General features: G+C 39.8%; 2 protein-coding genes across 4 annotated transcripts; both read left to right on the top strand.

The window, feature by feature from the left end:
• The first annotated feature begins 26,854 nt into the window (after nt 1–26,854).
• Nucleotides 26,855–48,624, top strand: LOC134164283 (alpha-1-antitrypsin-like). Of its 3 annotated transcripts, XM_062619864.1 has the most exons (7): nt 26,855–27,799; nt 28,062–28,228; nt 36,619–36,685; nt 38,717–39,362; nt 42,768–43,038; nt 45,720–45,867; nt 47,026–48,624. In XM_062619864.1, exons 4-7 carry the CDS (start codon nt 38,729–38,731, stop codon nt 47,212–47,214), a joined length of 1,242 nt encoding a protein of 413 aa, XP_062475848.1. In that variant the 5' UTR covers nt 26,855–27,799; nt 28,062–28,228; nt 36,619–36,685; nt 38,717–38,728; the 3' UTR covers nt 47,215–48,624. The 3 variants fall into 3 exon arrangements, with proteins under 3 accessions (XP_062475848.1, XP_062475847.1, XP_062475846.1); XM_062619863.1 differs by lacking the exon at nt 26,855–27,799 and having other exon boundaries at nt 27,847–28,228; nt 36,622–36,685; XM_062619862.1 differs by lacking the exon at nt 26,855–27,799 and having other exon boundaries at nt 27,847–28,228.
• Nucleotides 48,625–61,979: 13,355 nt separating this feature from the next.
• LOC134164281 (serine protease inhibitor 2.1-like) lies at nt 61,980–69,162 on the top strand. The gene is given in 8 exon segments (XM_062619861.1): nt 61,980–62,454; nt 62,457–62,486; nt 65,164–65,497; nt 65,499–65,545; nt 66,432–66,655; nt 66,657–66,703; nt 67,336–67,483; nt 68,266–69,162. Coding segments are annotated over 8 exon segments (1,260 nt in total). The 5' UTR covers nt 61,980–62,219; the 3' UTR covers nt 68,461–69,162.
• The last annotated feature ends 2,927 nt before the right edge of the window (nt 69,163–72,089 follow it).

Here is a 72,089-nt window from a genome sequence, read left to right as displayed (position 1 = left end):
CACCATGTCAGGTGCTTTCTGTGACATTTGTCTAACAACTGTACAATGCAAGTTCTTCCAGAAACCATAAGGAGGTCTTGAATGATGAGGAAAGGACTCCCCTAAATGGAGTCTCACTGCTAACCTGTGGCTGAAGTTTGCTCTGAGTTATACTTCCATAATTTCTCTGAAGGCAAAAGTAGCTTCTTGGGTGAAACTGTGAGACAAATTTTGCCCTAAAGCCCTGTTGTTAGATTTTACATACCTATAGCAATAGATAGAAGTGTTTCTATCTTCTTTCCATTTTGTCCATATGCTGATAAAAGGAACCATTCGTGGTCTCAAAATGCATGTAAGTATGAGAGAAAATGGGAAATAAATAGAAAAAAACACCTTTCTTTAAGATCAGATCTTTGGGTGGACATTAATGCATCTTTCAAACATAGATTTCAAGGTGAGTGAAAGCGAATAATGTCATGCCAGCATTTCATATATTCATATTGTTGACTTTTCATGTGCACTTAGTACAAACAAAGACAGTTCTCCACCGGCTTTTTGTGAGTTTTAGACTTGTTGATAGGCAGAAAGCAGATCTGTCATATTTTCCATCCACCAGTGTATAGATTCAAGAAAGTAATTGTATAATGTGATGTTTAACGTGATGCTGTCAATAAAATTCCTCCATTTAGAGCAATTAGTCTCCCAGGTAAGGTTTGAATTCCCATTCTATTTACATCACCACTGATTTATTTTGCTGGCCTGAATGAAGATACCAGTCTTATCACTGAAGTATTTTTACTCAGGCTATGCTTTTGTGAGGTGCTACGTTTCACTCCTTACCATGCAGCAAAAGTGTGCAGCAGCAAGATTTCTCCAGTGGTGAAACCAGCTGAAGAGAACCCAGTCATCAAGCTCCTAGCTGTATCTGGTTTTGCAGCCTCTCTAGCTGGGAGTGCTGTGTGCCCTATGTGCTTTGAGCCAATGATTGCAAACACTGTGCAGATACTGTGGCTGCAGGGGGAGGTGGCTGCAGCTCAGCACACTGCTTTGAATAGTGCACTACAGTACAGAGGAGTTTCTACTTTAACACTGACTGAACTTTATGTAGATGTAAGATTCTGGCATAAAAGCACTTTCTCTGGCTAATTAGGAATCTAAAGCTCTCCCTCTCAACCCCCAGTGAATTGCTGATGCTTATGTATTTGGCTGGAGATCAGCTGTGTCTGCCAAAACAAATTACTGGAAATTAATTATCTTGAGCCTGATCCGGAAGTTTTGACTCACCTCTTCAGTAGGTCCATTCAAATCAATATGATTATTACAATATGTAATATGGACTTGGAAGTGGGGCCCTTGCTTTGTCAAATTTTGCTGCTCCATGTGGTGAACAGACTCACCACATCTTCACATTCCAGCTGGATTTCTGCCCATTTAAATCATGGCCTCACATGTTCTCACATGTTCTCATGTAAGGCCACATAATTTAGTTAACTTTCAGGTCCATATTAAATGGATGGAAGATGCCACCAAGCAAACCTCTCACTGACAGGAATCCACTCACAGTCACTGTTGCTTCATGTACACATAAACCAGCTGCTTCACGCAGTTACAAGTACAGACTGTCCTTGATAGATATAATTTGTTCAAGGAAATTTTTAACCTGTATCTATGGAGCTGTTATTTAGAGGGTTTTTCCGCTCTGCATGCATACTGTCTAAACTAAGTAAATGCTAAAAGAGGGGTTTACCCGTGAAACTGTCTCCAATATAACCTGCTCCCATCAGAAGACTGACATTATGCAGTCAATACTGCATAATGTTCGTAAGTACCTTAGCACCTTCATTGTGCTCGGTCGCAGAGCACCATCTTTCTGAAACAAGACTGTGGAAACACTCAGCAACTATGATGGCAAAGGGGCAGATAATTTGTCATGTGGAAGGATGCTTCCTTTGTGTTAGGAAGTTAGTGTCTCCTGGAAGAAAGTGGGTACTCTCTGTAGGCATATCCGTTCTATATGCCCTGCTACTGAGCAGTTTGCCTGTTTTATAATTGCAGCATCCTCTTTCTGTTTTCTCCTCTCATTTTGTGATTTCCCAGAATCTGTATTTTGTTTTTAAGATGAAGACCTGCAAAAGCAAGAGTCCAGAAATGCTGTTGATAAGATTTAAGCTACCCTACCATGTTTTTCCTAACATATGCAAAGGGTTAGGAGAACAAGATCAGGTAGCGTAGCTAAGTGGTAAGTTGTCAAACTGGGATAACCCAACTGCTTTTGATCTTTTGTCTGTGCCCCAAAATTACAGGGTCTTAATGTCTGAAGTGCAAAGAAATGTTATTAAATTAGTGGTAAAATCTAATTTAGTAGTGGAATAAAGAAATGCAAAGTTAACATCTGACACATTAGAAAACTATCTATCTATGAAATGCAACTTCTTGAGTTTCACAACCAAAAAGAAAAAAAAGTAGCATGCACTTTGGCCAGTTTTTGCAATTCCAGGGAAGTAAAAAAAGCAAGCAAGCTATAAAATGGGAAGCTGCTGTTACTGTGATCGTAGCATGGGAGTGAGACTATTGGTTTAAATATGTGTTTACTAGCAATTACCCTAGCTTAAGTTAAAATTACTGCATTCAAAATATAGGGAGATCACAGCTGTATATTTCTTCTATTGATTTTGCAAATCATAGGATCTACAGACGTGCAAGCATATCTGGCACAACCCATTTTACAAATGACACAATCAGTCTTCTATGTTACTGTAGCACTAAACACCAAGAAAATCAGCCAGTATCAGCAACATCTAAACTGTGGAATTAAAATCAAATGAAGCTGAGAATGACATCATAAGATGTTTGGATGTTAGTGTCACAAAATCCAGTATGTAAGTCCAAAATGAAATAGGTGAAGTATTTTCCATAATCTCATCACTGAAGGTATTTTCAATTAAAAGAATATGTTACAGAATGTTTAGTCAACAAGGAAACAATTCCTGAAGGAGTTAAAAAGAGGAGAATCAGTGATCCAGCAAAGAAGGAAAGGTGCAGGGTATAGCAATGGGAATAATACATCTTATACTTGAAAGTACAAACCTTTTTTAAGGAAGTGGCATAGTTCCTGCTGCCATTGGAAAGACCAGAATCTTAACCACATGGCTTATTCAGATCAGTCTTGAAACGGTTTCATATGTGTTAGTATTTAAATTTGAGCATGCCGCAATGTGGTCTTGTTTCCCCACTTGGTGGTTGTTTGTTAATTTTTTAAGGTTGAGAAGTAACAAGCAATAGGGAGAGAAGATTTTATTAATTCTTAAGTAACAACTTAAAAAACCCCAAGCAGTAGTTGAGATTGTTACCATCTAAACTATGAGTCAACAATACAAACTAGTAAGATCTGATTTTTCTGTGGAGGCCATCTGAAGAAGCAGTACATCAGTAGAAAATGTTACATGTGACTAAGATAATGATACAGCCCCAAGTGAAAAGTTTAGAGCTTGCTTCAGGACATACTGTATGTAATCAATGGCTGAACAGTAACAGCATACTGTACACCTGCATTGATGGAGGGAAACAGGCAAAGTTACAGAACCTTTTTGGAAACCCATTTGGGAGCACTCTCACAGCCTGGTCATTGCCTACATTATATTTCCCAGCAGCACCTCCTTTGTTGAGTCTGAAGGGCTACAAGTAGAAACCCAGAAGGAAGGAATGCTGAGATTTTGAATATTTTTGCAGTTTGTGTAGAGAAGGGAAGAACTAATTAATCAAAAAAGAGAAAGATTTATCTGTATTGTTTCTCAGGAGTGTTCCCCAGAGGCTAAGACCAGCTTAACATTAATGTGTTCATTCCTGTTATTGCCTGGGGGTGGCTTCACCTTTGGGCAAAGAGGTAATGTTCTGATCCAAATTCTGCTTTCAGTAATTTTTCCACTAAGCTCAGTGGGCCTTTCTTGGCCCCACTAACTTTATTTCAGTAAACAGTAAGTTTGCATACCTATATGATAGAAAGTTACTGGCAGAGGACCTCCTCTAGAGCCAGTTTTCTTCTTTCCCAAATAATTCCACTCTGTATGAAAAGTACAGCTGGACACACCAGAGGAATGTTTTTGTGAGATGTCTGATTGATTGTTCTTTCTATATTTTCTGGCTGTAAATAGAGTCCAGCCAGGCTAAATGTTTCCAAAGAGCAAATCCTTCCAAAAAAGGGAAGATCAGCTAAATATAATTTGAAAGTGTATTAGGCTGGCTTTCTTGTATTTCCACTTCTTCAGATTTAAATATGATTCACTTGGACAATTGAACAAACTAATTCAAGAACTTTGACATATTCCTACTTCAGGAAAACAAAATGAAATGGGTCTCAGAGGATCCTTTTAAAAACCTTTTGCTGTGTGCTTAATCACAGGCAGCAGGAGGTGCAGAATTCCAGCAAGGTGCCTGGGAAGCTGCATGTGTCACGTTTCCTCTGCCCTTTGTACATGGACTCACAGGCATGCACAGTTCCATATCACTTCCTGAACACTGTATTGCTACTTTATTATACTGAAATTGTCTCTGCAGCAGCTGGGGAGGGTGTAATGGTAACCAGAAGAGAAAGGCAGAGGGTTGTTCTTAACGGTATCAGCTGATAGACTTAATTGTATGTTTACTTCAGAAGCGAGTTTTCAAAAAGGATTTACAATTTTGAGTGCTCAGTTTGAGAGACTGTGGGCTTTTTCCTTTTATTCAGGGATCAGCCAGTGACTTCTGTGAATTACAGCTGGAAATTTGGGAGCTCGGAAAAAACCCTCCGCCCCCCCCAACAGCATGTCTTTGGCAGTTAACAGCAACTCTCCAATGTCTGCAGACACTGGGTCATGTCTCTGATCCATTAGCCTTTTTACTTTGTCATTTATACTGAAGCATACCCCAAATTAAAAACTCCATGAGGTCATTTAGAAATAAATCATCTTCTTTTACTAAGTTACTTACATTGCAAATTGTACTTACAGTGCCTTCCCCACTCCCTTTTTTTCTCTTGTGGTGATTTTGTTAAACATGACAGATAATTACATCTTAGTTGATCCCTTGGCTATTGTACTTAAAAATGGCTGGTTTTGCTTAGTCCACTTTTAATTCACCAGTTGCCTGCAGCCTACAATAAAAATGAATGCAAACTATGTTTAAAAGCTTTAGAAGGCAGATCTGACAAATGCAACATAGGATTTAGAGACAAAACGCAATTGGCCACTCCTACCAAATCACATCCCAACTAATGAGAGGGTTTGGGATAGACAGAACTATTTGGCAATTTGGAGCCTCCTGACAGGCAGCTAAATCTACTGCTGTCAGAAGCTGGGCATCATGTTGAAGTCAAAGGAACATTCTGGGAAACACGGGACCAGGAGACTAGAAGGGGTTGCCTGGGTCATCAAGTCCAGTTTTCTAGTGCTGTAGACATCCATGTTTCATAATCCCTTTCATTAAGTTACCCAAATCTATCTTAAAACTAGTTTGATCGTTTGTCCCCACCATTCCCCTTGGCTGGCTGTCACAGAACCTCTTTCTTCTGATGGTTAGAAGCCTTCTAATTTCCAACCTAAATATATTCATGGCCAGCTGACTCCCATTTGTTATTTTGCCAACACTGTCCTGATGCTGAAAAAAAATACGTTCTCTCTCCTTAACTTCAGTCCCTTAACGAAGGACATACGCTGTCCATTTATTCATTCTGCTACACTATTCAAGCTAGATCCTTTGGGGTTTTATCCTATAAGGATGTCTTCATTCTCCAGGGATTCCCTTCTCTGAGCAAGATGGTCACAGTTTGACTTCAGCCTTCTTGACTATATATAGTGAGGTTTGACTACAGTATGCCAGTGGGAGATCATACTAGTGCCTTAACTCTGTTGTGAACACCTTGGTTCAAAATAATGGTTCTGAATTTAAGTGGTAACTCAGATGTGAAAAAGCGTATCTGCACTTGTCACAGTATAAACACTGCAGTTCATAAGCACAAAGATAGCACAAACAAAAAAAAAGGTCTTAACCCACTATCCAAAATTGCTACATGAAAGTTTTAGTTTAAAACTACGCCTTTGAGATTTTTTAATAGAATCATAATAATGTCACTCTAACTAAATCTGCCCAGGATTTAATTTGTCCTATATGGTGCTGTTGGTCATCCTCAGAAAATGTGAACAGTCTTCTCTATCAGACAGGGCATAGATGAGGTTGCTTGCAATGAACTAACACATTTGTGTACTGGGGATAATAAACTGAAACAGATTTCAAATAAACAGAAACAGATTTCAACTAAACTATCTCTAAAGTAGATTTAAAGTACTTAGGATTTGGAAAGACTTGGTTTACCAGTAGATGGCACAAATTAGCTTGATTCGGTTTCAGAACATGTATAAACAATACATTGACTACATAATGAATTGAAGATTTAATGAAGTTCCATTTATGGTAACTAGATGACAGCAGAATTTATAAACAGGAGAGTAACATTCATATTTTTCATTATATTGCCCTGGTGGGCTTTTTGGTTAAAATAATTTGTTTGCCAGTGCACTAAACTCTGTATCTTAAAGGGTTTTGACCTGATTTTGGTCAATTCAGATCTAAGTAGAAATGCCAAGTCAGTCAGTGGGTTTGGATCTGCTGCCTCACAACAGATACAGACATGTTGCCTTGTATAGTGTGCAGATTTGAGTTTGTTTATTTTGTTGGTAGGGTAGTTTGTTTTTTCCTCCAAGAGAGAATACACTCTCTCACTAAATCTTTCATTCCAGGTGTTTAAATACCAATTGGCAAAGAGTTTCATCCATTAAGTTGCCAACTCTTTTTAATTGGGCTGATTTTAGCTCGGGGCATTTGGTACTTTGGAGAAGGGCTCTGTATCTTGGAGGACTTATCCCACACTGAGATGTGGAGGAGTGATTCTGACAAAACTCTTGCCTCATCCTCCACTCCTCCCTTGCCAACCATGTGGCCACGTTTTTCATGGGGAATCCCAGCCCTGGTGACTGTACAGATTGGCTCCTTACTTTACAAAACAGGGCCATATTACAGAGCAACAAGGCAGTCCCAGATCAGCCAGCTACCTTCCTGTCCTCCCAGGTGTTGCCTCCACCCTGCTGGCAACCTGGGAATCATGGCCCATTTTCTCTCCATCTCTCTTTGTCCCCACTTTTTCTCTGTCAGGTTTCTTCCTTTCAGGTATCATCATAGCACGTTTGCTTCAGAGTTTGCAAGGATGGTATATTCTTCCTTACAAGACCACAGCCCTTTTGTGATGTAGTTGAAGACATTTTTTGCAACAGGCAAGAATGCAAGAAAGAAAGAAAAAAAGAAATGTTACCTGGCCTTGTTTGAAAGATGATTTTGCCAGCCTGATAGGATTAATGTGATTCTGCTCTCCAGCACAAAAGGAATTCCAGTTCAGCCTAGATATTCTATAAAAGGTCATCAGTAATTGGATGAAAAAAAGCTGTTTTGGTAGAAGGACCTGGAACAACAGCACAGGATCTTGGAACAATTATGTATTTTATTAACTGAAGGGCTAATCAATAGTTAATTCTTGTTGGGATAAAAAGGACCCCTCTCAGCTACTTTCTTCCCTCATAAATATAATTACAAAAAAACCCTCATTTGTACTGTAGTGAGTCAATATAATGTGGACAGACATTTACTCAGTTATGACTTGTTAAATGAGGTTTCCTTACCTGGGAAAATGGCACATCATGTTGTATATGAAAAAAAACCCTGCAAAATAATTGCCTTTTCCCCATTTCATTTGACTTCTCTATATGTAATGAACATATTAGAACTTGGCCAAGGAAACTGGGGAAAGCAGGATTTAGCCAACGCACATGAAAGTCAGGTTTGAGTTATATGCTAGCCTAAAAGCTCTTTTAAGTACTAGAAGCTGTGTTAGGAACTCTGCCAGTTGTGTGTCACTGCTGACCACTGTCCTGAGGGAGCTTAGATGCCAAAAGAGAGATGCTCAGGAGCTGTGTTTGTCCCTGAGTGACTCAAAAATCCCCAAAAGAGGCAACAGAGAGGTGAGGATGCTACTAATGCCAACACCCTGCAGCTGATGACCTGATACTTCACAGCTTTTGGCAGGTGACTCCTATGTGTCTTAGGTGCAGAGGATTGGACCTTGAATTGAAAAAGAGATTTGAACTAGAAGAGAAAGGAAGGCAGGATGTGTTTAAGGAGCTGCAAAAGCAAGGAGAAAAATAGTTTGTCTTTGGTGCTGTGGGTGTCTTGGGTGGCTGCTAGATGGCACTAGCACGCGTTCATGCTGCAGAGGGGATGTGCATCAGAGAAGGCGGATTTCTTCTGGGACTCCTGCCTGACTTGTTCTGAAAGCACAACGAGAGGTTGATGCGTGTATTCTGAGACAGCTCACCGCTCTCATTGCTGCTTTTGTGTCTGGATTTTAAGGATGGGGTAATGATTTTCCATTCATGTAAACAAGAGCCTGTATTTCAGTTCTTTTAAACTTTAAAAGCACTTTGTGACTTGTGACTCTTTGAGGGTGAATGGTTTTGTGCAAATTTAATAACTGTTGTGACTCTGCATAGAGTCTGTACAGCATAAAATTCTGCATAGGCAAGACTTGGCTTAAACATGAGAGCAGCCCTTCTTTGGATACTTTTATTGATGAGATATTTCAAATGCTTGTAGCAAGCAGAGAAAATTAAATTCAGTCTTATGAGGCTTACTGTGTAAGTGGAGAGAGAAAACACATAAAAACCTTCCTGGATGATCATCAAAGCTTGATAATTATTTTTTACTAGTTGTGTAGCACCATTTCTGATTGCATTGGCAAGCTCAGTAAAAGGCGGTGTGTGTTTTATGAGGGATTAGGATGAAAAGAGGGTGTCTGCCTTTCCCTGTCCATGAGCTAGAAGGAGTTTCATGTACATGGGGCAGGCGGGAAGTGGAGGCACAGGGAGTTACCAGGGAAGCGATGGTGCCAGAGGCACTGACATAATAATGGAAATGAAGAATAAGAGGAATTAAGAGCGGGGGTGTAGGCAGGGATGGACTTGTGCAGGGTCTGGAAGATTCCCTTTTGCCTCTGGTGTTTTCCAGGCAAACGCAAACTCATCTAATCTCTGCTGTGGAGTGTGAATATCCCTTTTAAAGTTTCTGACTCTATCTAAAAGTACTGCCCTCATTCTCCTTCTGCATGACTGAAACCTCAGACTGCGCTATCCAGACTAGATACTAACTTCCTTTTAAACCTACTGCTGAACCCTTACACCATTTTTATACACTACTCGTGTATGCACAACTTACACATGAAAGGGGAGCCCATGATATGCGTGGTACCATTTGCTCTAATGTTATGCTCACAGCACCCTGTTATGCAGAGTTATGTTCGTGTAGTTAATCCAGATATTAGCAGTCATTACAAGGATACATATTTACAAGAAGTGCATGGAGTTACAGTGAGGACAAACTTAACCTTGTCTTTCCCAGATACTGATATGGCAACCATTTTTGGAGGGTGTTATGAGATTGGTACTAAGAAATCCTTTGGGGAGTTTTCACCTTTGACACTTCAGTCAAAAGAAACAATTAAAAATGAAACCTCCTGGGAGTCCAAAATACCATTTAGAAAACTCTTAGGAGTAACCAAAGAGTTTGCCTTTCAAGGTAAAGCTGTCTCAGCTGTACTTTAATGCCACTGAATATTTGCTGTCTAGGCTTCTGCACAGGGCAAATCTGGAGAAGCAGTATCTCTTATAGTACTGCTAGACTTGTACCTCAAGGCTGTCTGCAAGTTTTTGGGTCAGGTTTGTGGTACTCGTAAATAACAACCTTGGTAAAGATACTTTAGGGATCAAGGTAAGGGTTATCTGATCATGATAGGATGGATTTCTACCCTATTACAGAGCAGATGCTTTTAATAGATAACTGGTCTGGCACTTTGCAGTGAGTTTATTTTGTTGCTGTTGTTGTTTGAATATACATCAAAGTGTAAATACCAATTTCTTCAGCCAAGATGAAATAGGTGGTCTGAAATTCCCCACACCTGAGTAGCCAGCCAGCTAATACCAACTCCATCAGAGCCTTTCTTAAGAACAGAGGTAGAGGTACGTAAATTGCTAAATGACATTCTAGGACCTCCTGGTATCATGAATTTGTTTGTTCATGGTCATTTGTTTCAAACCCAGGTTGTACCAGGGCCTGTTACATTCCACTACTGTTTTCTACACATTTTCTGTCTTTCATCTGCCATCAAATTGAGAGTTTTATATGGAACCTGTACTTGTTAAAGAGTTATCTCCATTCATCTAAGACACAGGGAACAAACGAGACAGTTTTGAGACGCTGGCAGGAGGTATTTATTTATAAATGTGATCAAAACATTGGAGGGGAAAACAAATATAAATTTAGAAGTTGTTTCTTTTTTATAATGATAGATAATGGACAGTTTGTAGGTTTGTTTCACAAAATATTTTTCAAATATTTTGAGTTTTCTGCATTTAGATATCTTGTTTCCTTTATATTTTGCTCTGTGTCACTTAGTGTAATAAGGTGAATATTGTCAAAAGTATGTGAGCTTGTTCTCCTTCCTTTCCCTTCATCCCTTCTCCTTTTTTTTTTCCTGTGTTACTCTCTTCACTTTAGTTTTCTTCTCTGGAGCTTTCTAGAATGTTTGAGAATTCTTTAAAAGCTTTTCTGATTTAAGAAAGGCTATAGGGTAGTAAGAAGGTAATGATTTTTTAATGCTTATTCTGCAGCTTCTTGCAGTTCTAAAATTAGTCTCAACTCTCCCTTAGTTTGGTTGTTTTCTTCATAAGGCTTTCAAACTGAAAAAATATTCAAAATCTGTTGGCCTAAAAAGACTAAAAGAAAGGATTAATCCCCAACATTCATTTGTTGCATCAGTGAGCAAAAAAAAAAAACAACCCAAGGGGGATAGATAAAAAGGTAAGTCAACAGCCTTTCTGAAAGAAATCTGAAGACTCTGGTGAAAGTGAATTGGTTTCACTGATGCAGTATGTTTTTGAATTTTTTGTTTTAAACAGTTAGTTTATTTGTATGATCTCTACTTCTCCAATGTTTAATCCATATGGAGTATTTTTAGGGCTATGCTAGTTATGGGTATACTTTAAGATAAATAAGTAATGGTAAAATTTGTAATGGCAGATTCCAAGTCAAAACTTGCTTACAGCAGCACAAAAAATATACTTCATCTGTACAGCCTCTTACACAATTGTGCCTCATGTAAGTGCATTGAAAGGCTCTACTGACATGTTCAAAACTACACAACTTTGTATTGTGAAACAAATCTTGTGTTAGATATGCTCTGAATGTTCCCATGGTGTGAGCTCATGCGTAGCTTAGATATTAGATACATAGTTGGTCTGCTATTGATGTCTAATCTACATAAATAATTTTGCCTAATTATGATCTGATCTTTATCTAATCATAAATGTTATTTTATATTTTTAACCCATTTTTATTTTTATTATATATTTATTATTTTTAAACTCTATTTCTTTTAGCATAGTTTTATTTTTTGGAAGACCTGTGAATTAATTAGAGAACTGCCAGCAGACTGTGGCAGACTGTGGCTTTCAATAATATGGATTTATGCTTAAACATCACTATACTTAACCAATAGAGATTAACAATACAATGCTTCCAATGTTCAACACTTTTTAATGAATGCAGGTACTTTACACATTAATACAACTTTTTATACAAAACAAAATTAGTATGTGATTCTTTTTAAGGCGTCTGCTAGTCCAAAAATATGTGCTAAAACTAAACAATAGATACACTCTGCCTGGTACTTACAACAGCACTGCTGACATGTTGTCTTACTCCTTATTATTTGTCTTCTTCATCTGTCATGTCTCACAGTCTTGTTTCTAAGTATTTTGGTATGGGCTTCTGTTTTTTCATTGCCTGTGTTTGGCATAAAGACCCTTCTGGGTGCTACTGCAGAGATAGTACAATAATAACTAGAGTGTACAATTATTTGAAAATAGTATGCATATTAACTCCCAATATTCATTAGAAATCAGTCAAATGCTTCTAATTTTAGTTAACATCTGTGGAAGTGGACATCTGTAATGCATAACTCAGTGTTCTGGATATACCGGTAAAGACAGCTGTTGTTATATGTATGCATCATTAAGGAAAAAATTGTGTTTGTTAAAGTGGTTGGATTGCATCATCATTGTTACCTATTTGTTTCTTTGGTAAAGCCAATGAAGAAGAGCTTCAAACATAGGAAAAGGAGAAGTTGTTCATGTTAAAATGTCTGTTGGGAGTATGATTTTTTTCCTGGTTGTTTTTACTGACGATTGTGAGGAAGGGTCAGAAAAACCATTGCATATGAAATTCTTGTGTCTGATAGGTAACAACGTTTGTGAAGAAGTTACAAAATTTAAAAAGCATGTCAATTTTTTTCAGCATACTAGTTCTACAAATGTCTTTAAGGATTTAAATAGACACAAAGGCAATGGGAGAAAGATGGATCATAGAGGAGGCACTGTGAGGAACAGGGAAGGAGAGAGAGAAAAAGCAGGTCAAGGAAGGTGATCATTCCCTTCCACTGAGCACTGGTGAGGCCACACCTGAAGAAAAGTGTCCAGTTCTGGGGTCCACAGTACAAGAGAGATGTGGACTTACTGTACAGTGTCCAGTAAAGAGCCACAAAGATGTTTAAGGGACTAGAAAATCTCTCACGTGAGGAAAGGCTGAGAGAGGTGGGACTGTTCAGCCTGGAGAAGAGATGGCTCTGAGGAGAATCTCATCAATGCACATAAATATGTGAAGGGTAGCTGTAAAGAAGATATTCGAGATAATTTGCTGATACTCAAAAGCTACCTGAACATAGTGCTGGGCAACCTGCTGTAGGTGACCATGCTTCAGGAGGGGGGATGGACATGATGATCTCCAGAGGTCCCTTCTAACCTCAGATATTCTGTGATTCAGAGTAGAGGAAAAGTGCATGAGGGTGGGAGGAGGGCTTGCTGAAGAAGTCTGAGATGTGGAGAACATCAGGCACAGAGCAAGCTAACAGGCAGTCCTAAAGAGAAAGAACATTCAAAGTCAGAAGTGCAGAAAGCTTCCTTGGGATTTTTTGATCACCTCAGCCCCTCAGTACCAAGAACAGGCATGCCTGTGGTTATGCCTATCAGATAGTTTCTGTACCTCAGAAGCTGTCCTCTCCCCAGCACTGTCTTTCCTCCACCCTGTATATCCAGAGAGTGGGGAAGCAATATGCTGGTTTCTAGTGATCCTAATGTGGTGAAGTAAGGTCAAACAGTGCTTGACTTTCTGGTTAGAAGGGTTGTGCAGCAGGACACTGAGGAGCCAGCAGTGGCATGTAAGTCATATGCAGATGAACAATGCCAGAGTTCAGGAACAGCAGTGATAAAGACTTGTAGATAATCAGAGGTGGGACTACGCCTAAAGGAGGAGAGAAAAAAGGAGGCACTGTGCCAACAGCATTGCTCCACACAAAGGTTTCAGTTGAACAGGATATCCACAAGTCTTTCTGTGCTGTATGCAACAAAAGGTTTTGCTGAAGGGGCTAAGAGGGGGAATGTCACAGAAATAATCAGCAAAACCAATAGCAAGTTAGTAGGAAGTATGTGTGTATATGTATGTATACAGGTTCATACGCATGCCTACATACTGTATAGCAGATACAAAGAGATCTTAAGCGAAACTGAGCAATATGGGTGTGCCTGTGGACAAGTATTTATTGCAAGATGGAGGAGAGCAGAGCATCCAGAACATAATTTTCACTGTGAGCACCATAAGGCAAGGTATTGTAGTGATAAGAGCTGCATAGATGTTCTACAGTGGCCTGCATATCCCTTCCTTCCTGAACTTCAGAAACAGTAGATGTGCAGCTATCTGAGAGTGATACCACATACTCCTTTCCAGTAGGCTGTTGGGAGACCTGTTGGTGACAAGCAAGATGCCTCATGTACAGCCCAGCTCTGATTAGTTCATTCACACTATGATGGTGTGGTTATCAAAATGGCAATCAAACCACACTTGTGTGATCAGCATCTTCATTATTGTCTCTGTATTTGTGTTGTGGTCTAAACTCTCATGCCAGACCAGACAGAGGTTTCGCAGAAAACTGTGTCTCACACATGGAATGAGTGGTAAGAGGGGAGTTGACCACCAGCATTTCTTTAAAAGTCTACTTTTTGGTGGGATTGTTTGTGGTGCTTCTGTTTGTTAAGGTCAGTTTATTCACCAGAACATTGATGTACTTCTTTATCACCTATAGTTTGATGTTCATGAATCAAATTATTATAGGAAACCTCTTTTAACTAATGAAGACTGATGTAGCTCTGTTCTTTTTATCATAGTAGTCTCTAGCTGACAGTGCTGGAGCGTAGTCTCATCCTTTTACCTGAGACTGGCTGGGTATTAGGTATCAGGTGGCTGAGTTGCATCTCCTTTCATCCTCTAGGAAGCAAAAGGGACCTTCAGAACATGGTAAAATGTTGGCAAGTGGCCTTCTTTCTAGGAAAGTGGCCTTCTAGGAGAAGGTATATTCTCCTACTGAAGGAAAGAACTGAGAGCAAGGAAAAAGGCAAATGTTCCCATTGAAACTGCCATGAAGATCGTATTTTCTCCTGCTGTCTTCCAATACAGCTCTCTCACACAGACTGCCACCACAATATGTTGGATTTCTATTATCTCTACAGCTAAAGTGGTAAAACAGTATGATAAATAGAGTGAACCAGCACAGAAAGAGGAGAATAAATTGCAAACTGCAAATAGGTTAATCTTCAGTTGTTTTAATGCACAAATGAACCACTGCTGAATAGCATTTATATTCAGTCAGTTCATTTTCTTTAGTAGACAAGTGGTATCCAGTATATTTTTATTTTTCTCCAGTAGGTGGGTGCAAAATATGTAAGTTAATTTTGTTCATGGTGGTTAGCTCAGAAGGTCTGGTTGCCTAAGTAGCTTTGGTGTGCCCAGGATAAACATCAGTTGGTGATGGCAGTGATTCGGTGTTTTCATAACTGTGTGATGCTTCACTGGTGACAGACATAGCACTTATCATCAGACTTAAGTTGTTTCATGGCTTTTGATGATAATATCAGCAATGGGGGTGCTGAGAATTGCAAGCTTTTCCAAGTGGTATTGCCTGATGCACTTGACACAAGATTCCAACCTACATAAAAACAGATTCCATTTTTCTAACTGGCTTTTTTTCCCACATCATGTCATTCTGCAGCCAGCAGGTGAAGCACTAAACAAATAGGTTCAATTTTTGGAAGCCAGTGACATCAAGGCTTTGACTCTGAATGTTTTTTCTATTTTAAACACCAGAAAGAAAGATTAAGTTACTGAATAGAGGCCATATGTAAGGAATCTGAAAAATTGCACCCAGGGGGATATTTCTTAATATTAGTAGCAGCTTGGAGAAGGTACATATTGCTTTCTTGCAGCTTCCAACTCACTGTTCTTTGAGAGCGGAGAAAAGCAAATATAAAAAAAAAAAACACACAACCTCCAAACTGAAACCAGAATCAGAGGCAGGTGGACTGTGAGATATTAGGTTGACACCTTATCTGCTGCTGTGATAATTGAGAAAAGCCTCAGGACTCCTAATTATCCTACAAGATCACTACCTGCAAGAGATACTCAGAAGGTGTTATAATGGCTTTAGGTAATTTTTTCCTTAAACTCCAACAGTCTAAGGCATAGCACAGAATTTAGACCTCTGTTCATAGCCATTATATCTCCTGGGATTTAACAGGTTTGCGTCTGTATGCCTGTGATGGATGAGCTAGGTAATAGGGCGTGCCAGCCATTTGTGCACAAAAATACATTAACCAGGCAGACAAACAGCTTCTATGCCCACCAGATCAAAGGTTTTGAGCGAAGTTAGTGTGACTGGGAGGTTTGTGCACAGCTGACAGTGCATGGGCAGTCCTGTGTTAGTTTGCCTGTGACACAGAAAATAAATCTCAGGAGAGGAAACCGTTTTTGCAATAGCATAGTATCATGACCTTCCTTGGCACCTGTGTAGTCATGCATATACTGAACATGAGGATCAGCACTACCAATAGTGTTATTCCATAGTGCAGACTGTATCATTTGTGTTGGTGAGAAATCAAGAACTGAATCACTCTTGCTCTCTCTAAACTTTTGCAGTATTCCTCATTTGCGGTTGTTATGTCCCACATATGACTGGCATAGACTCACTTCAGGAGGTAGCATAGTGTCAGTAGACACACATTCTTAACAGGGAGTATATTCCTTCTAAAGACCATGGTGCTCTAAGTAGCTGGTTAATTTAATTTCTATTTGATACAGCCCAATCAGCTATGTGCAGCTGATTTGATGCAATCAGCTTTGTCACTAAACAGCTTGGTTTCTTAAAAGTTATTAGACGTATCAGCTTGTTGGTTGTTTAGCCTTTAACTGCCTAAGAGAATAGGTACATGGAAAAAGGAAGTACTTCCCTGGAATAGACAGTCATTGGTAGTCTGTGATTAACAACATGGGAAAAACTCATCTGTTTTCTGTAAATTTCCAGGGTTAGTGTATATCCTGAATGATGTACGGTTCCTAAATGGCTGTAATTCTCTATCCCTATGATGTGTGCTACATACAATAGTCAGTCCCTGTGTGCTGTCCTTTATGAAAGTCTAAACCAGCTGAATCTTCCTGTGTTCTTCAGATGCTGTTTCTATAGACCATACGTAGTGATTGCCAGCTGCTGAGTGAAGGTGCAAGCTCTTTCTGTTTATTTCCCATGTTCCTTACAATGTATGGACTTGGTGCCATCATAAGACCAATTGTTCCGTATATAAGCAACCTTCTTCTATCTAGGGAAATGCCAATGGGTGCTTCCTTGGAATCATGAATGCCTTCATTATACAGGTAGCCCCATCACTGTTAAGAGCAGCCTAGGCTTGGCTAATTATGGCATTGTCATTCGGTCTTAATTAATTAACTAATGTATTTACAGCCCGGGGGGGGGGGGGGGGGGTGTGGGGGGGGTGTGGGGAGGGGAATGAGTCCTGCATAGATACTGGCTGGTACTATTCTGAAGGAATAACTCCTGTAGCAGCATTTAATTTGCATTTATTAGTATTATGGTGATGATTGATGTTTACCATTTCCATAGATCTGCACAGAGCACTTGGCAGAAGAGGTAAAAAATACATGTCACAATGACTTGGAAAAACAAGAACTGAAAGGAATACAAAGATGAAGCTCAATGCAATAAGACCATGTATTAAGCAAGATTTGACATGCGTACTTCTTATTCCTTTTCTCAGTTTACTTTCTTTAGTACCATGTAAAATGCGGGTCTGTAGGAAAGATCTAAATGAGCAGATAGTGCTGTGTTGCACAGGGATATGATGACATCTTACATACATGCACAATGTGGAAAACAGTAAAAGTGCAATATAGGAAGCAACAAAGTATGTGGCAAACCACAGGGGAGCAGAAAGTACACTGGCGTCACGGTCCTTTTGGTGGTCCACTGCAGCAGTGTAACAACTTGTTATGTTCATGTTTCCTTTGACTACCCTTCACTTGCTGTCAAGGTGAGGATGGAATTCTTACTGACATTTGGCAGAGAAGGTGATAATCACAATAGCTGTCTGTAATACTCTTTATCAACAGGCATGTACGAATGAATCACAAAGATGCTTGCTCATCTGGATGTTGTTAACTGCTTTCCAGTGTTCAAGGATGCCATCCTGTAATACTGGTAATCAGTAATTTCCCTTTCTATCTTCAATGAAATCAGACACAGTTTTTGTGTCATATGTATGTAACATACTTGCTCAAATTAGTTGTTCTTCAGGCTTTGCCTTTTTCACTCTTTAGTGGTATTTCATCACTACTGTGGTTTTGACTTTGCTAATCACAAATACACACACACAAAAGACCGTGCCTAGGAATTTCCATTTTAATTAGACAAGAGAGGAAACATGAACGTAGGCAGGCCAAAAAGCATCAGTGGCAGCAATGACTACTGGCTAGTGTGATTTACAGTGCTCAAACTAAGTGAACATGACAACTTTAAGAACAGCATAATTGCTCTTCTCTACCATAGAAGCACCATAACAAAGGAAAGTAAGAGGAAGATTTTAAAAAGAGCAACTAAATAATACAATCATCTAGGTTGGAAAAGACCTGTAAGATCATCAAGTCCAACCTTTAACCCAGCACTGACAAGTTCATCACTAGACTATGTCCTTAGGCACCACATCTACACATCTTTTAAATACCTCCAGAATGGCGATTCAACCCCTCCCCTGGCAGCCAGTTCCAACAGGCTAGACAATCCTTTCAGTGAAGAAATTTTTCCTAATATCCAATCTAAGCCTCCCCGGGCGATTCAACCCCTTCCCCTGGCAGCCAGTTCCAACAGGCTAGACAATCCTTCCAGCGAAGAAATTTTTCCTAATATACAATCTAAGCCTCCCCTGGTGCTACTTGAGACTCTTTCCTCTTGTCCTATTGCTTGTTGGAAAAAGGGACCAAAACCCACCCCACTATAACCTCCTTTCAGGTAGTTGTAGACAGTGATAAGGTCCCCCTTCAGCCTCCTTTGCTCCAGGCTAAACAACCAAGTTCCTTCAGCCACTCTTTGTAAGACTTGTACAGGGCGATAGATGATCACTTCCTTACTCCTGCTGGCCACACTGTATCTGATACAGCCAGGATGCTATTGGCTTTCTTGGCCACCTGGGCACACTCCTGGCTCATCTTAATCCAGTTCTTGACCAACAGCCCCAAGTTCTTTTCCCCCAAGCAGCTTTCCAGCCACTCTTCCTGAAGTCTGTAGCATTGCATGGTGTTGTTGTGACCCAGGTGCAGAACATGGCACATTGCCTTGTTAGACCCCATACAGTTGGCCTTGGCCCATCGATCCAGCCTGTCCTGATCCCTCTGCAAAGCCTTCCTACCCTCAAGCAGAACAACATTCCCACCCAGCTTGGTGCTGTCTGCAAACTGACTGAGGGTGCACTCAATCCCCTCGTCCATATCATTGATAAAGATATTAAAGAAAGCTGGCTCCAACACTGAGCACAGGGGAACACCCTTTGTGACCAGCTACCAATTGGATTTAACTCCATTTACCACCATGCTTTGTGCCTGGCCATCCAGCCAGTTGTTTACCCAGTGTTTACCCATGGCTCTCCAAGCCATGAGCAGCCAGTTTCTCCAAGAGAATGCTGTGGGAAATGGTGTCAAAGGCTTTACTGAAGTCCAGGTAGAAAACTTCCACAGCTTTTCCCTCATCCACTAAGCGGGTCACCTTGTCACGGGAGGAGATCAGGTAAGTCAAGCAGGACTTGCCTTTCACAAACCCATGCTGACTGGGCCTGATCACCTTCTTGTCCTGTATGTGATGGATCTGCTCCATAACCTTCTCCAGCACTAAGGTCAGACTGACAGGTCTGTAGCTCCCTGGATCCTTCTTCTGGCCGTTGTTGTAGATGGGCATCACATTTGATAACCTCCAGTCAACTGGTACCTCCTTGGTTAGCCAGGGCTGCTGATAAATGGTAGAAAGCTCCGTCAGACCCTTGGGTGGACCCAATTGGGCCCTACAGGCTTGTGTGTGTCTAAGTGGTGTAGCAGGTCACTGATCATTTCCCATTCCAGCTGCCCAATTTCAATCCCTGTTATCAAGCTTACTGGTTTGGGTACCCTGAGTACCGCTGTTTTTACTGTTAAAGACTGAGACAAAGAAAGCATTAAGTATGTTGTCCTTTTTTTCATTCTTTCTCACTATGTATCTACCTGCATCGAGTAAAAGATGAAGATTCTCCTTAGACATCTTTTTGTTGCTAAGGACTGTATAGAAAACTTTTTTGTTGTCTTTATGGCTAAATGGCTGTACCAGTGATTATAGGCAACTCCCTCAAAATATTAGTGTCAAGATGTGAGAATATATGAAAGTGCTTTTTTTTGAAAATGTAATACAGGAATGATGGGGAGAATCATAAGGTGTAAGAGTTGTCCTTTGACACTCAATGACAGATTTAGGGCATAGAACGACTAGAGAAAGTTCTCTAAAGAAGATAAACAGTTCGTATTTGATATAATTAAAACAGTGAAGAGATGCATGGGGAAGGACAGTGTCACATTTTTTGAAAAATCCTTGCAGAAATAGGAATAGGAAAGGACTTAGTCAGGAATAGGAAAGGACTTAGTACTCGGGTAAAAATTTTGCTGTGCACATGGACAGCAGTGGCAATATATAGACATGCTACATTAGAAAGAAAAAGTGCAGGCCTTAAACTGCTTGTGGAAACCTTAAGGAGATCTGAGAAAAAGATGTGGGTTATGAGTCTTTCGAGCAAACAAGACTGTAATGGTGTTCAGGCACATAACTCCTCAGAGGAAAGACTAGGGCAGTTTTAATCTCTGCGTTAGTGGTGTGTGTGCTCTATTGGTGTGTGTAATTCCATATTTCCCAGTAAATGTCATATCCTTGTGGCTGCGCAGACATTTCAGACTTCAGCTGCCCTTGCTTTACATGCATGGTACTCACTAGTGAATATTCATTTTAAGAAATATAAGAGAGTTTCTGTTTTCCTGAGCTCAATGTGGAGTCTAGGCACTGAAGAGATGACAGACAGGCTAAGATTTCAGATTTGCTAAAAGGGGCGGACCTGAGATTCAGTAGTAGCGTAGCTGCTTTTGTTTGTGAATGACATATCCAACAGAGGCACAGAGGAGAAGGAAAAACAAAGCCAGTATTGTATAGAATCCCCATCAGAACTTGGAATGATGATCATACAAGGTCACAGACAAGCTCTTCAAGATAAAGTCTTTGCATCATGAGCTCTCTGTATTTATATCTGAGATTACAAGCTTTAGTTTTAGTTTAAAGCTGATCATGATCTTCCTGTATTTTCCATAGATTCCTATGAGGCTGAGGTTTTTAAGGGTGGTGGGACAACACAGAGGATGGTTAGGCAGAGTCAATATTGACGTAAGTTCTGTACTGTGAAACAGATCCTCTGAAGGAGAATAGGGAAATTGGTTTCTCAAGAGAGCAATCTTCCTGAAAAGAATTCTACTTAAACATGCTGTAGGAAATTATTTTAGGTGGATGAGTCATCTGGAAGATGTAGAACAAATGGGAAAAATAAAAGGGAACATCACCACACTTTCATTCAAATGTGATCCTAGACTTTTTTAAAGGGTTTTGGGTAGGGGACGATCCAGGGAACTGTGCACCATGAAGTACAAATTTTATACCAAGCAAGTTATTAGGAACTATAATAAAGGATAAAAGTAGTGGGCATAGAAATAATTATGATGTATGGTGGAAGAACCAGCATAGTTTATTTATTAGTGAATCACATTTCCCAGATTAATAGATCTGGTTGACATACTCTGCTTGAATGTCTAAAAATTATAAGACAGAATCTCTCAAGGAAGACATTCAATTTCTTTAATCTGTTGTGAGGCAAGAGGTATGGGCAGTGTCTTCCATGGCTCAGGTCTTTCATGGGGAAGATCTGAGTAGGTCAGAGGGCAGGCAGGTGTGTGAAGACCATCCCAGTCCCTCCACTCAACCCATGTTTCTCAGAATCACTTTCCCTTTGTGTTTTCTCTTCCTAAGGGGAAGGAGCCCAAGTAAATTACTAGGTGCCAGGTTTACAACAAGCAGAAGGAAATAGTTCTGCACGCAACATGGAATTAAGTAGTGAAACATGAATGTGACAGGATGACAGAAGTATACATGGATTCAGAAACAGAAAAAATCTTATGCTTTTCTTCTGTTAACGGCTGGCCAACTCTGGAGGCAACTTCTGGCTCAGGAACCCTCTGAAATATTGATTGCCTCAAGGTGGGAGGGAAGTGTCAGCCTTTAGTTGACTCATTGTTATCCCTAAAGAATCAGTGATAATCATAGTTAGAACATAGTGTGTTGCCTTTGACCTTGCAAACTGTCAGTCACACCTTCTTAAAAGAAAGCAAATTCAAGGTTAATATGAAGAAAAAAGACGCCATTTGCTTTCTTTGCCAGTTTTTTTTTTTCCTTTTCCTCAGCTTTATTTAGCACAGATGGGCTCTCTTGGTTTCCCAAAGAAAGCAAGAATTAGCAGAAGAGGCATCATATTTCTGAAGTTTTTATTAGGATTTGTAATATCTGAGGTTTTCCTATTAAACAAAACATGAGATCAGTAAACCAATTCTGTTTTGTTTATCTTGTGCCTTTGAGTGCTACTAAATGCAAATACATGTACAACCCCTTAGAGTCTGGAAAACAGTATCCTTAAGTCACAGCAGAATTTTAAAGGTATATGCATTTGGGACAGATTGATGAACTGTGGGGATGACCTGCATTGCACAAGTTTGACTGAAGACCCAAAACTGAGTGTGATGCACTGATTATCTAATCGATTCCTCAAAGATTTTTTTAGCCAAAGACCAAGTGTTAGTGACTTGCTATCAGTTCAGCGAGTAGCCCAAAAGTCTATGTTCACCTTGGCTTTTTGCAGGATGTTATCTTTGAGGGACATATTGAAGGAATACTTAAGGAAGTCAGGAGAGAACTAGATGAAATCACAGAAGTCCAAAGAGAACAAGACCGTCTTTTGCCCTCAGGATTTTGGATGCCTTGTCCCTCACATTTTACTTAGTTTGGATTAATTTAGGCCTAAGTTCCTTCAGCTATGCAGAACCCATCACTCCTGTTTGTTACCCAGGTTTCCTGTTTGTTATTAATGTCACTCTATCCAGCCTCCGAATCTGATTTCCTTCCTTGAAGGCCTGGTTTCCTTTGTTCTGCTCCGCGCTTTACACGGAGTAGTTATTCAGCTAATTTCTTTAGACTTCATCCAGCTAATTGTGCCAGAGCTCTCTGAATAGGTTATCATTAAAGTCATACCAACCCATTATTGTGCTTTGTCTGGGAGGAATGTATTGCAGCCTTTGTAAACAAATGGTGGATTCCCAGTGTAATGAGGCCTTCCATGATTGAAGAGTTTTATAACAACTGCATAAAATCAACTAGAATGTATAAATTTTACACAGATTCCCCTTCTCCCTTCTCATAAATCACAGGTTACTGATGTACCTCTTGGCTACAGAAGAATTATTATATATTTTGGTAAAAAAGAGCTTCAGTTGCAAAAGAAAGGAACCACACAAGGAGAGAAGCCCCAGATAGAAATTATAAAGGTTGTGTTCAAAGAGCTTCAGAATGAAAAGAAGATGGACTGATAAATGGAGTGATACTGATGAAACAAGTTGGCTCAGGGTGGGATATTTTTATAATGGGAGTGATCAAAGCAAACTCACATGAGGGAATAATCTCAGGGAGAGTGAGAAGTTGTGTGTGGTAAAAGGGAAGTGATGAGGAAGTATATGATAGAGAACAGGAAAGACCGTGCTATAAAGCAGGTGGAGACTGGAGTGTATGGGAAGAGGGAGTACTGCTTCCTCAGCTGTTTGTTTGTTATGAACTGACCTGATCAGTCTTGCTTTCTGTGCTTTCAGAGTAGCACCCCTGTCTCTCCAACTGTACCTTGGTCTCCACTAGTGTCCTATTGGTCTAGAGTTAATCACTTGTGAGAACCATATAGTCCTGTGTTCCCGTGTTAGGGAGCATGTAGCATGCTTCTGCTGTTACCATTATGGGAATTTGCTGGAACAGATGATGTCTTTGGGCCTGATGTTGTTTGTGCTTTATGTTGCTTTATCTCCTTTGAAGTTGGCATTGGCATGTATTTCTACAGTTTGTTTCTGTTGCTGGTTTTATCTTGTGGTTGACCTCTTTTCGCGTTCCTTGGGCTGTGCCTTCTTCCATGACAAGGGTGTAGGCCGGCCTGTTAACTTGTGCCATAAACACATTCCTTCCTTCAGGGTGGTACTGAGGATGAGGCAAGAGGTTAATAGGAACTTCTTCAAATAGCTATGGAGTATTGTCTGGCAGGATGTATGCTGTGCTGTTGTATCCTATCCTGCTGTACTGGACCCGCATGCCTCACTTAAGTAAATCTCTCTCCAGTCATTGATGTGGGTGTGTCTGCCAGTCCTGTATCAGGAGGGAGTTAGAGCGGAGTCCTTCATCTATGTGTAGGGATTGCCTGTCTAACTGTTAAGCTTGAGCTTGGCTCTGTGCTTGTTGTTTTATGCCCTTATATTGGTACAAAGCAAATGATTGTAGCTTTGTTGAGGTCATGGCAGATTTTGTTCTCCTTGGCCTTCCATACTAGAGATCTCCATGTAGTTCAAAGTGGTTATTGTGTTCAACATTGTTGCATCACGAATTTTCCTGAATAACCAGACATCTGTTTGCTTTTCAAGCCACAAAATTCCATCTAAAAGAGAGTTCTTGGGAACATACAAAACTAATCTGCATGAAAAAAAAGTTAAGTTAGCAAGTGAAGGCAGTGGTGCAGTTAGTCAGCCAGTTTAAGACTCTGTGGGCTGGAAGATTCAGGCATTCAAATAAACAGTCTTTTACTTTTCTGATAATCTCTCTCTGCTCCCCTTGTTTTTGTTTTTTTTTTAAACCCTGGACTTCCTCCTCCTGTTAGCTACTAATTGGTATAACACTGTACAGGGTATGTCTTTAATCTGAGATATATATTGAGTAAGAAGAGTATGTGAAAAATAGTAACACATCATAGAATCATAGAATGATTTGGGTTGGAAGGGACCTTAATTATCATCTAGGTCCACCTCCCTGCCATGGTCAGGGACATATTCCTCTAGACTAGATTGCTCAAAGCCCCATGCACCTGGCCTTGAACACTTCCAGAGATGAGGCAGCCACAACTTTTCTATGCAACCTGTTTCTTCCTGTGTTTCTACTCCCTTTTCTAGCTGAAAATATCCTTTAAAATTTAGGATGACTCCTGCAAGTCTTATTCAGCTAAGGTAGTTTCTCTCTCAAGGGTAAAAAACATCTAAATAGGAACTACACACTGTCAAAGACTCGCCACAGGACTCTTGATCTTTAATTTTGATCTGCTTTTAAAACTAACCATCAACTGAATAAAACTTGAGCTGTGGTTATCAACAAAATATGGCTGCGTATAATTTCGAGTTCGAAGTGAGTGTATTACACAGATAAATAAACATCTCTGCTGACACGCATATTCATTTTGTGCACAACTGTTAATTTTGTAATGCTGCACTTGCAAATACAAATATGCTTGAAAAATAGGGCCTTTTTTACAATCAAGAAGTTTAATGAAAAAACCAAACCCAAAACTCCAAATCCTTAACAAATAAAAATGCCCTCTCCATGTTTTGGTTTTGGCTCATTCATGTGATAAAATATTTATATGAGTCATAAAAAAAATTAAAAATTATTTAGTTTGTCTGGTTAGCAGAGTTCCAGAATTATAAACCGGATTTACTACAGATGGTAGTGCTAGATCATTCAGGGTATAACTGTTTCATTTTTGGAAGGGTCAGCACCATGGACCTTGAACATCTGAGGTCTTTTTCATGCTAGAGACTTCTGAGTTCATAAAGGTTTCAAAATTGAATATTTATTTTTGAAAATCAGAAGATAGATTTCTATTAGAAGAATTTAAAATCAGTTTTTAATTGTAAAAGAATATTACACATTGTTTCAAATAACTCTGCTTAGAGCTAAATTTGCACATATGGCTTGCAGCTTTTCAGATATCTGCAACAGTGAAGTATTTCCTACTTTATATAAACACTTCATTTTGTCTTTCATCAGGTACAGTTTCCTTGTTTTCCTTGAAGAGTGAATGAATATCCATCTCCAGGTAACCCGAGGGATACCTTCTTGGACAAATTACTATGAGGCAAGTTGGGATGTGGATTTACAGTATATTACCTACTCCACCCAATGGCTTCTCTTTATGATACATGTAAGGTCTTTGCCACCCATCCACTGAGGTGCAAACTACAGTAAGATTACATGGGCATCCCAGCAGTTGCTGCTAATGTACTGTAATTTCACAATCTATGTTATATCTTAGCAACTTGTTTGTGTGGTATATACTTACCATAGCAGAAGGCTGTTCACAAACAGGGAGTTTAGAAGAGTATTAATTGCAACCCCAAACTCAGTATCATCTTAATAAGAGGCAAAGTGTATTGTATTTGTGTGTAATATAGTGCATTTGTTATTGTGAAACTAATTTGTGGGCTGAAATGTTCACCAGGATTATTTTTGGAAGATATTTTAGCCAAATAGTATTTTATGTTTACTTTTTACTGAAATGTTTTTCTACACATAAGTTAGAGACATTGATTTATTCAGTTATTGCTAGAAGACAAAGAAAGCATTTACTATTATACTTTATTCACTCGTGAGAGATTTGAAGGGACTTCAGCCTCTAAAACAGAGGGTGATCTTCTATTTTTATCTCCTGTTACAAAGTTCTGCCTTAGAATATTTTAAAGAAAATACAAGGACTAGGAACAGTTCTGTTTTCTTTTGTATAGATATAAAGCTGAATCTATGAAGTGTGGCTAACATATTTAACTTCATTTTCAAAAGTCCCTTATATTCTTTTTTGTCTTCACTCCTTCTAACTTTTTCCTTATCTCTCCGTTATGCACTCTAACTTGCTGTGACTCATGTTTTCAGTGGTTCGATTTAGTTTTCACTTAGAACGTGTTAATATTACTTGCCCCTTGTAGTTTGCTTCATCAAGCAAGGGAGCAGAAACTGTATAACATAGTAAATAAAATCCAACTAAATCCATACTTACTGCTGTTAGCACTGAAATATCTGTATCTATGGCTTAGTTGTTAAACCCTATGAATTGTGAATCTGCAATTACTAGAACTGTGTTTGTAATTGCATATTTCCTTTCCCTTTTTATTTATTTGTTCTCCTTTACTTCTGAAAAATGCAACAAAAGCTAGTAAAATATTCTAATATTTGAGAATCCAATTCTTTAAAGCAGTGGAACTGCAGTTTTCAAGGAATGGATTTTTGAAAATACTTTTGTAGATAAAAATAAGGGATAAAATCATCCCTTTGCTTCTAAAGGGCTCAAGTTGTTTACAAGCCTGTATATAAACTGAGGAAAACTCAGATTTCTTTGTATACTAAACACCTTTGAAAATCTGACTTCTTAGAACTTCATTCACTTTTGAAAATGGGACATAGGCTCTGTAAACGTTATGGCATTTCTGAAAATATTACCTTATGCTTCCTGTCAATGTTTATCATGTTGAGCCAAACTGCAGAGACTGCTGACAGTGGTTGCTCTATTTGGAGAACGTGTACTTTGGCAAGCACAGATTTTCTTTTAGAAAAGTGCAAAATTTGGAATGGTATTTTTAGAAGAGCTATGAAGGGAATCCCATTAAGCTTCCAAACCCATTGGATAAGTACCTTAAAACCGGCAGGACTGAAGAACAAAATGTGTCTTTTAGGTCTTAGAGTTATTTAGTAGTAGAAATCAATCATGACTCGATGAGAAAAAAAATAACACAGCCATACCATTTTATGTGTAATATACAGCCCATTTTCTCAAGGAGTCTGTAAAAACTAAGCCAGTATCCTGGAACTGATCTCACAAAAGCAGGACATGCTGCCTACTTTTTTTCTGTGCTGTATTGTTTGCACTGGAGTACAAGGAGCCGCCTTGTTGGACACTGCCCTATACATATTTGCTTGAGTGACCACTGTTACATTCCAGTAAATGAAAGGTAACCTGATCCTACATGAAAGAAAAGTAAATTAGTGCCCTTTTTACTGCAGGATTTCAGCATACATAGAGGGTCTGCTCAGAGAGTATCTGCCACCTACAAACTCCTACCTTTCTTGTCTTGCAGTAACCTGGTTTAATTCCTATAGGTTTATGAAACTATTGCAGTGGGCAAAATGGTAAGTAAAGCTTGTTATATATATGAATGAAACTCTAAGAGACTGAAAATTGATTCCCTTGAAAAGCCTTGAAGAAACATCAGCAGTTGGCATTTTCTCTGCTGACTTCAGTTGGGTTTGGATTAGGCAAAAGTAGGCTGCTGCAATCTTGCAGGAGTTCAGAGATTATGTTTTGAGATTGCACCAGGCTGTGAACTGCTGAGGCAAAATGTAAAGTCTTGACATCATGTTGCCATCGCATGAGCTGTTTATGAGCCTGCAGATTGCCCTGCAGTCAGTCGGGAAACCTGGTGGAGCACAGCAGGTGCTGCAGCACCGACCTGATCCAGACCCTGCTGAAATCGGGGAGGAGGGCTCCTGCTGTCATTTAGCTTTCTTGAGTGAGGCCCTCCTCAGGAAGCAGTAGCCAACACCAGATGAATCCAAAATGTGAGTTCCTTTATATTTTTTCTGTCCTACAGTTGCTAAAACTCCTCCTGCTTTAGCAACTGTCACCGTGTCTCTTCACTTAACAGCTCGTGAGCACCTGTTGCTTTTTTCTTTCCTTTCATGCCACAGCCCATTATTAAGCAACTTTAAAAATAGATACATACATAGATCTACAATACATACATTCTTGTACATTGATTGAAGAGGCAAAAGGGAAGGTTTGGCCTTGTAATGGCCTGAGGAAAACAAAGTTACTTGATTTTCTTTTTGTTTTTTTTCTCTAGAATATTCCTGTTGTGATACTTTGGAATTTTCCTAACAAATTCACATTACTGGTATCCACATGTGTTTATCTTTTCTGTGAAGAGAGAGAAAGTTTGTCCCACCTGCCACTCCATCAGAGAGATTTCTTGCTGGGCTACCCAGGCACATGCTTGGCAGATAGAGGAGGTGACAGAGAAAGATGTCCAGCATACTGAGGTGGTGCCTATGCATGCAGGATCTAAAAAGGCGCATGCTGTTTGTGGAGCAATGGATATGCCCAGAGTTAAGGATACTGATCTGCCATCATTTGTCTACAGAACATCCCAAGTCAACCAGCTTTCCCATGCCCACTGTCAATGCAGTTATAATCTCTCTGCTTCCAAACAGGTATAAAGGCATATTTAGCTTTTGAAGATTTTCATAGATTGCTGCCAAAAAAAAAGTATCTGTGGAACAACTGAGCTGAATCATTTGGGCCATACTTCATCTGGTGCATGTTACATGGCAATTACAATTCCCTTTTCATTTAGTGCCACAGGTGCAACTCACACTGCTTCTTCAGTGATACATCCCACATTTTCTGTGTCCACTGAATTAAACCATTACAGGTACGATTTTCATCACTAGACCTTTTCTTCCCACCAGACATATTAGCCATACAATGACATTGCAAACAGTTCCAGCCACCCAGAAACAGATTATTGGTTACCTTGACTGACCAAGTTCAGTATATCCCTGAAGTCCTTTGCCTTCTAGACAAGTAGTTCACTCTTCCAGTACCATTCATGTTTGTTCCCATTGCTTATTGTCCTAGAGCTCATTTTCTCTGGGCTATTGTCAGGCTTGCCTAACAGAAGCCTTTTCAGGAAGGACAGCAAATCCTATGTCCTTTGTCTGCCTTTGAGAATTTGGAGGTATTGTTTAATCTTCAGCATATATGTCTGTCCTTGGATGATGACATCCATAGACCACTGAACATGCGCTCATTATGATTATTAATTTCTTTTATAAGTATGATTTTCATCATGATCATGAAGTGATGGCACATCCAGCATCCCACATAAACAATTTAATTCCTTTGGAGTTTTGCAGACCTACAGTTCCCTTGGTTGTAGTTTAAAGACATTATTAAATGCATTCAGAATGTTCATTTTCTGCTAAATTAAGTATCTGCTCTTGACAAATCCCATTTTGCTCATTTGTTTTCTTGTTGCTAAACAGTGCAAAGCTCAGATCAGAATTTAACTTTTCAGCCTGTCGGAGTTGAGATAACGGAGTTTAGCTCCTGAATACAATTGCAAATGATTGTAATAACATAGCTGGAAACAGTGTTATCTCCTGAACAAAGAGTTGGTGCAATGGATTACTAGAACAACCAGATGTGCAGCTGTAATATTTCATCCTAAGGCTATTGCTCAGGAGTGAAAATAATCCTTTGAAAAAAGTACAAATTATTTTTCTAACCAGTGTGAAATAACCAGCTTTACCTGCAGCTTCCCAGAAGGGAAGAAGTTGTTTCTTGCTGAAGTCTGAAGTATGCCCTTTTAAGAAGTATGTTTGTTTAAGTCTGAAATATGTCCCATTGAGAGGTCACCTCTCACATCTTATCTGCATTCCAGGGAGTGCTTTGCTCAAGGACATGTGCTCAAGTTTTTTCTGAGTTTTGTTTCATTTGCCTTTCATTGCCTTGAGACCTGAAAGCAAACATGTAATACACTTTTACAGAGCCTGCTTTCAGGAAGGAGTACACTTTTCCTCCCTCCATTTATCTATACCTGTAATTCACACATTTCCTCAGTGTGCATCAGGTTGATGCTACAAACTTCGAATTTCACTTGTGTGATTTCCGCTACCCTAAGATATTTTTTGTAATTACAGAACTTTAATTATCACATGGGTCTGCATACCAGCGTCCAATTTACTATGAGCAATGACCTCTCTGTTTTCTAATTATCAGTAATTCATCTCCTGGTGTGATGTTTTCTGGTGTTTTTATGAAAAATTCCTTCAGATTGGTAGTCAGAAAGGGCAAGGACTTTATTATGCAATGTTACTGCTGTGGCTTGTAAATTCTCTCAAAGTTGTATGGTCAATTAAACTTTTGTTCCATTTTTTCATATTGTATGATCTGTATTACCTTGGTCTGGTTGTCACAGGAGGCATCATGAGCTAGTCTTGCCAGATTTGCATACTTCCCAGAGTAGGTCTACCCTGTGCAAAGGATCTGCAGAGATATCTAAGGAAGCCCTAAATGACATAGGTCAGGTGTCAGAAGCAGTGAAGACATGGAGTCATCAGTGTGGCACTCCAATACAAGGTGTGTCTTTCTGACTGGAATTCCCATTCTGTTAGTACTCTGGGTTCTCATGTGTATCTGAGAGCATGCAAGATACTGTCTACGAGATTAATTCTGGACCGCACAACTTCCCTTAGAAAAATGTTGGAACTGCTACCTAGGGCTAATTCTTAGTTCATTCAGCAGTCTGTCTCTGAGCTTTTATGTGTTGAACGCCATTCAGAAGTATTTTTTGGATAAGAGAGTTGTCATTTGTGTTCAATTTGTGCAGTATGATGTCATGCTTGACATCTAGGTTTGTTCTAAATTAGCTGGTGTGAATATATGGCAAGCAACATGCTGTGCAGAATTCAATTTTCACATTTAAATATTAACACAGCCATATCAGCATAACCATCATGACGTCTAGAGGCATGCATAGTTTCAGCATTATGTCACTGCCTCAGTTCTCTTGCTTTCAGTTCTGGGACCACCAAGTAACTTGCAGAGTATAGCAATCTCTAGGGCTGGCTCCAAAAATGGAAAAGTTTGCTTTTCAGCCATACTTTATCACAGCTCTTTTCTTAGTTTTATTTCTCCTCTAATCCCACAGTGAAAAGTCTCCTCTCCATGTTTCAGTTCTACATGGAGAACAGTGCTTCCTCCTTTCTGAGACACAGCTTCTTACTTGCCCTTCTCTGGTCATAATCTCTGCTGTCTCACTACACATCTAACAGAAGTAGTTTGAGGAAGTATTATGCTGAAGGTTAGTTTAGACTGTCTTGTTTCTCCCCGTACCCATGAGAAGTTATCATGAATCAAACAACTTCAAATACACTGAATGAGCCATAGTTGTTACCTAAATTCTTTCATCTGTTTCCAGAGTATTTAGATAATTGGTACTCTACTGTATTCAGATAAGTCAGCATTTAACCAAATGCATAAGAACTTGATCTTGTCCAAAACCAAAAAAAAGATCTCATGATGACTGTCATCCTTTTGCCTAGTTTCTGTTGTTTGTGCTGACAGAGTAAGCTGTTGTCTGCATGTTTTCAACAAAATGGCTGTTAATATTTCTTTCATGATATGAAGCACCTTGGGATTTATTGATGAAAAATGTGCTAGTGTCTGGCATGTTTTTACTGTGATGGAAGGGTACTCTAGTTCAGGATTGCTGCTAGTCTGGCTATCTGTGCAGGACACGAAATTCTTCAGTTTTGCTTATTTTGAGAAAGCCATTGAGAAGGGAAGTCAAACCTTGAGAAAGAAAGGAAGAAAAAGAAATCAAGATATTCTTGGGATGGTTGTCCCTGTGTGGTTTATTAATTTAATATTGAGAATTTTCTTTTGTGCTCAGCTGTGAATCTCAATTTGAATATAGGGGGGATTTTCTTTTCTGCAGTGTTTTTGCCTCCTCTATTATTTGAAATGTCAAGAGCTGGTAGTAAAGACCAACAGTAGAAAGCCACTAACTTCGGTTTCTGCTATCAAGGTGTTAGTGTTTTAGGACAATGTGATTGTTGAAACTAAGAGGAAAATGGTCTTACGTGGATTTTCTCAGCAGACAGAAACTTAAAAGCTGTAAAATTTCACCAAAAGCAGATCAAAGAAAATTTGCACAGGCAATCTGTTAAAACTGCAAAACATAGGAAGTGTGAGACAGTGATTCACAGACTGCTTGGGAAGAGAAAAAGGAGTTTTCTTTTGTAGCAGGAAAGACGTGTTTAACTGAAGTATGTGCTGAGGAGGAAAGGAGCTAACTTCATGGGAAATACAATTCCCTGGCTTTGAGAAGAAGCCATGAGAGTAAACCTGCTGGAGTACTTCCCTACCTCCTCTCTGGGATAAAAATGGTGGGGAGCTGGGCAGGAGAGAGAAGAGCTGCCAAGCCATAGCCACTTCTGCCCTTTTCCTGAAAGGTGTTCTCATTCTGACAAAACACTGCTTGATTTGAGAATAGTGACCTAATTCAAGAAAAACTTTGTAAACAAAACAGTTGCTTGTCTTTACCTACAGCCATACATTTTCAGCGATAGGTAAAGCATCACAAAGTGTATCATCTGGGAAATGTGAAAACGTAAGGTGTGTTTATTTGCTTGTGACTAGCACAGGTCCTTCAAGAGTGAATGCAGGAAAAGTGTGAATTTAAATCTGGGGGTTCAGGAGAAGAAGACTGAAAGTTAAGGGAATCATGGATAGGGATGCTTAGGGACATAAATGTGTGGGCTGCTGTCTTTTCCATTGAGTGATGAGAAAGGATTGAGAGACTGAGAAAGATCTTTGGAAATAAAAATGAGACATTGAAGGAAGAGAATAGTTCAGCCTTTGGGGGGTGGGGGTGGTGGTGTTTGTTTGTCAATCACTTGTTTTTTTTGTTTCCCTATAATATTTTTAAGAGAGATTAATACAGGCAAATTTATTCTATTTGCCTCAAACACTGCATGCCAGTGAGATTCAATCACAAAAGAGGCTGTCAGGGTGATGTTCCCAGGTGGAGAAATGCTTCAGATAGTTTCAGAACCATAAAGAACATAGCTGTATGTTTTCTGGAGGTGCCAGTCCACTCCAAGCTATCTCAGTCATTGATAGTTTGCTGAATTCTTCAACCTGTTTTTTATATAGCAAAATGGATTTACTGGTAGGAAATCCTGGGACTAAAGGGATTGTGAAAAGTCCCATAACTAAACAGAGCTGCCTTGGGGTGCTTTCTGTCTCTGTAGATCATTTCTAACAGCACCCTACCTACTGAGCCATAGTTTTTGAGAAATCCGTCAGGATTTGAATCATTTATGAAAGGCTGTATTTGTGTTTCTGCAGGGAAATAGATGTCCTAAATCAGATGGATCACACTTCACAGGTTACGTAGGCTGAACAGTCTCCCATATTATACTTTCTGGAGAAAGTACTGCCAGCTCCTGAAAAGTACAACTTAATATAAATTCGTTTTCCAGTTCCTGTTGCCTCCCTTTTTAATTATAGTTATGAGGAAGTGCTTTAGTTTCAATGGGACAACAAATTAAGAGTTTCTTCCATCTCTTTGAAGGTATATACACACCTGGTATCTGTGGTTTAGCACAGGCTAAGGAGAGGCTCTGGGGCCTTGTTTATGCAGTAGAATTCCCTGCTCGTGCCACCAGTGGTTACTGGATATAGCAGAAAGAGGAACCTTTCATAAACAAACCTTTTTGAACCTCTTTGCTTAAAGCAGATGGATTTACACTGAATTTTGCGAGCTGGGGATTAAGCACATACAAACAATTCAGTGCCAGCTCTGTTACAAGCTTTCTCTGTTTTAGAAAAGTCCCCAGTGTATGTGAGGGAATTTCCTGTTCACTATCCATGTCATATCTTCAACACATTCAATATTACTCTGAAATATCCCAGTCTTCAAACCTAAACACAATGGCTGAAATCTTTGTAAATCAGTATTCTGCTTATAGTTATAGATTGTTTATAGTTATTGAAACTTTTTCATCACATACAGAAATTAAACAGTTGGGTCAGGAGCTGTTACCTTTTTCTATACCTTCCTCTTGCAGCTTGACGCTGGCAACACATGAAAAACCAGTTTGGACTTGCTGTGATACTGCTGTCCAGAGTTTTACATTATTAATATAAATTGATCCTGTATTGATTTTCTCTGCTTTCTTTCCAATTGCAGGGCAGGCTTTTGCATGTTCAGTAGCAGGCTTTCTCCTGCAAGTGTCCCGAGGTGTGGTCTAGGTGTGTTCAAGTCTAGCTTAGTCATTCATCCATCACCTTCTCATTAGTATGGCGTCTGTATTTAATTGGGCTTTCTTCCTTCCTTCATCAGAAATCAGTTTTTATGTACCATGAAAACTGCAGCCCATTATTTAAAGTTAGCTCTAAGAGAGATTCTTGGCTCGTATAGAAGAAACAGTGAAAATAGTATCTCAAATACTCTTTCAGGTGAAGCCATGTGTGAAGAGCATACCATGTGTGAGTCCAGCATACTGCCTCAAAGCCTTCTATTTCTCACGCTTTAGTTCATAAGCAACTTGTTTAAGAGAGTTTTCTTTCAATCTATTGAGTCGCTTGATAGGTTGTAATCATCAACAACTTTCACTGGTTGCAACTTTGCCTCCCAGAAAATGTTGCTGAGTTATTGTTGTGGTTAGTGTTTCAACTGGGCTTATACGCAGCATGGAGATCAACATTCCATCTAGTTTGTGTATAGGAAGGGCTGGTCCCTCCCCCAAAATCCTTGCAATTTGAAGAGAAAATGAGAGAAATTATCCTAATTTTAGAAATGGAGACATGAGATGCTGTACTTGGGGGTATGGGATTTCTGCTCAACACCAAGTTACCAAGTTACTCAGCAGTAAGCTTTTGCAGAATATGCAGCCAACATCTTGAGCTGCATTAAGAAGAGTATCACCAGCAGGTCAAGGCAAGCGATCCTTCCCGTCTACTCATCCCTGCTCTACGCATCTGAAGGGTTGCATCCAGTGCTGTGCTCTTCAGGGCAAGAAGGACTGGGGCATAGTAGATTGACTCTAGTAAAGTGCCATAAAAGTGATTGAGGGTTTGTAACAGCTAGGATATTGAGAAGAAGCTGAGAGAGCTGGAACTGGTTAGCCCAGAGGAGAAAAGGCCTGTGAGTATCTTACCAGTGTGTATAAGTATCTGATTTCTGATGGGAGGAGGAAAGAAAGAGATTGCTTCTTCTCAATGACATCCAGTGACAGTACAAGGGGGAATGAGTACAAATTAAAAAACCAAGAAATTCCATTTAAATGTAGAGAAAAAACCTATTGTAGTGAAGTGTCATCGAACACTGAAACAGGTTGCCCCGACACATTGTGGAGTCTCCATCTATTGTGGAAGAAGTCAAAACCCAGCTGGACACTATTGTGAGCAACTCGCTGTAACTGACACTGCTTTGAGCAAGGGGTTGGTGTATACGGTCTCCAGGGTTCCCTTCTTCAATGTTTCTGTCATGCTGTGCCCATCAGCTTGCCCCTAGAGTTGCAGGAGTTTACTGTAATGAGTGGAGCACAGGATACCAGGCTGTCCAATCTGACCCAGCTGAACTTGGCACATGATCAGAGGGGCCTGCTCCCTGTGTCCCAGGTCACAAGACAGTAAGCTGGTCTAAAGACTTGCTCTATTTAACACCCATGCTCTTAGGCTTCTGTCCCCTGTCCCCAGGCCATGCTTGTAACTGGGATCACCTTTGTGGAATGGCATCCCAGCCACATTCCTTCTTCCCTGGCACAGGGTCATGCAAGTGGCCCAGCAGTTGCTATCACAGCTCTTGTTGCCAGCAGCTTCCCTGTGTGGGAGTAGATAGGCACATTTACAGCAGCATTTGTTAATTTAACAAAATGGTGTTTTAAGCCGTACATCTTTTCGAATCATCACTGGCTTCATCTGGAGATAATCAAGACCAGGCATGGATATACAGAAGACAAGAAGACTATGTCACAAAAATTCAGATTGTCCCAGTGCATCAAGCCTTGTCCTCCTGCCTTAGTGGCAACAATGTTATAGTCACTGGAAATTATGTTCAAGGTATTTCTTTGTAGTTACTACCTCTGATGACTCTTTTGTTTATAAGATAGTAGATTTGGGCAGCTGTGTATGAATGTTTGATATTAAGAAACAGTAGATTCATTTTGAGGAAAGTTGCTTTGAATCTAACCAGGGCAATCAGATAGTCATGAATAATAAGAAGTCACGTGTGAAACATATATTCAGCAAAGTTAGGTGTCCAGTAAAACTAGTTTCAACATTGTTTGCACTACCTAATCTCTAAAATTACAATGTGTGAGTCACAGCCCTTAGATGATCTTAACCTTTACTAGAGGATACCCTGCTTTGTGTTCAGCAGCATAAACAACTGAGCAAGGACCTGTGCAGACCTGGTGAATACAACAGGACCCTTTTGACTTTTTGTAAGTAATGCATTTTTTTTCCTGTGGAAAAATTGTCAAACATTATATGTAGGAAAACAGCTTTGAATAATTGGTTGAGAAATTACCACATTCGTATTCAAGTTACAGTTTGAAGCTTTTTTATTGTTTTGTTATGCTTTGGGGTTTTTTAAAATAGGTAAGTCCTCTGTAAGATAGGCATGTTTTTATAGTATAACTCTTTAGGAAAACTGCATCTCTGAATGATTTAGAGTTAAATGAAGTAAATGGACGAAAATAAATACACGGCATGATAAGAAATGAAATGAAATGAAATGAAATGAAATGAAATGAAATGAAATGAAATGGAAGTAGGGACTTCAGGATTGCTCTCTAAAGCTTCTAGGGAGTTTGAAAAAAAACTGTGGATAGAGTTAAAGGCTAAATGAAGTAGAGTAAGAGTGATGGTGGAGCAAATCACAAGCAAATCAAAGAGGTCGAATTTAAATATGTTCTAGATATGAAAGTGAATTGTCTGAAAGTGGTTTGTCATGGGGCTTAGCTCCCCCCAAGAGATTGTAGTATTGCTATAACTATAATATTAATGAGGTGTGAATTAAGGAATATTTATAGTATATATATAATATATATGTATATAGCATATATTATTAAATCAGAGATCAACATTCTGAGTTCAGTGGATTTTAGAGAACAAAGACACTGGAAAGCGAACACAAATATGGGGTCATGGTGGGAGCTGGTAAGGATTCAATGATTTTACAGGGCAGAGTCTGAATACCATTTCTCGCTACAAGTCAGAAACCTAAAGTATTTTTCCCCTTTGAAAATCCTTACATATTCCTCTAAAGAGTACTTTATTTTATAAAAGATTCTGTAGATAAAGTGATTATGTACCACAGGAAGATGTTTTGGATTTCCAGATACTCCACATCTTTTTTTCTTCTGTCTGTTGACAAAAGTTGTTGGACCAAGTGTGGTACATTGTTAATTTATAGAGTTAAAAGTATTGCCACAGATGTGAAATGAATGGTTTCCAGGCTGCTCTAGAAAAGGTTTTCCTGTTCTATCCATGTCTTTTAGTATCTTTATTCCTCCAGAATTCACTCATCCATCTTTTTACCATTGCAGCTTTTTCTGCCAAAACCACTTTTTTGCTAGCTTTCTGATGATAACCACCATGATTGTTCCAAAGTTTCCTCTTTTTTTATTATTATTTTTATGATATTTGGTTCAGTCACTGAGCTGGACATGCCTTCACATGCAACAGGCATACTTGTTTCCATTCACTGTTCTACATGAATGCTGATTTTCCCTTCCTTAGTGACCAGCACTGTATTTCCAGGGTTTTGACATCTTCCTAATTGCTCAAAGCATATTTCTCTCTTCTGTTAGGTACGTGGAAGTTTGTTTGATTTTTGGGTGGTTTTTTTGTTTGTTTGTTTGGGTTTGTTTTTTTTTTTGTATGGTTCTCAATTGTTCAAACTTTATTTAAGCACTGAAATAGTTCATCACTTGCTCATTAACAAATGTATTTATTTTCTCTCTGGTCCCTGCCTATACATTTACACACAGCTCAGTCAAAAATGTATAATATTTTACTTCTCACAAAGGAGTAATATTGTGCCTTTCTTCTGCTTTGACTTTTCACCTTCCTAAATATAACTGAGTAGTCTTGACTTGATCCCTTACTTTCTGCTCTGTAGACCTGTACTTTTTTGCTTACAGCTTTTATCACTTAAAGCCATACTGAAAACAGAACACTGGATACAGAACAGTTTCAAAGGAATTGTCGCCTAACCTTAATGAGGGTGTCTTTGGTATTACTTCATCACTCTTTGACTTTAATTTTTATTCTTTCATAACTTCTTCAGTAGGTTGAGTAATTTTCCAGAGTCTGCTTCCTTGAAATAGAAAGCTGATATTCCTGAATTCGAATGGCTTGGAATCATGGGTACCGAGCTAGCTCTGTACAATGGACAGATTGACTTAATGCTAAGAACAAGGTGAAATGATTTTTTAGCCAAATGTCATTTTTGTTTTCTTCTTTTACAGATCCATAGAAACATGAAGATGTTATTTTTCCTATGTCTTTTAATTGTCTGGATTCATTCCAACAGTTATTGTTATGAGCCTAATCACCAAGGTGTAAGAAACCAAAATCAAAGAGGCCAAGAAAACCGAAATAAGCCACAGCTCATTGTAGGGAACAGTGTTTGTCAGTTTGCATGTTGTTTCTACAAAGAGATTTCTTCTCGACAAAACAGTGGAAATGTTTTCTTCTCTCCTTTGAGCATCTCTACTGCCTTTGCAATGCTGACTCTGGGTGCCAGATCAGACACACTGTCACAGATTCTTAGGGTCCTTAGCTTTAACCCACGTGAGATTTCTGAAAATGAAATACATGAAGGTTATCGCCAACTCATGAACATGGTAAACAGAAAGAATGAGGGGTTACAGCTGAATATGGGAAATGTCCTGTTTGTACTTGACAGACTGAAGCCACAAGATAAATTTTTAAGTAACCTCAGAAACTTCTATGAAGGAGAAGCTTATCCTATGAACTTCAAGAGGGCTGATCAAGCCCAGGTAAAGATCAATGAATACGTAGCAGCAAGAACCAATGGGAAAATCAAGGACCTTATAAATAACCTCGATCCACTTACTGAAATTCTCCTTATTAGCTATATTTATTTTAACGGTAAGATATATATACCATACTCTCCTACTTAATATAATATTTCCTGAGATCAGCCTTGGACTTCACGTGTTTTTACAACATTGTTTTGCAGAGGGACTCATATCTTGTTTTCCTTTTGGTCCTCCTTTACACTTAATTATGAACAAAGCTTTTCGAAATTATATTCTGCTTGACAGTGATGATCATTCTTAGCAAAATTTAAGGCAAATTTTCCTATATATTTCAATACACATATTTCTTTCCTGATGAGGATTAAGTGAAATTTACTTTGAAGAAGGCATTACTAAGTAAAATATCTAGGCCTAGTTTGGAATTAAATTAAATTAAAAGAACACTGTTAAAATGAAACTTAGCATCTTACTTGAAAGAAAATATGTTTCCTCAATAGTTTTGCTATTAGTATGTTCATTTATCCAAAGCTAAATATGTAACAGTAGATTTAGTTTCACACTCATGTTTTCCATGTTTTCTTTTTTACTAACTGTGCCCTTATCAGTAGTATGGCTGTTGTCCTTGTATGTCTAGAGGCACACAGTTTCAACCTTTTTTTTTTTTTTTTGATTCAGATTTTTTACTATTTTTCAGTGAAGAGATGGACTCACCAATATTAGATAGAAGCCTAGGGAGAAACAAGGCTGTAAGGCTCAATCAGACGTAATCAGATACTACGTCTTCTTTCAAACCTTCTCTCTCTTATTTTATTGTATTATAAAACCAAAGAAATCGTAGTCAGAAAAATAATATTCTGTAGTTTATCTGATAAAAATATCATTAAGCTTTTTAATTGAAACAGAGATGGTGTAGCAGAAATGCTACTCTTTTAAAAGGTACTATTTTTTTAAAAACTGTTATCCTGGATACTTCTGTGGTCCTCCCCAGTATGAGGCTTCCCCTGAAAGTAATTCACAGCCATATTTTTGTTTTGTTTTGCTTTTTATATGTGTTTATGCTCCTTGCATTAAGATCTCAAGATCTGATCACAGCTAAATGAAACTGTTTGAAATATAGAGGATTGATGTTTCTTAATTCCCTTGAACACATACTGTTTGTCTCAAATAGTGTTTTCAAAGTAGGTTTTTATTTAGCATCAGGCACATCTTTCAAACCAGGCAAAATAGCTGTTGATTTTTCTTTGACTGAAACATGTTTGAAGAAGGAGCAATACATTTAGTAGCACAATGAGGTCAGAAGCTTGAGAAACCTTGTATTAAAATCATAGAATCGTAGAATAGTTAGGGTTGGAAAGGACCTTAAGATAATCTAGTTCCAACCCCCCTGCCATGGGCAGGGACACCTCACACTAAACCATGCCACCCAAGGCTTTGTCCAACCTGGCCTTGAAGACTGCCAGGGATGGAGCATTCACAACCTCCCTGAGCAAGAAAGATAACTTTGTATTACAAATAACTTTTACATGTTCTAAAGATAAGCTTGTTTTATGACTGAAATGATTTCCCAGCTGCTCCAAAAGATGGGGGAGATTCAGTTTTAGCTCTTCAGTTTTAAAGAAAATAGAATAAAGAATAACAATAATAGAAATAGTATAAAAATGATTTTTATCTTGACATTGACAGTAGGCTAACATTACTTGATCTGGAGGCTGGAATTAACCTGGAGAGGATTATTAAAGCTCAAGTACCTCTACAACCAGTCTATACTTCTAGGCTCTTGTCCACTCTCTGGGCATTACAACCTTCCTTGCACAGTACTAGTGACTCTCCTACCCCTTTTTTTGCGGTGTAGCGTAGCTTAGAAGTCCTTCCCTAAGGGCAAAATTTGGCAATATATTACTGTCCATCAGCCAGTGGGCATGCTATTCCACTGTGATACACATCAGTCCCTTATCATGTCCTAGCCAACCTGGTCACCACAAAGTATCATACTTTGGGGTGGTTTTTTTTTTTTTCAACTTAAAAACTGTGAAGCATTTGAGAAAGGTTTCATCCCTAGAAGGTAGTCTGCTAAGAGACAGGAGAGGGAAGAAATAAGAATTCATTTGAAACTGGAGAAAAGGATTAAGGAATATCATCTCTGTCTAACCTGTGTGCTAAATCCTAACATCCTATTCAATTTTTAATCAAGCAAAGTTCTTTCTGAACTGGATTGAGCACTAGATCAAGGCTGTTTGAGTGTTTCAAATCTTGTGTCCTTCATGTTTCTGTGATTCATTGTTATTTGTTATTTTTTATTTTCTTAAGCATATCAAGGCAGAAGTCCTGCCTATTATACATGTGATGATAGAATGCATCACTGTTAATGAAGAAAAATAAACCATGCATTTTTTCCCATCTCCAGGTTATTGTTTGTTGTTAGTTTATATTTTTGGAGCCCAAGACATGCACTATCCAAATCTAATTTCACTCTTTCTAAATATCAAATAAGTACTGCTTATGTCTATTTCACAGATGGTGAAAACAGCAGATGATATTTCTTCCATTTGTACCAAGCTGCCTACTAATCATTGTTCAAATAGAAATCTGAAATCAAAAGGTGTTGCATCTTGTTTCATGGTTTCCTTGATAGCACTTATTTTACTGAGCATTATGGCTCTACTTTTACCCACTACATTTGATAAAAGGTTAGGTTTGTTCTAGAAAGCAAAATTTACTACAGAGTAACATCGCTTTCTTAAAAACCAACAAAACAGTCCCCATTCCCCAAGTTTTCCTAATTTTTTAATTCGCTCAACCTCTGAAACAGATGAGGTTGATGGCTAGAATTTGGGTTAGATATTCCTTTCTGCTGAGGTTAAGAATCTCTCAGATTTTCAGTGTAGACAGTTTGTTTCACTATGACTAGCAAGGAGTTTTCGAAAATTTAATATTGTAAGCATGACAGTTCAAAAGGTTTCTCTTGGTAGTTAGGTTTGTTTTTTAACCCAGCAGTCTGATAGACTTAAGTTATATATGAATTTATTGGCCATGAATTAGAGAGATATAAACCCCTCCTCGCTGCAAATAACCTGAATTCCTTCATTTCTCTGGAGAATTCATCCCTCATATCACTCTTCACAAGTCTATTTTGGTGTGGGAATAAAGAAAAGAGATAATCTTTCTTCTTCTGAGCTCTCATTTAACGGCTGCATCATAAGAGGGCTTTATAGGCTCCTTAAAATTGTTGTCATGAAGGAAAAGAGCACACTAGAACACTTGGTTTCTCATCTAAATAAAAACTATTGCAATCTTCTGTAAGTTCTGATTGTTTTACATCACAGTCTACCTACTGTGTATTGCTATTGAGTTATTCTGAGTATTCAGTAAGTCAAGTGTTTGTTGCAAACTGGTTTGTCTTTGAAGCTGATCCACCTGTGCCAGTTTCTGTCATCTATGAAAGTGCCCTATGGTGATAAGTCATATGGTTTCATGTCCTCAAAATATCCTGTAACTCTGTCTCTTATATTTCAAGCTCAATGGGAAAAGCCTTTCGATACAAAATACACTAAGAAGAACAAATTCTATGTGGATGGGAACAAGGCTGTTGAAGTCCCAATGATGTTTGGAATGGGCCAGTTCAAGCATGGCTATGATGAACAGCTGTCTTCCACTGTGGTGCAAATGGATTACAAAGGTGGTGCTTCAGCATTTTTTGTTCTGCCTGATCAGGGAAAAATGAAGAAGCTGGAGAAACGATTGTCTTGTGAACGTATGTCAAGGTGGAGGACATTAGTCTCAAAAAGGTAAAATTCTGCAGTTCTTGTTTCAGATGGTAGGCAAGGAAACACATCGGTTCCAATGTGCTGGGCTATGACACAAATTCAGGATACTATTTTTAATTCTGTTTTAATCTAAAGAAGAATTGCCACCAACCAAAGGTGAAATCTGGCTCTCCAGTGTCCCTCTGTTTACACATTCAGTACAAGTGAAAACCTTCACAGCTTTAGGACTTTTGCTGTTTCCACATTTTTTTTCCATCTTCAACTCTCCATAGCTTTCAGGTTTCTGTCTTAAAACTTCTTAAATTTTTGGGAAGATGTCTTCTGCTTTTTCCTGTTTATAAGTAAATTCCTATCACTTTCCTTCAGCCCTTTTTCTTGTCTCTTGCTTCCTTTCTGTCTATGGGAGTTACCCATAATTGCACGTTTCATGCTGAAATAACAACTTTTGGAAATTGTGAGGACAAAGCTCAATTACAAGGGTACAAAGGCATATATATATATGACACATAACAGAGCCACTGTATTCAGGCTCTCTGAAGACTTTGGCAAAATTGGAATAAGCTACACTTGCTTCAAGGTAACTTTGAGACTAGAAGAGAGAAAGGTTATATGCTTTATAAAAACAACTTTAGACTCTTTCTATTCAGTATCATGTGTAGTGGTAGCATTTGATGGGACAAAATATGTATAAAAGCATAGGCAAAACATGTTTACAAAATCAAGTCTTTGTGTTCATTCGTGAATTTGATGTGTCATGTTAAAAACCTTCCTACATACATATTTGAAAATCATATTTTAGACGAACAATTCTCAAGACAAAAATGACATCCTTACACAGAAAAGTGTCATGCTCTTAACTCTGATTCAGTGCTAAATCTTATTAAAATAATCTATTTTTTTCATTAAAAAGGACAAAAAAAATGTATGCAATTCTCTGTGCACCTTCACAGTTTTGAAACTTCTGTGAACAGCCACATGGTTTGTGACTAAAATCACAGTAGGAGAAATAAGATGGTGATTGGAAGGATTTATATTTCCTCTCTCCATACTCTCCCCCCCTCCCCAGACTGGAATAATCTACCTAAAAGCCATGAATGTGAGATGTAAATCTTATATACAGGCATCACTGTCGAAGACATGCAGTTCCCTGTTTTTCATCACGGCTGTTTTCTCTTGCAAACTAATAATGCAAACTTCTTTAAGTTTTCAGGACAACTGATGCCTTTGCTATTATTTGGAGTCTCTGGGAGGTCTTAATGGATGGGTTTGATGTAGGATATGGAATTATTTAAGGACTGGGCAATCTGTGTTGTCCCTGTTTCTCTGTCTGCAAACTGAAATTGACACAGTTGCAGAGGCATTGAGAGGAACGTTTTTACAACTGTTGGTTGCTGAACATGGAATAGTGTCCAAGTGTTGCCAGTACAGGCAGCTGAGATCTATTTAATGGCTGAACTCTGGAGAAAGCATCACTTTCTCTTCTGAAAAGTGTATCCCAGTGCTTGCTGCACTATCGCGTTTGCATTGTTATTGTGTGCCTATGGCTTTCCCTTTCCTGAATGTTGAAAGCAAGTGGGGGCTTGTGAATGAGTGTCTTTATTTAATAGCAAGGCAGATGATTCAATGCATCCTCCTTGAAACAGCAATCAGCACAGTCAGAAATTAGACAGAAGTACTAGATCACCCACCTGTTATCAATCTACTAGCACTTTCATTTTTTCGTACCAGCCAGGCTTGGCATTTGATGCTGTGCTACACTGAAGGTATGTGGCCTTGCCTTCCCACTTGTCCACTAGATGACTTGCTCTTTGGACTCCTTCATTAAGTTCTCCTGTTTTCTTACCAGAAAACAATACTTTCTGTCAGCATTATCACTAACTTTCATCTCATACTGCATCTAGTTGTAAATGTTGATTTTAACCTTTGAAAAGGAATTGTTAGATCCTTACTGAAAAAGCTAGGGAGGAATGTGTCAGAAATACAGAATTTTGATTAATTTTATGGAAAGCAGCAAACTAGTCCCTTTCTCCCACCCCCAAAAATAATTAGTAAATCAGACATCGGTCTTGGCATAGAAAAGATATTATCTATTGACTAACTATATGCTGTATTCTGTCAATGTGTTTCTGTTTTCTACTTCATCACCCATATATCTCTGTCCAGATTTACATGATAAACACACAAGGCCTACCTTTTTCTTTTCTTTTTTTTTTCTTTCAAAAGTAGCCAGTGAACTTGGATGTGTTGGATTTTTTGTGCCCAGCGTGAGACACCTGAAAGAAACACTTTTTCACAAGAAGATTCCTCTGCATCCTCAGTAATGGGGCATGATGAAGGAGCTTCCTGCAGAATGCACAAAATATCTCTAACTTCTGAAAATGTCAGATGAAGACCCTTAGGGAGGTATAGCTATTCTGTTGAGCTGAATGATCACTAGGTCAATCTCATTCTTCATGTGTTGTCTTACTGCAGACTGACAGCCAGCAACCTACGACCTATCCTCTCAGCCAGCTTGCCAACATGTAAACCTTTTCTTCTCCCCAAATTAATGTCACTACGCATCTCCCATGCAGGCTAGAGAGAACCTACAAGCAAAATATTTTTGGGGAGAAAGCAAAACGAGTTTGTATCTCGGGAGTCTGTGTCATACCATGAAACCTGATCAAAAGTTTCACCATATTCTTCTGCTTCTTTTCTGGCAGCTCAGCAAATGTGTATCTTCCAAAATTCACTCTTTATGGGACATATAACCTGAAAGATATCTTATATAAAATGGGTATCATGGATGTATTCACTGATAAGGCTGACCTGTCTGGGATCACTGGGCAGCCCCAGCACAGAATTTCCCAGGTAAGTCATACTGCTTTTTGTTTTATGAACCCATGTTTACTGATACTTGCATCATTTCCTTTGCAACTATTCATGATGCTAAACTCATGTAAAGAGGCTTTGCGTCATATGAAAAGGCAGCTGTTGGCATACGGAGTATTTTGCCCATGTTGCTTGCTCTGCCAGTGCAATTGAGCTGAAGCAGGTTTCAAGTCTGTAATTTTATAATCCAGGAGGCCTTTTTGATCTGCATGGGGCAACCTTATAAAACAGACATGACCAAATCATCGCATGTCCACACCTTGGTACCCTCCTGCAGCGCGTTGTTACAGTCATTATATTGCTGCTTCTGTTTGTGTCTACCTTCTTTAGCCTGCCTGGGGGCAAGTAGGGAGCTGTAGGATGTATCACTACTTGTATTTTATGGAGGGGAGAGGAAAAACAATGCTTGCTTTTAAACTCTTTGGGGGAAAAGAAAATGCAGTTATTAAAAACATTTGGCTTCAAGCCCATGAGCAAACTCTCATTAATGCCCGGCCCAGGCAAAAGCTACAGATAAGTCACACTTCGATAAACCTAGAGTTTAAAGCTGACAGTCAGTGCAAATTTCATTACCTAATATGAACAAAACAACTAGCCTTATGACCTCAGGTGGAAGTTAATGAATTAGGGCCTGTGAATGTCTTTATTTTGCCAGGTAAAACATATGTTTCTCTGCTCTAGCCCTCCATTTCTCATGCTTCTCCTTTGCTTTCGTGTCTTCCAAGACATTAAGGAACATGGGAAACATAATTTCAGGATACTATTCATTGTGCTAATCTGCATGTTAATTCTTCAACTATATGAACTTCTAATAGTCAAATATGGTTGTGCTCTCTTAACCTTCAGTCTATACATATCTGCATGAGTGGGAGCAGGGAAGAAGAAAAACAAAGCAGAAGTTTTCACTAGCAGGGGCTTGCCCCTCCACCAGGGTTGAACTTCTCCTCTTTGGTGCTATGAAAGCTATGCTGCAGGCAGCTTGCTGATTTTTTTTCAAATTTTTCTGTCTTTGTGCAGTGGACTCACATCTGGTGCTTGCTTCTTACCAGTAACTTCTTCAGGTACTTTTAGCACAAGTGTTATTTAGCTGCCTAGTCTTGTACTGCCTTGACTTGTAACATGTCTGTTTCTTCACAGGCTATTCATAAGGCTGTGGTAAAGGTGGATGAGACTGGCACTGAAGCGGCAGCAGCCACAGGCATGGAAATAGTGCCTATGTCTGTTCCGGCTACCATTATGTTCAACAGGCCCTTCCTAATGGTCATAACTTTGGAAAGCAATATACTATTCATGGGAAAAATTGTGAACCCTCTGAAAAAAGATTAAGTTTATGTACATATTAAGTATGCAGTGATCACCACTGTTAAATCAAGTGTTTGACCTGATGAGTATGGCATGGCTACCGAGGGCTCTCCATCTCTTAACTGATGTTATTCACTGTTTTTTTGTAGATGAGACTCTTCATCAGTTTAAGTTGTCATAGTTGCATATTTGTTTGGGCCTTGTTTTTTTTTTAATTCTTTTTTTTTTTTTAAGAAGGTTACATTCAGGCAGAACTGTCATTAGATCTGGGACAAAATAGGCCTGTGTGATACTGACAGCACATATACATCTTCTAGCAGGGAAGATGAGGAGCATGTGGGTGGAGAGGGCTGTGTAAGCCTGCTTCTTCCCTCATGGCTGCCTTCTCACCTTTTTTTTTTTGAGTTGACTGACAAATGAGTACAAGTTACGGCACTCTACTACTTGTACCCATTTTCCTACCAACATGAAGTTTATATCTGTCATAGATCTTAACATGCATTATGCTTACTACCTTGCATAGTACCATAGTTGTCCAGTGAGTCTATAACATACTTGCCTTTCAGCTGTCGTCCAGTTAGGCTGCTGCAAAGGGGTCACAAAGAAGGTGTGTTTTTCCCCTGCAGATGTATACTGGCCTGCCCACTGTTTCTGTCGGGGTTTATAGGCCAGACTCATTTCAGGGCAAATGTTCCATGTCAAAAAATTGGGTCTAAGAAGTTAAGAGGTAGATGATATCTCTGCAGTTCAGTGAAGTGCCCTGGCGCCAACCTTTGTGAATCACACAGACAGCACAGAGCAGCCAGAAGACTACTTCTAGCCTATGCCTGCACCTAAACCAGCTCCTAGAAGTCCCTGAGCAGCAAGAAACATAAACCATTTCCCCCCCTGGTGCCAGTGCCTGTACCATCATCATCTGGCCCTGGGAGATTACCCATGGTAGTAAGCATCATTCCAGTATTGACTGTAGGATCAAGCACCCTACCAGTAACACCTATACTGCATCAGTGACACCTGTGTCTCTTGATGTAACCCCTTCTGTTCCCAGACTGTCCAGTAATACAGCATTGGTACTCTTGTTTCTCAACCGCTTCATGGTTAGTATAGCCACAATATTATAAAGATCTGTTTTTACTATTAAGGTACAAAATACTAAGTCACATCCATAATGCACATGCTTATTTATTTTTTTCTTGTTTACTTTCCTTTTTTTTTCTTCTGTTTTCACAACTTCTATCATTATTTTATTTCTTTGCTCGTGTTCATGGTATATATCTGATCTCTGGTTGCAGGAGGGGTAAATTATTGACTAAAGTGGGTTAGTCTGTTCATACGTATTAAAAATTAACACCAGTCTTTGTATAGCCTCGAAACATGCAGACAAATGCACTATGGTAGAAGAACTACAATGAATAAACATGACATTAAAAAGTTTCTAATATTGCTATTTATTTCTGTAATTCAGAGTTAAGACTTAAGTATCATTCAAGAATGTTTTTTTCACAGCTGTAAACAAACAATTATTAATATACTTCTCACATACATTACATCAGCACAGTAATGCCTGTAAGCTTCAGAAAGCCCTCTGCCTTTGGCCTGAGTAAATCCCTGTTAAGCATATAGTAGGTTATTTCTGTTAGGAGGAGAACTTCCTGGGAAAGTTAGGCATTTCTTTAATGCAGAAGAGTTTATTTCAAAGGCTGCAGACAATGTGCTACTCCTACTGTATTAAGTGTGTAGCTTCATGTGTGTGTCCTGCCTCTCTTTTAAAAAGCTCTCTCTTCACTCCCTCTAATAGCTATGTTACCAGTCCTAGCATGTGTGGCTGCTGTCATTCCAGAAACAAAATACGGACCATCTAGATCATACTTTTAAAATAGATTATGAGAAGAAAACCAGAAAAGTGCTTAGAGGCTGTCAAATTTTTGTAGAGGAACCCACTTCCAAATGAAAATTGCTGAAGACTCATCTGTGCAGTATTCATGTTCAGCAATAGGAATAAATTTAGTATTTTCCAAAATGAAAACCAGATACGGTCAATTTGGTTTCATTTGGCCTTGATTACATCATTGGATCCATAGCAAACCTTGACAGAGGGTACTTTTTTACCAGTTCTTACAAATCTTCCTAATTTATATTGATCTAGAGGCACTGCAGATCTTGCTAGGTCACAAACAGTTTTCTGAAATAACTAGGTCTTGCAGTTAGCTTTCCTGTAAAAATGCATAGTGATGCATTTGGATGTGAATCCAAAAGAACTAAGTTAAAAAGGAAAAAAGAAATCGGCATATTTATGCAGAGCAACCCCACAATATTAAATCTAAAACTGTAATAAGAAAGGAAAAGGACAACTGAGAAAAAAAAGAACCTTACAGCGTAATAGCACATAATAATATATTCTTCTTCAGATCCCTCAGAAAGGTATTTGCCAAATAGCCTGAGAGAACCGTAGATGTTCAAAATGTAAAAGAAGTGCTCGGGGGGAAACTAGCAAAACAGGAAAGCTCAGTCCATGTTTAATTCTTCTGCAGTGGTTGAGCCTGAGCATCTACTTCAAAGGTAACTATAGAAGGCTTTTTTAAAAAAAAACAAACAACAAAACAACACAAACAATAAAACAAATTGCCAGGACTGTTTGAATGTATGCGAGAGCTCTTACTGTCTCAAGAAGAAAAATACTAAGTTTTCAACTGTGATGCATCAGTTAGACAGGTCTCTGTACCAGAGAAAGAAGAAGCGACAAATGTAACGTAAGATTCTAAAAAAGATGCAGACAAGCACGCAGTGAATTGCAGAACAGTCAGCCCAGCTTTGGTGTTTTGGAAACTGGAGAATTTGTAGTTGTATGGATAAGAATGAAAAAGACCAAAAGACCAACATAGAATAATAGAATCGTTGAGGTTGGAAAAGACGCTAAAGATCATAAAGTCCCACCACTAAACCATATCTCTAAGTGCCACATCTACAGGTCTTTTAAATACCTCCAGGATGGTGACTCAGCCACTTCCCTGGGAAGCCTGTTCCAATGCTCTATAAACCTTTTGGTGAAGAATTTTTTCCGCTAATCCAATCTAAACCTCCCCTAGTGTTACTTGAGGCCCTTTCCTCTTGTCCTGTTAGTTAGTTGGGAGAAGAAACCAACACCCACCTTGCTACAAACTCTTCTCAGGTACTTATAGAGAGTGATAAGGTCCCCCCTGAGCCTTCTCTTCTCCAGACTAAACAACCCAAGTTCCTTCAGCCACTCTGCTCCAGACCTTTCACCAGCTTTGCTGACTTTCTTTGGATACTCTCCAGCACCTCAATATTTCTCTCTTGTAGTGAGTGGCCCAGAACTGAACACAGTATTTGAGGTGCAGCCTCACCAATGCCAAGTACAGGGGGACAATCATTTTCCTGGTCCTGCTGGGCGCACTATTTCTGGCACAGGCCTGGATGCTGTTGGCTTTCTTGGTCACCTGGGAGCAAGCTGGCTCATCTTCATCCAGCTCTTGACCAACACACCCCTGTCCTTTTTGGCTGAGCAGCTTTCCAGCCACTCTTCTCATTTCAGGTAGTTGTAGACAGTGATAAGGTCCCCCTTCAGCCTCCTTTGCTCCAGGCTAAACAACCAGGTTCCTTCAGCCACTCCTTGTAAGAATTGTACAGGGGGATAGATGATCACTTCCTTACTCCTGCTGGCCACACTGTATCTGATACAGCCAGGATGCTATTGGCTTTCTTGGCCACCTGGGCACACTCCTGGCTCATCTTAATCCAGTTCTTGACCAACAGCCCCAAGTTCTTTTCCCCCAAGCAGCTTTCCAGCCACTCTTCCTGAAGTCTGTAGCATTGCATGGTGTTGTTGTGACCCAGGTGCAGAACATGGCACATTGCCTTGTTAGACCCCATACAGTTGGCCTTGGCCCATCGATCCAGCCTGTCCTGATCCTTCTGCAAAGCCTTCCTACCCTCAAGCAGATCAACATTCCCACCCAACTTGGTGCTGTCTGCAAACTGACTGAGGGTGCACTCAACCCCCTCGTCCATATCATTGATAAAGATATTAAAGAAAGCTGGCTCCAACACTGAGCACAGGGGAACACCCTTTGTGACCAGCCACCAATTGGATTTAACTCCATTTACCACCATGCTTTGTGCCTGGCCATCCAGCCAGTTGTTTACCCAGTGAACAGTACATCTCTCCAAGCCATGAGCAGCCAGTTTCTCCAAGAGAATGCTGTGGGAAATGGTGTCAAAGGCTTTACTGAAGTCTAGGTAGACAACTTACACAGCTTTTCCCTCATCCACTAAGTGGGTCACCTTCTCATAGGAGGAGATCAGGTAAATCAAGCAGGACTTGCCTTTCACAAACCCGTGCTCACTGGGCCTGATCACCTTCTTGTCCTGTACGTCCCATGTGATGGCACTCAAGGTGATCTGCTCCACAACCTTCTCCAGCACTAAGCTCTGTAGCTCCCCGGATCCTTCTGGCCGTTGTTGTAGATGGGCATCACATTTGATAACCTCCAGTCAACTGGTACCTCCTTGGTTAGCCAGGACTTCTGATAAATGATGGAAAGTGGCTGGTGAACAGTTCTGCCAGCTCCCTTAGACCCTTGGGTGGACCCAATTGGGCCCTACAGGCTTGTGTGTGTCTAAGTGGTGTAGCAGGTCGCTGACCATTTCCCTTGGATTATGGGGGCTCCATCCTGCTTCCCATCACCATCTTCCAGCTCAGGGGTCTGGGTACCTCGAGTACCAGTGTTTTTAATGTTAAAGACTGAGACAAAGAAAGCATTAAGTACCTCATCCTTTTCCTCATCCTTTGTCACTGTTTTTCCGTAGCCCTCCTTTTATTGTTAAATTATAGAAGCATTTTTTATTGTTTGTTTTTTTTTTACAGCTGTAGCCAGAATACTTTACAAAATGATTCTTCTAAAGAGTTAGTATGTGTGAAGATTGTCATGGTTTGACTGATATATGTCACATAGTTCACAAAAAAGATAAGAGTCCTCAACGAAGGATCTCAAACCCCCCTAAATGAGTATGGAGAGAAAACCCTTTATAAGCAATAAATTCATGCATGCATTATTCACAGAAAGAGATTAGGTGGGGCTTTAGTGAACTGCAAGGTGACACATTTTTCTGGTGGTTCTATCTTGTTTATAGGTAAGGATCTCATGGTACTCTGATAAAATGGCAAAAGAAAATCACTGCCAACAAATACAAAGGAAATAATAGGATGAAAGAAGCCCTAGCTTTATATATGGTGTTGTGGGGTCTTAGGTTAGGCATTGCTACTCAGAATAGAGATTTTGCAATGGTGCTGGTTAGGACACTGAATATGTCATCTCCATGCTCAGTGCTAGTGAAAAAGGAAACCAAGCAATGGAAGATACGAAGAAAGGAAGAGAGAGAAAGGAAATATCAGTGTTTCCTTTCACTGTGCCATGGTATACCCACACTGTGTACACTATATGCATCTCTGGATACTGAACTAGATGAATCTTCAGTTTAAGCTAAGAGTGTTAGTTTTATACAGCTTATAAGATAATGTTTTCTCTGCATTTACTGTGAATCTATGGGCCCAACTCAGAGCCAAAGCCTAAGTGTTTTATTTCCTTTTTCTATGCCTGAGGGTGTCTAAAACAGCAATATGGGACTGGCAGCTAAAAGCACTTTTATTTCCTCAATTAACATCTATCAGCTCAGTGGTTCAGTGGGAAGTATCTAAAAAATCAGTCGACCTACATGACTCAGTAGTTTAAGAGCATTCATTATAAAAAAAAGAAGTATGTTCTTTTGGTTGGTTTGCAAGGGTCTTTGATCATGCTTTGAATTATTAAAGTAGGTGAATTTGCATTTGTGTGTTTATTTGCAGTTTTGGTCTTTTTACAGTAATTGATCATGCTTCTTACAATCACAATGCCTAGCTACTTACCAGTGAACCTTCATGAAGACTCTAATCAGATTTATCATAGCTCTTATTTAATGTTTCTGGTTTTTTTTTCTTTCATTTCTCTATTGAATATATTTTGTTTTTCAGTTGCTATATCTCATTACTAGCCAGTTTTTCCCATGACAGTCATAAAAAATTTATTTATTTTTTTTTTTTTAATGTGAATTAGCTCTCAGTATGCCAGTTCTAAACTATTCTTCTTCTACATTTATCACCTTACAGTATATGACAAATCTGGGTTTAGTCTATGGAAAAAGGCAACTTAAAATAAAAATTTGAGTAGCAAAATAATTACTTCCTCGATGTCCAGGTCCCCTACAAGTGATGTAGAAGTTTTTTCCACCATGAATTAAAGAAATAAGTGCATGATCTAAACATTATTGTAAAAAATTACTTTCTTTCCAGTTAGTCTTTTTCTACAATAGCCTTTAGGTAATGTCCATAGTCCCATGTTGGTATTGTCTTCACAGCCAGTAAATGATATTCACCTCCCAAGAGAAATTTCAAGACACTGAGTTTTCTGAAGTTGTGAGAAAAATTTAAACTCTTGACAATTTTCTGGAAAATGGTTTTGAAATTTTCTTCCATTTTATTGGCAAATGGTAGAAAAGTTTATCATTTGATAGCATCTTATAAAATAAAATTTAATGTGGAATGTTTTCATGGTTTCTGTTTGAAAATGACAAAGCCAACACATTCCTGAAAATACTTTGATTTCTCTAATCTGCTTTCTTACATGGAAATTTCTCTGTCAGAAAATTTCCAAGAAGTTTTTTCTGAGAAAGGATTTTTAAGGGGGACAATAAGGGCTACAGGAAGAATCTAGATATTTGCATGATCTATGAAAGTTCTTCAGGTGCAGAAAAAAAATGAAGTGAACATTTGTGAAGTAGTTTGTAAGTAATGCAGTGCTGAAGTTGTAGCTCGGCTATAAGCCTGCTAACATCAAAGATGAAGTTAGCACCCCCAACCCAAAGGACTCATGGACTTCATAACTTTGGGTCTACACTGAGTGCTCATGGAGCAGTAGCTGAAAGAACTGTGTTTAGAGCAAACTATGAAGGGAAATGCAGTTAGAATGTGCTGGTAAAAAAATGCCTCCTTTGGAGGCTGATTCTTCTTAGATTCATTCCTGGCTTGCAGGATTCTCTTTCTGGTGAGAAGCATTATGCTTCACAGTTTACCTCAGGAGGGATCTCAATAGTTCCAAAGAACATGGGGTGCTAAATGTCTGTGCTTTAATATTTGGGTGTTGGGTTTGGAGTTATAGCAATTATGAATGTGGAGGCGAATTAGAAAAACAAACGTGTTTATTAAGACATTAATTCAATCATCATTAGTATGAGAGCTGGAGCATTCACAAAGGCTGGAGACCAGCTCAAACTGGTTTTCTTAATCTCCACCCACCTAAGTTCTACCAAAGGCATTCATTTAAAAACATTGCATCATCAAAGAAAAAAAAAATCACCAAACTCTCACTGGCTGATCAATGAACCTGAGATCAGGACATTGCCCCCTAGAAGTTCCTATGACCTGATTAAGCTTTTTGCTCTCTATGGCTGACCCCAGCCCTAGGAGTGCCATAATGCTTTGCTGCTCTATGGAAGAAGACACCTCGGTATTCTGTGAAAATCAGCCTGGGTTTTCCCTGGTCCCCAGAGGTTGACTTCTGATGAAGGATCTTGCTGTGACTCCTTTAGGAATGCCTTTCTCCATGATTCTTCAACAGGCTGTATTTGTCATTGCTCTCCAAGCTGATGGAGGGAGTAGGAGGTAAAGGCATGGTGTACCGAGGAGATGAGAGTGGTCGGCATGTGACTGTGGGTAATGTGAAGAAAGGCAGGAAAAGGATGTCAGAGCAGTTATCACTACGTAGGAGGAACTAGACAGAGTATTTCCTAGTTTGGGATAAGGAAGTCTTGATCTGTACTGACATAGTAGCAATTCCAACAGTTTTCTGTTAAAACTAACAAATTTGAGATGCTTGTGTAATGGCTGATTACATAGGAAAATGGCTTTTTTACTTGTCTGCATATTGATCTAGGATAGGACTTTTAAAAGTTATGCAGTTGGCCTAAGTCTTCACCCAGCATAGTTAAAAGCAGCGGCGAGAGCAAAGCTTAACCTACACTACATCCATTCAAAATAAAATTGAGACCTGCATCCCTTCTGTATTTGTTCCCTGGTGGAATCCTGTGTTTGAACCCTCATTTTCAACAGAGCTGTTCTGTATAAGTAGAGAGTCTGGCAAGGAGTAGTAAGGTAAATTGCCTTTGTGGCTTGCAAGACCACTTTCTGGGTCCTTTCTTTGAGCATTAGCCAAAATCTATATTGTGTGCTTGGGCAGCTGAGCTGCTGAGTCACACAATAATGTCACTACTGTTTACTTCAATCGACTTTGATCAGCCTTACTGGATCAGATGTGTGATTAAAGGCAGGCACTTGATTTGGTATCGCTCAGTACAGAGGAGGTAAAGGAAGTAATTCACATGAGATGGTCCCAGATAGCAGGGTCAGTGGACCAAATGGGAAGGTGAAGAAGAACTTTTTAATGAAGGCTTTCAAAATAATGTTAGTTGCTTAAGTCTTGAATTACTCATTGGGATGGTTCTTATTAACTACATTTTCATGTTGTATAGACACACATTTATTACAATTTTAAGTACTATATTGCTGCAGGAAACCCATAATTAATTGATTAATATATTTCTTTTTTTCTTTAACGCAAGAACATTATTAAGAAAGAAGGATGGGCCAGTAGTTACACAGCATTGGGCTGGGACTTGGGAGTTTCTGTTTTCCTTCCCAGCTCAGTCACAGGTTCACTTCATATAAACTTAGCTTCCTGTCTGCTCATAGCTATCCACTGAGGATGATCATCCTTCCTTTCTTTGTTTAAGCAGTCAGAGCAGGATTCAGATGCCTTAGTTTTGGTAAATAGTGTGATATCAAAATCACAACACTGGACTGGCAGTAGATGGTCAGGTGAAATGATCACTGCTGGTGAAACTGGTGGGTGAAGAAGAATTTTTTAGTGACCACAATTATCTTATCCTTCTCTATTTTCCTGTTCAAGATTCTTGTGTTATAAGTACTGGCAACAGATGTTTGCATTTTCTAGTCATGAAAACAAAATATTCTGGTAAAAGGGTTGGCTTGGGCATTGTCATGTGGAGCATGCAGATTATTAATACTCGGAATATATGTGTGCTTAATCACCTCTCCCCATGCGGTAATGTACCTACGCAGCTAACACCTCTTGGATACAGGAGCTAAGCACACCAGGAAAGAAGACACTTTCTGCAAAGTCCAGAGGACTTTTCATGGAAGCTTGCAACTGAGGAACATTTCCAATTTCATTCTGAAGTGGTATAAAGCTGCATCCTGCAGACCACAGATTTTCAAATTGTGTATCACTATTACTGAGGGAGTTGCTATGGTATCAAATAAATAAAAAATAATCTTGTCTTCATTAAACTCAATAAAGGACTGAAATGATGCTCAAGGTCATTGAAAGTAACTTTTTGTTTTCACATCACCTTATCTCAATGAGGAAGTTAGATGTGTCTTACAGACAAAAAACCTGAAGCCTGTCAGACAGTGTTAGTGATGTTTCCAAAGTCAAAGCTGAGATACTCAACAAAGTTACCAATCTATCCTAAATTTTGCGGTTCTCTCTTCAGGCAGTCACAGATCCTGGTCATTCCAGAATCCTTAACAGTATTTGGGCAATGGAAAATATTATCGGAGATCTTTGTAGTCAAAAAGATTGCAACATGGTTATTTTGTCAACTATTTGTGTGGTTAGAAGGAAAAGGAAATGGAAGGCACACTAGTCTTTCACAAGACCTGTATTGGAAATCACTGATATGAAAATCTCCAAAAGCTATTTTGTTACTAATATTAGTATTACAGAAACACTCAAGTCTGAAAAGAAACTCCCTGGTAAGATGTTACATGAAGAAACTGTAGAAAACACACTTTCTTTTGAAACATTCTGCGTGCTAAATAAAGGTTTTAGTGTTAGAACTACCTGTCTATTATCCTGCCCCTTTTTCAGGAGGGCTCAAGTCTGCTGTCGGTCCTGTGTCATACCTGCCAATCTGCACTTTTTCTGAAGCAGCAGTAGGTTTAACTGTTATTGGTACTCCTTACATGTAATACACCTGTTATATCTTTTTTTAATTTATTTCAGTTCTTGCTCCCTACTTATTTCATACTAATTCAAACTAAAATGAGTTCTGCAAGTAAAACTTTCCCCTCCATATGAATGTTCTCGTCACTATGTAAGTATCAGGGATGAAAGGAGGGGAAGACAGTGTCCATTTCCTTCTTAATTCCACACTCTTGTTTCCTTCATATTGTTGCTATTTCAATATATTTGTGGTCTATGTCCTTTATACTTACAAATATTTGTGTTACTTGTGATATAATAGATCTATAGGGATGAAGGCTTTTTTATTTGTAGCAACCTGTATGTCTGTGAGCCCTAATCCCAGAACAGCTATTATTGTTGCTAAATTGACATGAAAACTAGAATTCCTTACCTAAGGTGTGGAAGCACAAAAAAAAAAGCACTGGACAAGTTGAATTGCTCTGCTGTCATTGCATATATCAGCCACTGGTTAATTAAGATTAAACATGCTTTGGAATAATTTATTTAAAACAAAACAAACTAGCAGGAAGCTGTTTGCAAGGTGTTGGTAAATGTGTGAAATATTATACAGGTCTATTCTAAAAAAGTAAAAATGTGACTTGGGATGTGGTATAGACACTGACCTACATGAAGCACACAGCAGTAAGAAAGATTTGGGTAACATAGACCCTGTTTTGTTATTTCAGTATTCTGGACTTCTATTAAAAATAAGTAGTAGAGAAGCAAGATCTAGTTCAGTAGATGAATGATCAGTATGAATCTAGTTAATGTGGTTTGCTAACATAGTTTTAGAGTTTAAATTGTGGTCAGTAGAGAGGTGGGACTGTAAGAGGTAATGTGTGGTACGCATGGCACGCATGCATCTGTTCACTGTTTTAGTTTAAAAGCTGGCGTAGCACCTTATTGCTGCTTCTATAATGAAATGCTAGGGAAATGCCTTGTTAAAGTGTAGCTTAACATTATTAAAAACAAAACAGTAATTAAAAGGCCTCACAAGTGGAAAAAAAAACAAGAGGCTTATAACCATTTTGTAACACAATTTGTCCTTGACCACCATTAGGTGAATGTCATTCACCTCAACTTCAATGAGTAAAATAATCTCTGTGTTTGTGACCTTTCATAGCCAGAATTAGAAGGAACAAGTAAAAAGGAAAGGGGAAAGAACTGAGGAAAACAAAGAAGGGCAGTGTCAAGACAAGGTTTATCTATGTTCTGTCTCCATGTTTATCTGTTTGTAATGACAAAATTACACATGTGAGTAAACAAGTACAAAGGAAGAAGAGTCGTCACATATGAGGAAATGTATTTCATGTCATCTCTTAGTCATGGTTTTTGCTGTTACCTGGAAAAATTCAGTCAGCTTGATCCACCAGCATTTTATTTCTATTGGAAGAAGTTAATAGAAATGGGTACTAATTTTTTCATTCCAACAGTTTAAATACATGTGAGACAGACAAGGAGAAGAAGTGCATGTACACAGGTGGTATGTGCATATGTGGAGGTAGAGAAAACAGTTTGCTACTTGTATTCCTACCAACTGCCCAAAGCAGTAACTCAGATGAACATAGAACTGAGACATATGAAGGGACCACATCAGTCAGAGTAGGAAACCCATCAGGGAAACATGTCTATTACATATCCTTTCAATGGCATGAAATTACGGTCAGATTGAGAAGGTTCAGACAAATTAGTTCAGAGGCCATATTCAAGCTGAGGATCAGGCTCTGGTCAGACTGGCAGAATGCTTAGCTGCTCTGATGTGTGGTTGTCAGCTCCATGTGTGTTTCAACATAGCACAGAAAGTCTGACTTCTGACACCAAGAGTTAACATCTGTTTCCAATAGTTCCAGGCACAACCTCCTCTTTTAGAGTAAGGTCCTAATTACACAATGTTTTGCATTGAGCTCCTCTACGTGGTCATTGGAAACAGAAAGTCACAGCTACTATTCAAATGACTGAAAATTGTCAGCTACATTGGCTGAATTGCAGAGATGATCCTCAGAAATCCTATTTCATCAATATTTGTTCTGTTTCCTCCTTTCTTTTTTTTTTTGTTGGTTCTAATTTTTATCAGGACATTTAATGTTTAACAGTGTAAATTAAGAAGAAGATGATGTAGCAGTATAAGTAACAGTTTGGAGAAGAGCATGGTCAGCTGAAGGTCAGCAGCAGGGCTTCTGATTTTGTAAGCACTACATATGGATTTTTCTTTGAAACTTGTAAATGATGCTTTCTGCGGTCAGCGAAATCTTCATGTTAGGTTAATTTCATTTGTACGCTTGTGGCTGTTTGTATGCAATGAAACATTAATCAAGCAAGCATGCAAGGGACCAGTGGGACCTGCTATTCTGGGGGAATATGCTTAGCCTGAAATTAGAATAAAATAACCTTTGAAGTCACGGGGACTTATTAAGTAGTTGTTAAAGCAGAATACTGATGAAATCATCTTTTAGGCTGGAAACAGCCTTCACAGTCACTCAAAATTAGCATAATCCTACTAGTGACTGAACAACTTGGGCCAATTTATAAACCCTTCTGATGACTTAATGTATAAAGCTACTGAATTGCTAAGGCCAGGTTGTCTAATTAGGGCTGGGGTTAAGTGTAGGGGGTAGGTGGAAGGCCACAATTTAAATTTAATTGCCCCCTTTAATCCCATAGAAAAACTAATCTGTCATTTGGTAGGGATTTATTTTCTGAATTTCCAATTTTCATATTAAAAATATAGCCCAGATTTAATAAAGTCTTTCCAGTTTCTTCCACTTTGAAATGGTAACAAAAAAAAAAAAAATTTGTGGCTGAAATTGTCTAGTTTTAAAATGTTGAAATTAATGTGATTAACATTTCTTTAAAGAATGGGAAAAATATGTAGGGAAAACTCAATGACACTATTCAGTGTTTTCCAGCTTCCGGTAGAAGTGCTTCTTCACTATTTCTGTAGAGCACTGTGATACTAAGAGAAATTTTTAACTGATTTGTTACTGTACAAGTTAAAAACAGAGCCATGCCTAATATGAGCTTGTTGCAGAAAAAAAACATACTCTGCTTCAGAAATTCTTTGAAATTCAGGTTTAGCTTTGTTTAGACACAAGAAGTAGTCATGGACAGATAAAAACTATCCTCTTTTTCATTAAAGTGTGCAACATCTCAGATACCTAGAAAAAAACAGTCTATGAAATGTTAAATGGGAAGTACTTTTGAAACACTCCCTGTACTACACCGTCACTTCATTTGTTCACAGTACGTAAGGGTTTGGCGGGCTTAACTGGAAGGAACAGGGAGAGTTCTGTCCTAGAGAGATGTAAATAGAGTTAAATCCTCATCTAGTGCCATACTATGTCTTTTGGTTTAAGGAAACGAAAATTTAACATTACCATACTCAACGCACTCAGATCCTAACAAATATTAGAACACACAACTAATGCATATGTTTGCTACAAAAACAAGACCACCATATCAATAGAAAAATTAAGCAACTGGTTAATCACTAAGAATCCTGGAACTTGGGCTGCCCTCAGAAACTCTAAATCTTGTTTAGATAGTGGATACTGTCATCTTTCACATCCAGAAAGGAATATGGGACCAAGAGAACTTCCCCTTGGCAGGACATGGGAAAATGCATGCCTAGCTGTATGGGCTGGAAACCAGAAAACCAGCAACCATTACGGTAGAAAAGTTCTAGAAATGTTTTCATGCAGAAGCTGCAAGGGCAAAAAGCTTAGGGTTAGACAGCATGGATAGCTTGCTACATTTCTGAAGAGGATTTGTGTGAAAAGCCTCCCCAGAATACCAGGGAACTGAATTCAGTAAACCAGAGACTTGTTCCTGCTCCTGTGGAGGGCAGGTGGCTTATGTGAACTACATCATGTTATCATTAGGAGAACTAACAATGGAGAAACTTGTCATCTCGAATGGGATTAATCTGAGTGTCCGTTGATTTCCAAATGTGATCTGCGCTCCTTTTTTCCTCTTGAGTCCAGGTACTTCCTAAATCCCTAGAGGAAGCCACACATCCCACACAGGTTAATCCATGGTGAGGGGAAAACCACCTCTTAACAAGTTACAAACACTTGTTGCGGCTCCCCAAAAGGAGGGTCCATACAGGCACTTCATTATCTGGTACAAACTGGTGCTTCCCACGTGTCTTTACACTCACTTCTGAGTGCTGTGCTGCCATGGCACAGGGTGCTCCAGACTTCCGCCTTGCATTTTTTCATGAAGTTTATGTAGATGCCTTTCATCTATCATTTATAAGCAGTGGCCAATGGCTGGCCATGTGAGTAAGTAACCAGGAAGTAAACAGGGGTGTGAATTTAACAAGCCCTGGGTAGTCCATGACAGCCATCTGTCCATGTGCTGCTGGCCTGATGAAAGTGAGGGAATTTATCCCACTTTCAGTGAGAAATGTGATCCTCGCATTTACTCATATTTACCAAACTGTATTTGGGCAGGTGATGTGGAGTATTTGATGTCTTTGAAACCTACACCTGTCTTACCTCATGGTAACTTGTTTGTTTTGATGTACCTTGTAGAAGGCAATAATCCAATGTACCTTGTAGAAGGCAATAATCCAAGAAGATAATGTCATTGTCTTCCTGTCATTGTCATTGTCATCCTGTCCACAGGATGGACTTTGGCTCTATAACTCCATTGCCAATGGAGAAAAGATTTGCCTTTTCAGGGCAGTTAGAATGGAATATTACGATTTTATTATGTCTGACATTTTAATGCATAATTTGGCTAAATTTATCAATGACATTTGATGTTGTGTCCATGGAAACTTTAAATATTCCATATGCATTGTATCTTTACAGTTGCACTATATATTATTTATGCTAGCAAACTATTCATTATTTCTTACTAACAAACTCATCATTACCATCTGCTCATCTAATGACTGTTTATTTTGTGACACAATAATTTGAAAAAAAGATGAAGTATCTCCAGTGCCTGTGTTTACTCCTTGCTCTTCTTTGTGCTGTAACCCATTGCCGCCATGAAGACATTTGCCATAACGTCAATAACACTAATCTGAATGGTGGAACAGAAGATTTATTAATACATAACTGTGACAAGAAAAGCTCTAACTATGCAGATTTTGTGTTTAGAATTTACAATCAGGCTATATCAAAAGAAGCTGATAAAAATATTTTCTTTTCTCCCATGAGCACTCCACTGCTTTTACCATGCTGGCTATTGGTGTGTCGTGGTTTAAACCCAGTCAGGTAATTTCGTTCGCTCACTTCCCCCCCCTTTCTTGCCCTCCCCCTGCTCCCGGAGGGACAGAGAGGAGAATCGAAAAGAATGCAACTCCCACGGGTTGAGATAAGAACAGTTTAGTAACTAAGGTATAACACAAATCACTACTGCTACCACCAATGATAACAATGATAAAGGAAATAACAAGGGAAGAGAATACATCATCTCACCACCAACCGACCGATAACTCGCCCCCCCCCAGCCCGACCAAGCTCCGACCGATACCTCCTCCAACCCTGCAGTCTCCCGGCCCTTCCGGCTAACTCCCAGTTGCATCCTGGGCATGACGTGCTGTGGTATGGAATACCCTTTGGTCAGTTTGGGTCAGGTGTCCTGTCTCTGCTTCCTCCTGGCTTCCCCTCCTCCCTGGCAGAGCATGAGGCTCACAAAGTCCTTGGCCAAACCTAAACATCACTATCAGCTCTGTTCCCAAGCTGAAAGTCAAAACACTGCACTGCACCAGCTACCAAGGAGGAGAAAAATGACTGCTACTGCTGAACCCAGGACATTATCCACCCCTTATTCCATACCATTCACGTCATACTCAGATCCCACATTTTCAATATACCATCACTCTTATCTTAGTGCATGGACCAGTCCCTATAAAGCTGCTGAGTCCATCTGGTCCATGATGTCAGTCTCCATCTCTTCTAACAGTCTTCCAGAGCAGGAGAGACTGTGTGCAGTGTTCACACTCGTGAATAACTAGGGCAATAGTGTCCATTGTTAAGTCCACCCCTTGATCATGAGTCCATCTCTATGTTGCATCTCTGCTCTGATGGCCTGAAGTGCCATGGGCCCACCAGGCTCAAAATAATTCACTGTCCCCTTAAGCAGTTTCTGCAGCTTGTTGCTGGGGACTCCATACAGCTGCCTTCCATCTCCGACGCTTCCAAAGCACTGGAGGGGCCCAGTGGACTAGATACTTGCCCATACTGTCACACACACCCTGCCACTCATGACTGTCCAGCTTTGGGAAAATCCTCTTGGTCCTCCTATAACCTTGTCTAACCCCAGACAAGACCCAAACCTGACTCTGCTTAACTTTTGAGATCAGACAAAATGGTTGTGGGTAGAACACAGTCTGTGTGTGTGCCAACATGCTGATCCCCATCACAATCAGCAGGCAGGTCCCAAGGATACCCAAAGGCCATTCAAAACCTTCAGAACTCTCAAACGATGCTGCTGTACTTGTCACTGGGGCTGGTGTAGCTGCTGTACTTGCCACTGGGGCTGGTGTAGCTGCTGTGCTTGCCACTGGGGCTGGTGTAGCCGCTGTACTTGTCACTGGGGCTGGTGTAGCTGCTGTGCTTGCCGGCTCTCCCACCGCCAGCTTCTCTTTTCCCGAGTCCAGCTCTTCCTCCTCTGCCTTGCTGGGAAATGCTGCGTGGTCTCCTGCATCCTCCTGGGGCTCGGCGGGCGGCTTCCGGGAAATGCTCTCGGCCGTCGCGGGGCTGGGCTCCTCCGCGGGGCTCGGCTCTTCCGCGGGGCTCGGCTCTTCCGCGGGGCTCGGCTCCTCCGCCGCCTTCTCCCGCTGCTCGGCAGCCGCCTCCTTCCTCTCCTCGATCTCCCCGACCTCCTCCACCGGCAGCCGTCCCCTCGCGGCCTCCGGCCCCGCTCCCGCCGCCGCTTGCTCCCCGGGGCCGCTCTCCCGGGCCGGTTCGGCTGCCGCCGGCTCCCGGGGCCGCTCCCCCTCGGCTCCCCGCAGCCTCACGAAGATGGAGAGTAGGGTGAGGGCCAGGACGGTGAAGAGCAGCCGGACGGCCAGGTACAAGTCCACGGCCACGTCCGTCCCGCCCTGCTGCTGGAGCCCGCCCGTATTACAAGCCATTGCCATAAAGCACAGTGAGACAAGAACCTTAGCCCAGGCCCCACACTTGATAAACACTAACACAGCAAATACCGGCTCTACGTAAGTTACAACGGTCTGAAGCTGTGAGATCAACAAGAACAACTCTGAGAGCCAATAAATCAGCATTGTGACGAGTGACTATTAATCCAGTCAAATCTGTCGTTATCTCAACCCTTCGTGCCCCACGTTGGGCGCCAAAAAGAACTGTCATGGTTTAAACCCAGTCAGGTAATTTCGTTCGCTCACTTCCCCCCCTTTCTTGCCCTCCCCCTGCTCCCGGAGGGACAGAGAGGAGAATCGAAAAGAATGCAACTCCCACGGGTTGAGATAAGAACAGTTTAGTAACTAAGGTATATCACAAATCACTACTGCTACCACCAATGATAACAATGATAAAGGAAATAACAAGGGAAGAGAATACATCATCTCACCACCAGCCGACCGATAACTCGCCCCCCCCCAGCCCGACCAAGCTCCGACCGATACCTCCTCCAACCCTGCAGTCTCCCGGCCCTTCCGGCTAACTCCCAGTTGCATCCTGGGCATGACGTGCTGTGGTATGGAATACCCTTTGGTCAGTTTGGGTCAGGTGTCCTGTCTCTACTTCCTCCTGGCTTCCCCTCCTCCCTGGCAGAGCATGAGGCTCACAAAGTCCTTGGCCAAACCTAAACATCACTATCAGCTCTGTTCCCAAGCTGAAAGTCAAAACACTGCACTGCACCAGCTACCAAGGAGGAGAAAAATGACTGCTACTGCTGAACCCAGGACATGGTGCTAAGTCAACCACCCTGTCCCAGATTTTTGAAGGCCTGGGCTTTGATGATCTGACTGAGACTCGCATACATTATATACATGAAAGTTTTTATAGAGTTTTAGCAGTACTGAACTGTACTGATGCTAACATTACATTAAATATAGGGAATGCCCTTTTTACAGCTACTGGGTATGAACCACAGGAGACATTTTTACAAAATACCAAACAGTTTTATGAGGCAGATTTTTTTTCTAGCAATTTCCATAAACCAGAGGAAGCTAAGAAACACATCAACAAATATGTAGAGAAGAAGACCAGGGGGAGAATTCCTAGTTTAATTGGTCATCGATCCAAGTACTGTATTGGTTCTTGTAAAATACATTTATTTTAAAGGTAAAATATTTAACATAATATTCCAATAGATGATTCTGATGCAAAACAAAAATCATAGGGAGCTCATGACGATTTATTAGGAGAGTGAATATTTAGGAAAGAGTTAAACTTTGCAGGACCTTCAAAGTGAAGGACTGATCTAGCCAAAAGCAGAGTATCTGATTGTTGATAAATAATATTGGTTGCTCGATTTTGGCTCAGTTTGCCTGAAAGCTGTGGACAAAGAAGTCCTCTCTAAAAGACTGCCTCAAAGACAGTGATCCACTGCATGTAGTCTTGCTGGTCTGAGGACATAATGACTAGGCATGTTTCAAATATCTCTGTGATGACTGTATGTGCCAGTCAAACTTAGTGGACTGATATTCTTGCACTTACAGGGTCCCCAGTATTATGGTGGATTTACTAGGTAAACTGCATGGAAACTTGGGACACAGCCCTGCTTGGGTGTTAGGATCCTTTATTCTGCTGGTTAATTCCTCACCAGGTTGAGTGCAGTCAGCTTGCACAGGGTACAGCCTGACAGGAAAGGCATAACAAGATCCTGTGGCTGGATGTTTAAGTGGTTGAATTTGAATAACATAAAAGACACAAGTGATGGAAACATATGGCTACAGTAGAAGCAGGACTCTCTCAATTGGTCCTCATCAACCTTTGGTATTTTTTCAGCAAGACAGGATATCCTCACATTAAATACGCTGAACATACTGCACAGCTAAAATGCTTTATTTTTTTTTTTTTTTATGCAGGAGATTGAAGTGATTTAGCAGCCCTGTTTTCCCATGACCAGCCCCCCAGCATTCTACATTTAAGTTGGTCTGATTTATATCAGCCATTTTTTATGAGCTTCATGTGTTTGAATCCAACATCTTCTCTTTTCCTCCATTAGCTGACTGGACAAAGTATTTTGATCCTTTGCGTACACATGAGGATGATATTTTTGTGAGCACAAATGCATCTCTTAGAGTCAACATGATGCAGCTTGACAGTAACTATCACAGTTACTATGACAAGAATCTCTCTTGTAAGGTGGAAGAGCTGCTTTACCAGGGCACTGAACGAGCATTGTTTATTCTTCCTGATGATGGAAAGATGAAGCAAGTGGAAGATGCTTCTGTCCAAGGAAACTGTTCGCAAATGGGATAACAAACTCGTGACCAGGTAACTCTAGGTAGATGGGTTACTATATTTGAGGACACATCATTATTTTTAAGAGAAAGCATTAATCAGAGATTGCTTCCTCCTGGATGTAATGTCCTCATTTCATAAAGCAGGGCTTTAACTGATTCCCAAGACAAGTCAGAGCACAGCATAATTGGTAAGAAACTGCAAGCTTTCTGACCTGACAGAAGGGACATAGCATTGTAACAGCTACCTCAAGACTTCCTTGGCTACCTTTTGGCTGCCATATATCTTCTTTCATGGTGATAACATAATTAATTTGCTTCACTGGGTCTTTATCATTCTTTTCCCTTCATTTAGCCTTTCCACAGTTGGTCTGCTTACTCTCTAGAGCCCTCTAGCCACAACACTCTGCTAGTTGTGTATATGGCACTGGAATGAAAAAATGAAATTAGTTTCTCTTTCCAAAACTGAGAACAGAATGTAGGTACAAAAAGAAGGCACATCTCTCTGGATGCCAGAATTGCTCAGGGAGTACAAATGCTGTCATCAAACAAATTAGCAAGCAAAAGAATGCTTTCAAGTGTCACTGTATTACATACTATCAAGTCTGGTACCTGAAATACAATGCTGCAATGCTTCACTGCTGTTTTGTTTTCTTTGTTCAACAGGAGATTAGATCTGCAGTTACCAAAGATTTCTATTAGGGGGTCTTATGATCTTAAAAAGCTGTTCGAGGAAATGGGCATTACTGAAGTGTTCTCTGGTAATGCTGATCTGTCTGGAATTAGTAGCAGCCATAATCTCCAGGTTTCAGAAGTAAGTCAACAGAGCTGGTGATGGGGCCATGGTTGGTTGCTCTGGATCTGGGTTTTTTAAAGACTTGCTTTGCCTCCCTGTCCTACTGAAGGTATAAATAAAATTCACAAGGGCATATTGGGGCTTGCTTAGTAATTGTGCCTTTATGCAGAGAGGGCCTGCTTTCCCACCTTTATATTATTTAATATTGTTATTAAAAGGCTGGATATTGAGTACATGGAAAAGCTGGGCAAGATTTTAAACTTTTTCTTGGCACTGGAATACGGTTGTTTACATGAGATTGTGTCAAGTAAGTTATATATGACTAGTATATCATGATATTTGTATTGATTAATACCCATTTTTTTAATATTCTCAGAGTTCCCAGGAAACTTCCAGTTTGCAGTAGCAGATTTTCACCATGTCACTTTAAGTTACGATTAAGTTAATGTGGCAAAGATGACAAATATTGCGTCTGCATCGGCATTTAAATAGCAGTCTTCCATTAATCTCATTGGAATAACAGAGAAATGGGCTGTTATTATTCCCCTCTATTCAGCACTGGTGAGGCTGCATTTACAGTGTGTCTGGTTTTGGTTTTGTTCCTCCCCATTAAGTCCTGACATGGAAAACACTCCTGTTGCGGGCTGCTAGAGACTGCCTATATCCAAACTATACAAGAAAGTTTGGTCCACTAGATTTTAGCACTTTTCTCCTAAATAATCCATAAGAAGAGAGTTTATCTTCACCTCCTGCTTGATGTCCCATAAATACACCACAACGTTTGCTTCTTTTTCTTGCAGGCAGTTCACAAGGCCCTACTGGAAGTTGATGAGGCTGGAACTGAGGCTGCAGGAGCAACAGCTGTAATCCTTACCAGAGTTCTCCATCCTTCTGTTACCATCAAATTCAACAGGCCCTGCTTTACCTTGATTTCTGACAAAGAAACCCATACCACACTTTTCCTGGGGAAAATTGTTGATCCTACTAAGAAGTGATTGCTGAATTATTTGTCATACTGCTATTTGGCATGAGTTATAATGGCTGCAGGGTTTGCACAAGCAGGCTAGTTAGGGCTACTAACTACTCTCTGACTAAGGGATATTCAGAAGTAAATGAGGAATTCCCTTATCCCTTATATTTTCCTTATAAATGAATAAGGAAAAAGAATGTGACAAAAAAAACCAACAACTGGCAGTTTTTAAATGTAACATTTTCCCTAATTGAATATATTTTCTATATTTTCATTGGAAGACACTTTATTTTGTAAAGTCTGTTATTTTTACAAGCAGTTTTGTCCAAATTGCTTTCAATTATGGGTTGTTCACCAAGAGCTTTATCCCAACCAGTAATAAGTCCCTTGCAATTCTAGTATGTCTTTTCCATGACTTGCTGATGACCAGTACTCATCTGAGCTGGTCCCTTCAGAGTACTTTATTCCTTTCATGCCTTTTTGCTGCCTAGGCTGTTATTGTTTATCCTTAACCAACCTGTTCTTTCTCGCATGTTCCAATCCTTTGTCTAGGACATCTTGAAAAATATTGACAAAAAAGAGAAAGTTCCTGAGACAATAGACTTGTTCTGCTGTAGCAGTCACTGTAAGAGTCTTTTTGATGTTCACAGGGTCAGCAAAAGACTGTGAGAGACAGTGACGTTAAGCATAAACTGTCAAAAAATTGTGAGATCATGTCACCCATGAATTATTGCCATGCTTGATGAATAAAATAAGCATTGTGCACTCGCAGCCCAGAAAGCCACCCGTATCCTGGGCTGCCTCAAAAAGAGCGTGACCAGCAGGTAGAAGGAGGTGATCATGCCCCTCTACTCTGCTCTCATGAGACCTCACCTGGAGTACTGTGTACAGTTCTGGTGTCCTCAACATAAAAAGGACATGGAATTGTTGGAACAAGTCCAGAGGAGGGCCATGAGGATGATCAGGGGACTGGAGCACCTCCCGTATGAAGATAGGCTGAGAAAGTTGGGGCTGTTCAGCCTGGAGAAGAGAAAGCTGTGTGGAGACCTCATAGCAGCTTTCCAGTATCTGAAGGGGGCCTATAGGGATGCTAGGGAGGGACTCTTCATTAGGGACTGTAGTGACAGGACAAGGGGCAACAGGTTCAAACTTAAACAGGGGCAGTTTAGATTGGATATAAGGAAGAAATTACTGATAAGGTGGTGAGGCACGGGAATGGGTTGCCCAGGGAAGCTGTGAATGCTCCATCCCTGGCTGTGTTCAAGACCAGGTTGGACAAGGCCTTGGGTGAGATGGTTTAGTGTGAGGTGTCCCTGCCCATGGCAGGGGGTTGGAACTAGATGATCTTAAGGTCCTTTCCAACCCTAACTATTCTATGATTCTATGATTCTAAATCCACCACTTAAGGACTGACTCCAGTCTTTTACTGTAATTCTATATATATTTTAAAATCAACAAAAACTTTAATTCACTCTTATTAACATAGTAGGGTGCCTTTAAAATATGTTTCAAAGGTAGTTATATCAGTGTAACTTTCCTCATACGGAGATGGTGATTCTTTGCATGCCCTTCTTTTGTGCCTACTTGGGTAAAACCTTTCTTTCAAGAAATACACGAACACTCTCTTGCTGATGTAGGTCTCCAGAACACCCACTCTTACTGCACTGGAGCACTGGGGCATACTGCTCAGCCCTTGCTGAACTTCATTGTGTAACTTCTGTCTCAAGAAGAAGCTGACTTCTGCTTTGGCAGTTGCTCTGTCACTGCACTGCTTTGACTTGTGCCATTGCATATTGAACCTGGATGAGTTTTTTTACAAGTGGGATTTAATCCCCATCTCTGGGAAGATGATGCTCCTGAATGTACATTGCTAATTTCTACAGTGATCCTGGCAATGTGCTATGAGCGCTTCAAAAGTGATGCAAGCCCCAAATCAAGAAACAAGCTCCCCATCCCTGACATCTCTCTGTCTCTCTGACCTTTCAAACTTGGTCCACCATGCACAGATGTGCTTTACTGAGACCCATCAGTACTTGCAGCATAGGTTTGGTTTACAGGGGGTATGCTTCTGACTCAAGGGGACTCAGAGACTACTGCTTTGTATGGGTTTCTTTTGCTCCAAGCAGCAAGAACTCAGTGGAAGCCCTAAGCTATTGCTTCTGCAGAGGCAAGATACCATCACTCAGTGGACTGGGAGATACCACACCTTTGCGCAAAGCAGCAGCTTTTACAGAGTTGAGATCAATGATAACTTGCTATGGTGTGAGGCAGCCTGCTCTATAGTGGTTGTACAAACTCAACAAAAGCTGGGAACGGCTCCATCGAGATCTCACCCTGATAAATCTGTGCAGTACTGATTAGAAGGTAGCATGGTGAGATTTTTATCAGAGTGTGGTGACAGAAAAACAGGTTCTCAGCATGTTGCTAAAGGGAAAGAGGTTAAGAAAAATCTTACAGTTGCTAGGACAGAGTAGATGCTTTGGGAAATAACACATGGAGCAACTTCCTGCCCCATCTACCTCCTAGGCCTTCGCTTTTGAGAGTGGAGTCAAGGAACTGCAGGAGGAGAGATACACTGGGAGTTTCACAAAGGAGTGTGAGGAGTGACTGATTCTGATAAAAGTATCAAACAGGCCATCTCTGAATGCTGGATGGGTTTTGGAGGTATCTACCAAGATGTGGGGTATCATCACCACAGTTGTCCTCCAGTTAAGCAACTTCACACCCCACACCAATAGATTTGCCTAAGCCATGGCAGGGACCTGGAGAGGGAAGATGGATCGTCCCAAATCTCTGTAGAAAGGGAGGATGTGGGAGGGACAGGAAGTAAATTAGCCTTGTGCCATACATATGTGAAAAGCAGAAAAATACCTACAGTTTACAGTATAGAGATCCATAGAGCCTGCAGACCGAACATAGCTAGCTGATGCTACCCCCAGCATAGTCCTAATAATATTCTTTAGAAACTGGACAACCCTGCAAAGATTTTGTGAGAAGACAGGTATTTTGTTTTAATTCCAAAAAAACTTAATTGTGTCGGTCTGCCTTGCATCATTTGTTCTTGTTGATTCTGCCTGTCTCAATGTGTGATAGGGAACATTATTCTTCATGCTATCTAGTTGTATCAATGGTAGAGAAGGAAAGGAAGGATTATAATAGACATCAGCAAAATTTTTCATTTAGCGACTGAGTATTCATCCTATCTGTGGTAAATACATGTATTTTACATGTCTTTCATTCATCTTTAGGTTATTCTATTAACACCCTTTAATCTCCCACTACAACAAAATCAGACCTTATTAGGACAAATTAATCCCACACATGCATTCTCTCAGTCTATGGGACAGCTGGATCCAAACTAGCCCTAAAAGATAATTAGAGCTTCTGTATACCCTGCTGAGTGTTGTCCACCTCACTTTCCTGCAGTGACAGCAGAAGGCAATAATGCAGCTTACAATGGTGTATGGGTCCCACTGTCATAAACGTCCATAAACATCATGACCTGCTGTGGGCCATGACCTGACATGCTTACAGGAAGCTATTAGGAAAAGAACTTATGTAAAGAGAGCATATTTCAGCTGAGAACCCCTGTGAGGGAAGATGGACAAACTGGACTGTGTCTCTGAAAGTAAGTCTAGCTGTGCCCTAGCAGAG

Source organism: Pezoporus occidentalis, unplaced genomic scaffold (assembly GCF_034315485.1).
Source record: "Pezoporus occidentalis ecotype Australia unplaced genomic scaffold, CSIRO_AGI_Poc_V1 ctg215, whole genome shotgun sequence".
NCBI lineage: Eukaryota > Metazoa > Chordata > Aves > Psittaciformes > Psittacidae > Pezoporus > Pezoporus occidentalis.
The sequence above is the reverse complement of the archived record's forward strand: the minus strand, read 5'-3'. Positions and strand labels throughout refer to the sequence as shown.

Excerpts from the sequence above, each read along its gene's own strand:
- LOC134164283 (XM_062619864.1), top strand. The coding sequence starts at position 38,729 with ATGAAGATGTTATTTTTCCTATGTCTTTTAATTGTCTGGATTCATTCC. Across the intron at positions 39,363-42,767 it reads TAGCTATATTTATTTTAACG|CTCAATGGGAAAAGCCTTTC; the intron begins GTAAGATATATA and ends TTATATTTCAAG. Across the intron at positions 43,039-45,719 it reads AGGACATTAGTCTCAAAAAG|CTCAGCAAATGTGTATCTTC; the intron begins GTAAAATTCTGC and ends CTTTTCTGGCAG.